We start from the raw sequence: 71,254 nt of genomic DNA on the forward strand, positions 1-71,254 counted from the left end.
TCCCATCTGAAGGAGCATCGGAAGAGAAAGAGGACATTGGTAGCCTGTGCTGTTGCTGTAGAAGCATCAGCCCCACAAGCACAGAGAACTATCTCCTCAGTTATCAGAGAAGAGTTTACTGCTGGGAGGCACGACAGCAATTCTTAATCAAAGTGTAAAACAATCCAGGGCTCGGTGAACGACCAGAATAAACAGCATGAATAAGTCAGAGCTATTACCAGCAAGTCAACAGGCAACAGGCCCCAATCTCTCAGTTTAATAACTGCACTGCAGCAGTTTCTACTTCTGGGTTCTTATCGAGGTATGTTTTGACCTTGGGTTATCCACCACCTACAGCTGGGGTCTCCAGTCCCGGTCCTGGGGGGCCGCTGTCCCTCCTGGTTTTTGTTCCAACTGTACCCTAAATTACTTAATTGGACTGATTCAGTGCTTATTAGAAGCTTAATTGGTCCAATTAATTAATTTACTGTACAGATAGAACAAAAACCGATGGACAGTGGCCCTCCACGACCAGGGTTGGAGATCCCTGACCTACGTGATTATCCATCTACAGACGTGCTCAAATTTGTTGGTACCCTTACAGATCATTGAAATAATGCTTCATTCCTCCTCAAAAGTGATGAAATTAAAAGCTATTTTATCATGTATACTTGCATGCCTTTGGTATGTCATAGAATAGAGCAAAGAAGCTGTGAAAAGAGATGAATTATTGCTATTCTACAAATATATTCTAAAATGGCCTGGACACATTTGTTGGTACCCCTTAGAAAAGATAATACATAATTGGATTATAGAGATATTTCAAACTAATTAGTTTCTTTAATTAGTAGCACACATGTCTCCAATCTTGTAATCAGTCATTCAGCCTATTTAAATGGAGAAAAGTAGTCATTGTGCTGTTTGGTATCATTGTGTGCACCACACTGAACATGGACCAGAGAAAGCAAAGGAGAGAGTTGTCTGAGGAGATCAGAAAGAAAATAATAGACAAGCATGGTAAAGGTAAAGGCTACAAGACCATCTCCAAGCAGCTTGATGTTCCTGTGACAACAGTTGCAAATATTATTAAGAATTTAAAGGTCCATGGAACTGTAGCCAACCTCCCTGGGCGAGGCCGCAAGAGGAAAATCGACCCCAGATTGAACAGAAGGATAGTGCGAATGGTAGAAAAAGAACCAAGGATAACTGCCAAAGAGATACAAGCTGAACTCCAAGGTGAAGGTACGTCAGTTTCTGATCGCACTATCCGTCGCTTTTTGAGCGAAAGTGGGCTCCATGGAAGAAGACCCAGGAGGACTCTACTTTTGACAGAAAAACATAAAAAAGCCAGACTGGAATTTTGCTAAAATTGACAAGCCAAAATCCTTCTGGGAGAATGTCCTTTGGACAGATGAGTCAAAACTGGAACTTTTTGGCAAGTCACATCAGCTCTATGTTCACAGACGAAAAAATGAAGCTTTCAAAGAAAAGAACACCATACCTACAGTGAAACATGGAGGAGGCTCGGTTATGTTTTGGGGCTGCTTTGCTGCGCCTGGCACAGGGTGCCTTGAATCTGTGCAGGGCACAATGAAATCTCAAGACTATCAAGGCATTCTGGAGCGAAACGTACTGCCCAGTGTCAGAAAGCTCTGTCTCAGTCGCAGGTCATGGGTCCTCCAACAGGATAATGACCCAAAACACACAGCTAAAAGCACCCAAGAATGGATAAGAACAAAACATTGGACTATTCTGAAGTGGCCTTCTATGAGTCCTGATCTGAATCCTATCGAACATCTATGGAAAGAGCTGAAACTTGCAGTCTGGAGAAGGCACCCATCAAACCTGAGACAGCTGGAGCAGTTTGCTCAGGGAGAGTGGGCCAAACTACCTGTTAACAGGTGCAGAAGTCTCATTGAGAGCTACAGAAAACGTTTGATTGCAGGTTGTGCAACAAAATATTAGGTTAGCGGTCCCATCATTTTTGTCCATGCCATTTTCATTTGTTTTCTTATTTACAATATTATGTTGAATAAAAAATCAAAAGCAAAGTCTGATTTCTATTAAATATGGAATAAACAATGGTGGATGCCAATTACTTTTGTCAGTTTCAAGTTATTTCAGAGAAAATTGTGGATTCTTCGTTTTTTGTGGAGGGGTACCAACAAATTTGAGCACGTCTGTATCTATCTATCTATCTATCTATCTACCTAGGTAGGTAGATGTGTGTGAATATGGGATTGAATCTGGGTCCTGCCTGTGCTTCATACCCACGGAACACTAAAACCTGAATAGAAGCAAGGAAGAAATCTGTAGGATTCCATACAGAACTAGAACTCTGCATAAAATAATATGTTATGCTGGACCTCTAAATACAAAATAACAAATATACCAGTACAGCCAGTTCCACTGCTGAATTATTTCTCACCAAGGTGAGTATCGGGGACATTGAAACCCAGTCAGCATGGACAATGAGGAAATGATTGTTTTGATACAGGCTGCACCTGCATTTTAACAATAGAGAATTCAAACTCTACACTAACACACGCTGACATGTTAAAGGAGCAGGTTTTCAACACTGCTGCTCTTGCTGTATCTGCAGAGCTCTCTTTGGGAGTGTGAAGTGCTGGCTGTCACTCAGATATGTACCCGCTCTGATCCTGGTCAGCTCTCTCTAAGCTGTATCATTAAGGATTACCCAGCTGCAGCTGCAGCATTCGCTACACTTGTGTGCCATGCAGAAGCAGTAGAGGACCGTTTTTTAATGTGCATTTCCTTGTCTTTGAAACCTACTTTAAATCTTCATTCCACTCTTTACAATGCTATGAAGTGATTATACAGTTTGAAGTTTAACTTCAAGGTTGAGGCAGGGTCTACATGGTTCAGTTCTCAGCAGGGTCTACATGGTTCAGTTCTTAGCAGGGGTTCAGTTCTCAGCAGGGTCTACACTGTTCAGTTCTCAGCAGGGGTTCAGTTCTCAGCAGGGTCTGCATGTTTCAGTTCTCAGCAGGGTCTGCATGGTTCAGTTCTCAGCAGGGTCTACATGGTTCAGGTCTCAGCAGGGTCTACATGGTTCAGTTCTCAGCAGGGTCTACATGGTTCAGTTCTCAGCAGGGTCTACATAGTTCAGTTCTCAGCAGGGTCTGCATGGTTCAGGTCTCAGCAGGGTCTGCATGGTTCAGGTCTCAGCAGGGTCTACATGGTTCAGTTCTCAGCAGGGGTTCAGTTCTCATCAGGGTCTACACGGTTCAGTTCTAAGCAGGGTCTGCATGGTTCAGGTCTCAGCAGGGTCTACATGGTTCAGTTCTCAGCAGGGTCTACATGGTTCAGTTCTCAGCAGGGTCTACATGGTTCAGTTCTCAGCAGGGTCTACACGGTTCAGTTCTCAGCAGGGGTTCAGTTCTCAGCAGGGTCTACATGGTTCAGGTCTCAGCAGGGTCTACATGGTTCAGGTCTCAGCAGGGTCTACATGGTTCAGGTCTCGGCAGGGTCTACATGGTTCAGGTCTCAGCAGGGTCTACATGGTTCAGGTCTTAGCAGGGTCTGCATGGTTCAGTTCTCAGCAGGGTCTGCATGGTTCAGTTCTCAGCAGGGTCTGCATGGTTCAGTTCTCAGCAGGGTGTGCATAGTTCAGGTCTCAGCAGGGTCTACATGGTTCAGTTCTCAGCAGGGTCTACACGGTTCAGTTCTCAGTAGGGTCTGCATGGTTCATTTCTCAGCAGGGGTTCAGTTCACAGCAGGGTCTGCATGGTTCAGGTCTCAGCAGTGTCTGCATGTTTCAGTTCTCAGCGGGGTCTACATGGTTCAGTTCTCAGCAGGGTCTGCATGGTTCAGTCCTCAGCAGGGGTTAAGTTCTCAGCAGGGTGTGCATGGTTCAGTTCTCAGTAGGGTCTGCATGGTTCATTTCTCAGCAGGGGTTCAGTTCTCAGCAGGGTCTGCATGGTTCAGGTCTCAGCAGGGTCTACATGGTTCAGTTCTCAGCAGGGTCAGCATGGTTCAGTTCTCAGCAGGGTCTGTATGGTTCAGTTCTCAGCACGGTCTGCATGGTTCAGTTCTCAGCAGGGTCTGCATGGTTCAGTTCTCAGCAGGGGTTCAGTTCTCAGCAGGGTCTGCATGGTTCAGGTCTCAGCAGGGTCTACACCAGTGGTGCACAACTCGGGCCTGGAGAGCCGGTGTCACTGCAGGTTTTTATTCCAACTGCATCCTAAAGTACTTTATTGGACCTTATTAGACGCTTAATTGGTCCAATTAACCAATTTAGGGTATGGTTAGCTGTTCTACAGTGCCTGTCTAAGGTATGAGTAATTTGGCAGAATGATAGTTCAAACTCTTGCAAATTATTTTAATCATTCAAGTCTATCGGACTGCAATACATTTGCCTGAACACTTATGCTTTATGATTCAATAAGAGCGACAAAATACAAACTACAAAAACAAATATGATATTGTATATACAAACTCAACATGTACAAAATCTACTAAATAAAGAAAATAATCACAAAATCAAATTTCTGAGTACTGCACTTTTGCAGGTAATAAGCAGGCTATTGTAAAGAATCGGTTATCAACTACAAGCAGGTGATCCCCTGGACTTCAAAGGCAAAGTGGCGTATGGACTTCATTGTCGCTGACGAAGGGTTAATACTATTAAATGTTCCAAAAAAAAAAAACAGTCCATTTGAAGTTATTATTTAAATGACTAGAAAAAAAGAATGTCTGACTATGTGTTTTTAGCTCTGCATAAATGAGTCTGAAAGAGTATAAAACAAGACTAAACTTAACAAGCACACCTACCATTGTTCAACAATACTATCTGTTGTATTTTGGTTTGCGTGCGTCTGAAATGCAAATAGCTACCGGTTTTAAGCGCATCAACATTTTGTTGTACTGGCGTCTAAAAGAGAATCCCGCGTTATGAATGGGACCCGAGATGTTTATCTGAACAGTGAAGGAACTATCCAAACACACCTTCAGGCAGCATATGTACGTGTGCCCACTGCTTCTATTTATTATGATTAATTATTGTTTTGTTTTCTATCGACTTTATCTAAGGTTTGAAGATCTCCTCACTGGATAAGCAAGGTGAGGTTATCAGTACTCATCGAAACTAAAATATCTGCAAGGCATGACAGGGTTCAAACCGTTGATGAGATGAACAAAGTGAGTCCATTTAAACTATAGGTGTCGACGGGCTGTGTCTGTGGCCACCTCACATCAAGACGTTATGAAAGGAATGGTAATGTAAAAGAAAAGCAATTCAAAACATACTGTAATATAACAATGATAAAACAGTAGTCCAGAATAATGAGATTGGTGTAGAAACGTGTGCTATGCAAGAGATGGCCATGCTAACGCTTTCTTTGAAAGAAAAACAGAAAACAAGCTGTATTTATGAATTTATATGACACATTACATTTAGACTTAACTTTTGAGTTAAGTCTAAATGTAGAATTAGAATTAAGTCTAAACAGAATTAGAGGATGTTATCATAACACTATAGTTAAAGAAAAACTTAAAATAACAGGTAGAGGCCAGTTAAAAAAATGCTCCAAAAAATTACAAAGTAGCCTGTCTTCAGATGAGGACAGTGGCACTGAATGGGTTACGTTGTCAAGATGGTGTATTTAAAAAAAAAAATTATTTAGCGTTTGATTTAAGAACACGTTTGAAAAGTGTTCCTGTGTGCTGAATTCCTTCCATGCTAGTCCTCTTCATCAGCTGGTTTCTGGTAATGATCTGGAATGGATTTATTTGATGTTTTGACCACTTCTGGTCAATGTCTTCTGTTGTGTTTGTGTAATATGCAACACGGGGCATTATTGAAGCTAACCTTTTTTTGTGTCTCTTCTGGGTGCTGTCAGATTTTGGGTTTGTTAATGAAAGTGACACATGCACATTGCAGAAGTGTTGTAACTGGTTAACACTTAACAAGTGTCATTTGCTGAGTGCCATATAAATCAAAGTTTAATTGACAACTAGTGCATTGCAAATCCACTCTAACCCTGTGACAGCAGCCTGCTTAGTATGTACAGTAACTGCTGTACAAACACAAGGCTTTGCCAGTTTTGTAATATCAGTGAAACACAACACAAACAGATCAGGTTGATTAACAGTGACGGTTATAAATAAGTCGGTAAGCACCACCTGTACACATTAAGTCAGGTGCTGCACTGAGGTTTTCCTTGTATCATTGTTTCCATGGCTTTTTCTTTTTTCCTTTCTGAGGTACTTGTGCTAGGATTCATGCAACCACACCCGGATTCTGTTTCCATTGCCAATGTACACTGCATTGGCTCAACGTCACCTGACTGCTGTGTGGGGGCTATTGAACCTGCCCACCTGTCAACAGGTGAGCCCTGCTTAACATTCCATCACAGTTCAAAAGGACACTTGCAAAATTACAGGATTTAGAACTGGCTGCTTTGTGTAAACACAAGAGAAGCGGTCCAGAAGACTTAACAAAAAATCTAAAATAAAATTTTAAAAAAACTGTCAGCTATTAGATGCAAACAGGTTTGTTGTTTGTTGTTTGCACAGGATTCTAAATGCAGCACACACAAACTGGAATAAAAATGTTCCAGTACAACAGAGCCCCAAGAGAACACTCTCTGTGGAATCTGCTGCACAGCTCCAATTCTGTGGGTTGTTCTGCATCAGCCTCTATTTCTGTTTCTGCTTACACCACTCTTTTACCAGGTTCCCAAACTATTTCATCGACTGATTGAAAAGCAGTTTCAAATTGTATTTTTTGCTCTTCTGCAATTGTGACTATTGACTATAGTAAATGTAAATTCTGTATACAAAATGAGTGGGAGCAGAGATTACAGCTGCCGCATCTTGTCTCAGTGACCCGAGTGAAGCCAAGTATATGCCATTAACTAGATTACTGGTCTTCAAACCGGTTTTCAATCCGAGGTAACCTGCCTGAGACCTCTTCACCAGATACTCACCAGTAATACCCAGGAGAACAATTGAAAAATAAACACGTATTTAGAAGGAAGTACTTTCCACCACAATTCAAAACCTAGAATGCATTAAAAACATAAGAATAAGTAACAATCAGCATTACAATGCACATTCCACACCTTCGTTGGCATCCAATCATTGTTATGGACTATGGAACGGTCTGGCTTTGCTGCCAAACGCAGCATGCTCTTCGGTGATCTTGGTATGGAATGTACCTCTCTGTGGTATTGGTACTGAAACCCCTTCACACGGGTACAGAACCTGTCCAGACATTGATCCACTCACCCCTGGCTGATTGTGGCTGTCTGTTCTGTATCTAGTTTCAGTTTGTACAGACCATTTAATGTGGAATGTGGAATTCTTGACCTGCCAGTGCAAATCCAAAATCTGAATGTGTCTCCATTGGTCAAGCACTAATAAATGCGACTACTACTACTACTACTGCTATTACTGCTACTACTACTACTATTAAGAAGAAGAACTATGAATGTTTGTGTCACAGCTTTATTATGTGTCCTTGGTGAGTTTTCATGATTCACCATGGCTTTACACTACATTTTGCATAAGACATTAAAAATGGTTTAAGTCTATTAAAACATATGTAATATCTTATTCATTGCATGTTAACTGATCATGTTTGTATTAATGCTGGATGCATAGCGTTCTCATTGTATTTATATATTCACTTATACAAGCAGCTGGGTGTGTTCCTGCATTCCTGACACTCAAAGCACAGGTGCAAGTGTCCTCTTCTGCAGCCAGTCCACGCTCTATTAACGCAGTTCAGTCTGATTACCTGAACAGGGTTTGGATGAGGTTCTGTGCCGTCTGTTGTAATGTGTTAAATCTCCAGCAGGTGGTGCTGTGATAGCCTTAATAAAAGCTCCAATAACACCATGACAAGTACAGTACAATGAACCAGCACATTTACCTTTGTTCTACACTGAAATAGCCTGAATTACACCAGACAAGTGTTCTGTAGTTTTACTTTGAGGATCCCTACAACCAAACAGCTCTGCAACGAATCCCACTTTGTGTTCCATTTCAATAAGTGATAAACCTTTATTTTATCAATTAGTACCCTGTACCGGTAGATGCTGAGCTAGAGCTGCTGCAAATAGCAGCCATGGTTGGCACTGTACGTCAGTCATACTCCTTGTGAAACACCCCTGGATGCACCTAAATCAAAAGGCATTGCTTTAAAACAAAAAGGGAAAGTGCCCATTCCTCCTAAAGTCATACTAATTTCTAGTCATATTTTAAATAAAAAAAGAATATATTGCAGATTCGCCTTACAAAGGCTGTTCCGGTCTACCTGCTAAAGAACACAGCTGCCTCTTTGATTGGATGAAGCAGACAGGGGAGCAGTGGTGAGTATGTCTGTGAACTGGGGCCCCATGTTGCTGGAGGTCTAGTTTAGGTCTCACGTGAGTCCAGCTGATTTCAGTGCCGTAGTCTTGGTTGTGGAGAGGTGGCTGTGAGGCTCCACAGCTCAGGCAATGCACCACTTTCTCATTGTCCCGGTAGGTCACACAAACCCTGCAGGACATGCAAGGAGAGGCTCCTCTTCTGGATTTCGTGCTGGAGCTCTGTGAAGGCTTCGATGCGACGCTCGGCCTCGTTTTCTTGCCTCCCTCCTGTCTCGCTAGACGCCAATCCACGCTGATGTCCGAATGGGAGGAGGAACTGTCTATCAAGTGGACCCCTGCAGCCAAGGTCCTCAAGAATTTGGACTGGGGGCTCTTGGGTTTCTTCCCCTTCCACTTGATGAAAGCTGTTTGTTTGAGCTGCAGGAGCTCCGTGCAGGGTGAGCCAGCAGGTTTGTAATTGATGACGATGATCTTGGGGTCACCTGTGTTTTGGCAGAGAACCCCGAGTCTGAACTCCAGCATGCTGATGCTCTTTTCATTCACGTAATCTGGACTCAGGAAGACCATCAGTCTGCGGCTACACTGAATGAAACACAACACTGCCTCTGCCGCATCTAAAGAGACAAGCAGACGAGAAAGCATTCAGAGTTCCCTGCTTTCTCATTTGGGTCTCTCTTGGAAGTGATAATAAATAAATAAACGAATCTGTCTGGAAGAAGCACACATGGTTCTACACAAGCAATGCATATTGGGATGAGAATGGAGAACATGAGCATGTGTGGGTTCTAAAGATCAAGGCTAGGGTTAGGGGAGACTGGTAAAACTCTCATTTTGTGTGCAGAATATCCCTGGTTGGTTTTATCCATTCGTAGCACACAGAATGTAATGCCTCTGTGAGAAAGTGTAGTACACACTATATGGAAACCTGATACACTAACTATGAATTGAAACGGTTCTCTTTAACATTCTGTAGGTAAAGTCCCTACTGACCTCGTAGTAAATGGAAATGGATCAAAATAATAATAACACAAAAACAGAGAAAGAAAACAAGAAAAAAACAGGTTAAAATTTTAACAATTCTTTATTCTCCCATAAAATTGTAAAATGAAAAATAAGATACAAAATATGTAAAAAAAAAAAAAAAAAACACACAACAAAAAAACCAAACATATGTAACCAATATGCAAGTATATTCACATGCATTAAAACATAAATGTATATATGCAAGTATATTCACATGCATTAAAATATAAATGTATATATGCAAGTATATTCACATTCATTAAAATATAAATGTATATATGCAAGTATATTCACATGCATTAAAATATAAATGTATATATGCAAGTATATTCACATGCATTAAAATATAAATGTATATATGCAAGTATATTCACATGCATTAAAATATAAATGTATATTTTACCTAACAGATATAAAATACAACTAGACGAAAATGAAAGTGACACTTAAAAGAAATGCTGCTCTTAACAGCAGCCCTTCATAAGAAAAACGAGTTTCCATGACAATGTGTTGGTAGCTCTTCAGTGTTGTGGTCTACAGCGCCCTCCTAAGGCGCATGGTGGTAGCCACAGAGCAGCGCTACCCATCACTCTGTGCCTCCATCTGCTAAGATTTCTAGCTCTGCAGTGGGTGGACTTAGCATAAGAGAAACACTTTCCACACTGCAGTCTTTAAAACCCATTGCTAACAACAACAAAAAAAATCCCCAGTGTTTTACATGTGCCCTTCAGGGTAGAAGGCAGAACCTTTACCGAGGGGTAGTTTCTGGGGTGAGCTTTCTCTTCACCGGGAGCGCTACACAGAGCTGCTTCCAGAACCTGCAGTGGAGGTCATTGGACTTCTCCCCCTTCCATTTAAGAACTGTCAGCGCTGCCCGGGCGTGCTTCAGCTCCTTTAGCTGTCCGGCAGCTTTCAATGGTTTGAACTGAACCAGTATGACCCGCACGCTGCCAGACTGGGCCATGTTATTAACCCCAGCCTTGAGCTCCAGCAAAGTCTGGCTTCCCTTGAGGAGGTAATTGGGGCTCAGGACAACAATGAGACGCCTGCTTCTCCGGATGAAGCCCAGAGTCTCGTCTGTGATGGCTGAGGAACAAGGCATTGAAAAGTTAGGTTTTGTTTCATGCTTTCAGCCACAGGAACTGCTGCAAGGAAGGGAGGATCCTGCTCTCAAACTGTAGTTTTGTGTGTCAGAATATCGGAGCGTGAGCATGTTTTTGAAATTGCTGTTTAAGTGTTTTTTTTTGTGATAGTCTTTGTTTTCCCTGTTGCTTGCCTTCCAGTAACTAAGGAATACAGCTGGAGGGTTATCAATACTGTACTGAAAGCGTGTGTGACATTAAATGAAATCTCTGAATGAAACATTCCAACACTGCATCATTTCATAACTCAAAATATATTACTGTATCAAAAAAATAAAAGACGCTAATAATCATCACTATGAAGGGGAATGTTTATGTGAGTGGCTGGCTGCGGAGCTGCTGTGTACTTACTGCCCCCAGGTAGACTGTCCCTGTCAAAGATGCACACTTTGTAGCCAAACTCGTTTTCCAGAACGGAGCGCAGCGTGAGCAGAACAAACTCCTCCTCTTCTGCGTGCCGTGCGTAAGAAATGTAGATATCATACTCCTTTCCATCTGCCAATGAGAATTAAGACAGCTGAGAAACACAGGCGCGTTATACACCTGGGGCCAAGGCACCTTTCCAGAGAAGAATACAGCAATTACAGCAGATGGTTTCGTGAATACCACACCCCAGGCTCTAATCACATATATACATATATATGCAGTGATTATTAAGGAACAGCAGAGGGCAACACACTCTTATTACACAGAGTTAACTGGCACCACAGTTCAACCCTACCTGTGACACTTTCATCTGTGCCGAAGTGAGCCCGGTACAGCAGAACCAGCTCCAGCCAGTACACATAACAGACGATGAAGAGCGAGATCATGAGTAACAGGGTGACCCCCAGACCACAGGCCAGTTCTACTATGGGTGCGGGAGCTGCAATGCAGGACAGAGATACTGCATTAGAAAGTACCAACATACTGACCAGCGCAGTCAATACAGAGATCTTAAACTGCATCAATTCTAATGAGGTGTAGTATTCAATCAACATGCTGGGATGAACACACACTCCTCAGCTGATGTGCACAACACAAAAGGATATTGCTTTGCAATGCAATTACTCAGGAACCTCAGCCAATTGAACACAAACATCAAAACGGAATACAAAGCCACTGCAAGTGCACTTGGGTCTAAATAAAACAATCTGGGTTGGAAGCATTAGGTTGAATAGGGTTAAAGTATTAATATACTGTGCTGCTTATTAAGGCACATTTTAATAGCATCTTATAATTATTATTTTTTTAAAGAAGCCCGTAAATATTTATTTTTTAAACCAACTTGCAGCTACAGAAACAAAGCTATTACAAAGTGTCACAATCCTAATTGTGCATGTTTGGAAATCCTGGCTCAAACCCTGGGGTTCAGTCAGCTCATGTGCACCCCTTACTTGTCAATCTCAAACTGGCCTGTCTGCTCACTTCTCCGAGGACGTTTCGTGCGAAGCAGGTGTAGTTCCGCTTCACATCCTGCAAGCTGAACTCCTTAATTTGCAGAGTCTTTGTTATGATCTTATCCTCCAGTTCTTTACACTCAACACTGGAACAAAATTCAAGACAGGATTTGAAAGGTAATCACTCCTAGCCATGGCTTCCAATCTACAGCAAAGATGATCCTGGTCACAAACCCAGCCAGGAAATAATGCATAGCAAGCCGGTCCCTGGCCACAAAACATTCAAAGCAGAGCAATGAAACTGCAAGTACATGCTGAGTCATTGTAGGTCTGATTGCAATCTGTAGTAATTAACCGTGCACCAGTTACAGGTTTGTAAAATTATCATCTCATCATCCAAAGCGTAGCACACCCTAGCAGAATTCTAGAGTTTAACAGGATCTTCATTTTTGAGATTTATGTTAATAAGTGTAGAGCGTCTTTTAAGCTCAGAGAACACAAAGCCACATTTTCAGGAACCGTGGCTTGAAATCTGGTTCCAGAAGACAGGGAAACCTAGTCAAACCCCATCTCCCCTGGTGTGCCGTGCAGTGCAGTGGCCTGAAACCACGTCCCCTGAAACCACGTTCCAAGCTGCAAAGTGGCTTTGTGTCCCCCTCAGTTTAACTGATGTTATTTTGCACAATCCGAGCTCAGCGGGGGTTTGTATGTACTGCTCTCTTGTGCACTAGCAGACTCTTCACCTTCTATGTATGACTTGTATAATGCACATCGTAATCTAAAGGCATGCACAGACCTGGTGTAGATCTCAACCCTCGGATCTGTGAAGGTTTCCTCTCTCTTCCCGTCGATGGTCCACCACACCTCAGTCTCGGAGTTCATCACAAATGTAAAGAACACCTGGCAGGACAACTTGGTCAGGGCACCTGGGATTGAACAGATCATCAAACCAACAAGGTATTACTGGCAGAAAATGGGGCGACACACAGCCTCTCCACTACTCCTTTAACCAAATCTAATTGCTAAGGTGGTCACTCCTTATTAACATCTACTGAACTGCAAGTTACTGGTTGTCACAGGATGTTATTTGCTGATTAGAGTACATGGCTGATAGGATATTTCTATGAAGGGAGAAAGGGTTGTGAACTGGCTTTGAGCTCCATCACTCATAGTTATGCAAATGAAAGGACCACTCTGTAGTAAAAACCTGACCCTCTGTGTCATTTAAGGCCAAACACATGACAAACTTTCAAGGTTAAAGAGAATAATAAATAGTAGATTTTTCTTATATATTTTTTTTTACCCAGTGTCACAATAATTTCGCTTTGGTTGTTAGGATTGTGGATGACAGGTTTCTTTTGCATACTAGGTGGGCCTAGAAAAAAAAAAAAAAGGAAATCAATCTGTCAACTTATACAATCAATCAAACAAACGTAAAGTCCGGATTTTGTCCAAAAAACATTTATCGCTCTGCCTAATTAAAATTCTTTGGAGGTTGAAAACAATAAATGAACCATCATTGTGTTTCTCCATGCTTGTTAAGACGTAACAGTAAAGTTTCATGAATACATTATTCTAATATAGAAAAAAAAAAACTTGAGGGATATTAGATTTTAACTGTAAGTGACTACAACACTAAAAAGGTAACATTATTCAATTTCACGCAAGCATCATAAACACGTGATGTCTCACCTACGACCTTGACGAATACAGTCCTTGTTAGGGTGGAAGTGGTTCCATTTACAGTGTAGTTCACAATGCAGGTGTAGTTCCCAGCATAGTTTTGTCTCATTATGTTAAAATATATTTTGTTGTACTTGACTTGCTTCTCACTGTAGGACTCCACTGGTGTACAGTTCTACAGGATCAAAAAAAATGCAGGTGGTCAAAAATGGACCAGTTACCAGTTTAATAATGTTTAGCTTATCATTCTAGGTGCGGCTCCACACCTCCCCATCACCTATTGTACTATACAAAGACACCTGCAATCAGTCTGACTGCACCTAGCTTTAATGTCAGTCCTGAACAAGGGTGGAAGTTTAAACGTAGTACTGGGATGAACAACAGTGAAAGTTCAACCATGCTGAGACGGTATAACGAAATGTATAAGCTGATTCCCCTTATAATAATAGGTAATCTTGCACAGCAGTTTTGCTTTTCCCATGGTTATACTATGCATTTGCCCTGGTTTGCCATGTTTATTAATATGCTTTACCGTACCCCTCTGGACACTACCATGCTTGTGCTGTGCTTGATTACACTATGCTATGCTGGGAGTGGCGTTGACCTCCTGTGTGATAAGGTCCTTACTTTGTACCAGCTGATTGGAGGCTTTTCTTGTGCCGGGTAATACCCTTCAATATCGGGACAGGACAGCTCGCCATCCCCCTCCAGGGGGATCATTATGCGGTCAGGCTGGACGTGTGAGCTGACACAGGAGCCAGGATCCTTCTGAAGGACGATCAGCGGAACAGCGATCTTGTAGTAGTGAGTGTTGTTTCTGAAAGGCAAGAGTGTGACAAAACGTATTAATATTACAACGCTAGTAAGAAACTCAAGACATGGGTAGAAACCTTCTCAAAGATCCAGAGCTGTTTATTTCTCGTTGTGAAACATGAATAAAGAACGAAAGGTACCACTGTGTACTTACATAGCAGTTACTGAATAAATACATACTTACACATAATTACAATGTTATTATTCATTGTAACAATGTACTTTAATGTGCATTTTCTTTGCATGCTATAACCCTAACCCTATCCCTATCTCTAAACCTAACTGTTTTCTGATACAATTGTGTACTTACATATAGCATGGAAAAAAGATTTACACATTAAGTACATTGTAACTATATATAATAACATTGTAAGTATTTATAAGTAACACATGTATTTACTATGTAACTGCTATGTAAATACACAGTAATTAGAGACACGATGTTTAGTGAATGAACTCACCTCAGCATGCAGATATAGGCTCCGGTGTCGTTTACGGAAGTGGGACGGAACCACAGTATGTCCATTTCTTTGCTGATCCAGTGGTCTTTGAGGAGGAAGTTGATGGGCTCTTCCAGGTCCTGGTTCTGCCTGGTCCAATACCAGGCCAGAGTGAGTCCTGCCTCCTGGGCGGTGCTGTAATTATACTTCGTGATGTTGGAGAACAGCGGACAGCTCAGCCTCACGGTCTCCCCCACGTACACCTGCATGGTCCTATTTGTGTCCCAGTCATAACAGCTGTCTGAGACAGAGGAAGGATGCACTCCTGTAACACTGACTGCGACCAAGATCACATACTTTGGAATTGTTTTACTTTTCTGTGCTTTTATTTTGTATTACTGTTGTTTTGTATTACTGTTGTTTTGTATTACTGTTGTCCTGTTTGAATGACTGTGACAGAGACAGAAACATTCTTGGTGAAAGGGTTAGGTGGAAGTCAGCCATCTAGAAAGAGGGAGCAGCTGCGATACATTAAGTCATCGCCCCAGAGGGAAAGTGATGTGGCAACTGCGGATTGGAGGAGAAACGGCTGCACTCGCTAACCAAGGGGGCGTGACTGACGGTACAAATAGGGGACGTGGCTAGGTGATCCTTTCCTTTGTTTATGGTTAAGAGAAATGCTGAAGGACTAGTTTAAAATAACTGTGAGTGTTTTGTGGTTTGTATCATCTAATTGTACTGCTTGTTATTTATTAGACGGCTAACACAATCCGGAGCTGTCACTACAGGCCAGCACAACACTTCACCACTGTGCACGAGTAAATTGTATTTCACCACGAGCACTACAGCACGTGTGTGTCTTTGTGTGTGTTCTACTGTGTTTATTCATTTCAAACTGTGTATTATTATTTCAGGACTGCAACACGTTGTTTATTGAACTGTGCAATACACATCGTTGTGTACTGCCAGCCCTCCATGTCTTTACTGTTGTCATGAGACTTTGGATTATGAATAAACCACCTTTTCACCAATACTTTGTTGTTTGTCATTGTCTTGAGCACTGCATAACCTCTACACCTGTGCACTGCAAACCACGTTGCCACAATGACTTATTGATTCTTACTGATTTTATAATGTTGTTATTTCTTTCCGTTTTCTCTTGCCAGGACCCCCTTCACAGTGAGATGTCTGTCTCAAGGGTTCTGTCCTGGTTAAATAAATTAATATATTTGAAATGCATTTGAATTCAAATAATGAATTACTTTGTTGTGCTAACCAAGGTTTTACTCAATTCTCTTAACAACACAAGTCAAATGATCTCTGTTGAAGATCTTTTGTTTATTGCATGTGTTTGCAGATATTTCAAAGACAACGCTGAGTGATGACAGCTGCTGCTGCTGCTTACTCCTGGTGCCCAATCACTTTGTGTGCTGTTGTTCAAACTCACTCCAATGGCCTCTATGTAATCAGACCATGTGACCCCACACAAGGATACCAGGATGTAGCAATTGATCTACTTTTGAATGAACTGAAGAACCAAAATTAATTTTAAAGCTTTGGTTGAAACTATTTTAATATGCTGCGTGTCAGTACTGTTATTAATTTTAATTAATTATTAATTTCTTATCCAAGCTGACTTACAATTGTTACACGATATCACATTATTTTGTACATACATTTATACAGTTGTGTTTTTACTGGAGCAATCTAGGTAAAGTACCTTGCTCACATACTGTACAGTGTTTTCTATGTACAGTCATACACTCGAGAAGCAATCTGAAGTGGCTGTGCAGGAATGGGGCTGCTTAAACCCTTGTCGAGGAGCTGGGTTCCTACACTTACCCAAGTGGCTCTGATTATTCATCTGCCGTGGCCGATGGTGTCTGGCTAAGCTGCTTTGTGTCAGATCCCCAATGCCATGATTTATGAATCGCCTGCAGCTCATTTAACTGCTAACAGACAAGGCAAATTGTTCCAGCAGTCATTGCTAATTACCACAAGACTCCGAAGTGGTTTGCAAACAAATCTATAACCTCGGAATGGATAAGAGGGACACTGACAGGGATTTGCACTGCATTCAGAAGTGGCTTGATGCACATATGGATTGTGATGGATGAATTCCATTCTGCACACATTCCCTTGAGAACAGGGTGGCTTTGTAACCATTTAAATATCAATATTGCAGCGAAAGCATTTACTTTCTCCTTGGCTCATGCGCAGTCTGCAGTGGGTTATAAGTGCAGTGGGTTATAACGTTTATTATTTTCTCAATGTTTAATTTCTTCCCTGCTTGATATCCCATTGTGTGTGTTCTCATTCTCCATTGTTGTTTAAGCTCAGATGTCTATTTATTCACCAGACTATGCAACATGGGTGTTGCTTCTGAAAAGGGAGTGTGCAACTGTAAGTTGCTCCTTTTAATTGTTAGTTAGGGAATGGAAAGTCTGTACACAGCAGCACATAAGTAGACCCAATGGTTTATAAAGAATGTGTTTTTGCTGTGATAGTTGGTAAGCAACAATGTTGAACGATGCAGAACAAACATACAGTAATAGGAGATTAAAAGTTAATGAAATGAAATATTATTATAATCTCCTTAGGGGCCTGTTAGATTGCTACTTCACCACCTGTACGATCACATGTATAATCTACACATGTTCCAGTAAGTGCAGGAAAAGCCAGGGCACAGTGGTTACATTAACAACTGCAGTAAAACTAATGTCCTGACCATGGGACCAATCCAATTCACTTTACTGCTTGACAGAAATCTTAGCTGAGCTTCATTAACAGACAGTTCAGAAGTGGAGTGTTATTAGCGGCTCAATGAACACAGCGGATCACTCACTGCACAGTTATTCAAGTACAAAGACAAGATCGGCATTTACTGTTGATTCACATACTCAAGAACTGACAAGCCCATATGCTCCCCACCGTTCCTTTTTGTCATTTAAAACAACAGTGATAAGATACGTTACCTGACCCAATTTACTATGAGTTTAATAAGACACATGTGAGCTTGTTACCTATACACACTGTGACTAATCAAGCTCTTAGTGAAATCTGGAATGAGTGAAACTGCTATGCAATAAGGGTCTTATATCCTTAGCTATATGCGCATATCTATAGGGAAGCTGCTATTCCACAGAACAGCATGTAATTGCATTTCTGGGCTGGTCTGTTTTGTAGGGATTGTAAGTTCTAGTAAATTAGCCTTGCTGTTTCAAGCTACACGTGTGTGTGCAGCTGTGCACAATATCATTCCAAATGAATGCCGACTGCAGCTGTCCGTTTCTCAAAGTCATGAAACTTCAAAGATACAAACAGTCCTTTGTGTCTTATCCTAAAATAGAAGAATATATTTGAAGGTATTTGAATTCCTGATTTACCATATTTAAAAGGTTCTACAATTCGGGTAATTTCTAGATGTACTGTAAATATACACCATCCTGACAATATACTATTTGTGATCTGTTCTGAACAGTAGACACATTTTACACAGACCTAATTGCTCAACCACAAAGCTGGGATCAATGCAAACCAAAGAAATACAAATACAAAGTAAAGTTCCATTTGGCTCTGCAGATAGGTATAGTGATGTGGAAACCATGAGCAGCTCCTGTAGGCTGTACCCTGCTAGACTCATGTACTGTATAGTAGCTCAATGTAGCAGAGACAATGACCCATCTGGTCTAGCTGTATTCAGTAGCATTAATCTCACAGAAACATTTAAGATCTCTCCTCTCTTCAGCAATTCTTATTTGTGCCAATTCCAAAACATGACAAGCTTGTACCCAGCTAATTAAATTACACTTGACAGCTTTTTAAAGAGCCTCCCAACGTTCAATGTTCAACCCATCACGACACTCACTGACCTGCGGAGCGGGGTGCAGTCAGCCCCGCAGCGAGACTGGAACTCCCTGTAGAGGCTCCAGCACACAGCACACACAGCACCAGAACTGAAGACACCCTGTGGAGATAAAGGGGGAGCATATTAGCCATGCTCGCAAACTTTATGGGTAAAATGTAAGCATTCAGCCCAATGCAGAGATACCATTCCCAATGTAAAGGGCTGGGTGATGCTGGGTATTGATACAGCACCTCACCATACAGAACATGCAAAATATATATATATATATATATATATATATATATATATATATATATATATATATATATATATATATATATATATATATATATATATTTGCATGAAATTATAAATTTTGTAAAAGATAAATGCCTTAGATCCACTAGGATACTGGAAAAGAAGAAGAGGAAGTAGAGGAAGATGAAGAGGAAGAAGAAGAAAGAAAGAAAGAACGAAAGAACAAAAGAAAGAAAGAAAGAAAGAAAGAAAGAAAGAAAGAAAGTTTTTAGGACACTATGGGGTCTGTTTAATTCATCTTTTCAGGGGGTTTTCAATAGGAATACATACTCCCTAAAGTTGAATGTGTTGTAATGGAGAGAAATACTGAAACACACTGACTTGCACTGTGACAGGTGCTAGCTATCATAATATATTTATTTATTAATGATTTCACTGCTGGCTGTATTCAGCTCAGTCATTGGAATGGGTTAGATTAGGTGGCTGACTAGACAGTGACAAATGTATGAAGCAGGTCACTGATAAAAAACAACCTCCCATGAAATTAACAGCAACAGCTTTGCTGCTGGCCAGTTTTTTGTTTTTTTTAAACAGCATCACTTATGAATTATATCATGTAATAAGAATAATAATAAAAATGAATGCAGTATTACAGATGGTTTCCCTTACAAAAAGAATTCACAAGCACAAAAGGGTTAAGAGATGAAGCTGTCTATCATTGCCTAAATATATGAATAATAATGAAGAAAGAAAGAAAGAAAGAAAGAAAGAAAGAAAGAAAGAAAGAAAGAAAGAAAGAAAGAAAGAAAGAAAGAATTATTATATTTCCCATTATGAAATGACTTACATTTGCAATGCAGGATACAGAATGGCACTCCTCTTGTTCTGTGATAATAAATTTAAATAAGAATGTGGTCTGTTCAGATGGCAGGCAGCGCTGTGAAGCAAACAAAAACAAGAGGTGTCTGGTAAACTATGAGGAGCACACATGCCAGGAACGGGTGAATCAGAGGGCTGGAGCAGAAGCAGTTTTAAATCACACCAGCTCATTCCCTCTGTGCAGGGCAAAACACCACCATGTGATACGCTTCATCCAATCAAACGAGCTTAATCCATTCCTACACACTCAGGCAGATAGTTCAGAGCCGACACTGACAGAGACATTAAACTGAGCCCTGAGTTGCAAGTCTGTATGAGCAGTAACTGTTATTAGCAACGTATTGGGACCATTCTGCTTATTGCCCAGTTTAAGAAACTGCTTTGCAAAGGGAGTCTAACATTAAATAATATATATATATATATATATATATATATATATATATATATATATATATATATATATATATATATATACATACATATATACACACACACACACAGCACTTCAAATAAGAGGTACTCAGTTTCTCAAGAGTGAAAGGACAACCCCTTTATTGGAGGGTCTGTTGACACCTTCTTTTTAATTTGTTTTGATGCCTGAAATACATCTCTAGAATGTAGTCCTAAAATGAGCAGTTATGAAAGAGACACATTGTTATAGCAAATGTGTATGTTCATTTTAAACAATGTACCTGGAAACACTGCCAGAGCCCTACAATGTCTTCATGCTTGTAATAAACCAAACAGTAACAGATCACATGAAAGTAATACACTACTTACATAGCTATGTGTTTCATTCAAAGCAGCACATACGATATCTACACAGCGAATTGGGGTGCGCAGCAGGTATGCTAGATGGAGTCATTTCATTTGCTGTAACCCCTTTAAGATACTTTGCCGAAAAACAAAATTAACCAAGGCTTGCAACAGTAAAAATTAACCAAGGCTTGCAGCAGTAATCTGTGGGCATCTGTGTCCAAAACATAGTCTGCACAATTTGGAGACAAATGAGATGCCACTGGGTGATTTCCAAGGTCCCGCGCCAGCACAGCAAACAGCGGGTTATTCAAACCGTATGTTCAAGCACATTATTACTAAAAGAGGCGTGCAAACTGGTTTTACGAGTTATACCGGTTGTGTTAGGATAGTACACACAGGTTGTGAATGTGCAATGCTTGGAAATCCTTTGGGTGGAGTTGATGTGCGTGTCTTAGCGAATTCGCCCTGTTCTGATCACGTGGATACAGATGTTGAATAAAGTTATACATAGTAAGCAATGATGGCTTACTAATATCTACACTGTGCGTGGGTCTGAACGGCCAAAGAAGCAATAGGCTTTAAATATTTCGCACTAGTCTTTTTGGAAAACTGAAAAACAAACATTGTATCTACATATATTGGACAAAGCCTAAGTATATGCAGGACAGATACAAGGGTTGTATCTGTTATACAGCGGATAAATTAGAGAAACGGAGTGTATTTCTGTTACTCGTAGGGTCAATTGTATCGAGTTTCAGAAAAATATAAAATAGTCGCAGTTTCAACTTACCTTTCTTGTGCGCGATTTGACTTGTATAAAGAAAGAACAACATTAGCGGTCCATTTGTTCATTTGATCACTCGTTTTATCACCAAACTCCTCAGTCATGCGATTCAAGTCATTATTTTATTACTATAACATCTCAAAAAGCTCTGCAAATGTCTGTGATATTCTGTGAGCGCTGGATGCAGAAACAGCTATCTTGTTTGTGTTCTCGCTGTGGTGTAGGGGATATGTAAAGTGTTCAGATCCACCCCCCTCCCCCTGGGCACCTGTGGGCTTGCCTGTAAGCTGCCCGAGAGCTGCGTTGTCCTTCGACTCTGTAGCTCTTGGGTGGCTGCATGGTGAGTCCGCAGTGTGAAAAAAAGTGGTCGGCTGACGGCACACTCTTCGGAGGACAGCGTGCAGAGGTGGTGGGTGAGCTGAGCCTAAAAATAATTGGCCATTCCAAATTGGGGAGAAAATAATAAAAAATAATTGGCAACTACTAAATTTATAAAAAAATAAAATATCTTTTCTGATTCACCCCCAGCTTGACTGGCTTTTCTTTGTTTCCTTGTTTCATTCCTAATAAAAGCCTTGTAACCTGTTGTAAAGCAGTTAGGCACATGTTTTGGCGCCCGATTACCCTCCTCTGTGTAACCCGGATTGTGAAGGGTATACTGTACAGTAAAATCTCCTTTTTCAAACACAAAAATCCAGCTGGCTGTGCTTCTCTCGCTTTCTGGGTTTGTTCTGCCAGACATGTATTATGTTGCGTGTATAAATACTGGTTTACTAAATAGTTTTTTTTATTATTTTTTATTCTGCTTCATATGGAATATTCCTGAAAAATATTGTTACGAAAATAGAGAACATTTCTGGAATTGATAGCAGTACAATGCTGCACTTATCATGTTTCATTCAATCTACTAGGATTACAGAAGGAACTGCTTGGAAATAAAAAGGTGAACACGCATAACAAGTCCACAACGTATCAAACACAGAGGAACACATTGAAATTACAGTAAAAAGTCGCTCTCTGAACTTTTATCTGACACAATACTGTAATGTTTATCTGAATATTAATAATTATTGCAGTAATGTATTGATTTTCACGACCTATTTTATCAATATTGTATACCTTGTTAGATTGTCATACGCATCATACACATGGGAGGAGTCATACGCAAAAAACACTCATCATCATCATATAATAAACATATCCTCCCCAACTCAACACGACACGACCATCATGACAGTAAAAATAGACATAATGAAGCGTTCTTACCTTTGTATAAGTTAGTGATGTGTCAGGTCATGCAGGCCAAGGTGCGCCACCAAACACAAAGGCACATTCACTAAGCTTTTTGCAAAGTGTTTCCCGGTTCGTTTCTTAACAAAACACTTAACAAACTGGTGCACCTGTGTGACAGCATAGCTCCATTTTCATCTCAATAAAATCACACATACACAAGCACACACACACACAGGTGTGTTTTGCACAGACACTGGTTTAACACTACCTGCACTCTCACTTTACAACATGTATATGTCTCACTGCAGGCTAGAAGGGACGCTGCACATTTGCCTCGTATGCCCTCTAGTCCCGCGGGCGGAACACGGAACTGCACGTAAATATTATATTTCATAACTCATTTTTAATATTATTACAAAAGCAAAAGAGAAAAAAAACCTGACTTGATATCAAAATCGTTGTTTACCTACCGTCAAACAGCGAAGGAATTTTTCGAATCTGTCATTTCACGGCTGAGATATCCCATTCACAATGTGTCTAGTATTTGCATTCAAAACAAAAGCAATCGACTAGCTTGCGTTTTGCTGCTCTGGTCTTACAACCTTGATGACGATAAAGTCTCCCTGATCACGTTGTAGGGGAGGTCACAAGCTTTCCATTCATGCCTTTACTTTGTTTGTAACCCAATCCATCACAGAGTAATCGATGTGCAAACAAACACGCCCACCTCTTGAATGAGATAAGGGGGGGGAGAAAAAGCCTTTCAAAGGCAAATGCACGTGGCAATGGATAGCATGTGAGGTGCCAGAAGATAACATCCCTTTTAGAACTTAGTATATCAATTGACATAAAGATTTACACAATGTTTATTTTTGGAGAGGTTTGGGGACCCTTGGGCTTAGCTTTGTAAAAACTCCTGTAGAATTTGATCCCTTTGTTCAAATTTTTGCCCAGTATATTAGACATGTTGGTGAAGCACTGGACAAAAATCTGGCTCTTTTCATATGCTACAAGTTGAAAAAATGACTATAGAACATAAAAAAATGAAAAGCGTTTGTTGTTTTTTTATGTATTTTTTCTGGATATCTCCTTCCAGTGTGGTACTGAGTAAGACTTTTATCACACCTGAGGTTTTAGTCTTGATGCCCAAGGGGTTACCTTGAATTCAAGCCCTGAACCATGCCTGTGCTGTCTATACTTTTGAAGATATTGTGATTTATTTAAGGGCACAGCCCCCCAGGCGGAAATTGTCTGTGAGGGGCTGGGGTTTTGACAGGTTAAATGCACAGGAATCTAATCAGATGTTTTCTATCTATATATCCTGCAGTATTGAGATGGAATTGGGTAGCTGGACGAGGTTCAGAAGCACTGATTCATTCAAACCTGATTGAGTTTGGCAAGTAAACTCTGAACGTTTGTTTTCGGATTAGAAAACGATCAATTGCAAACAGGTTGATTCCTTGCGCATGTAAACGCAGTATTGGTTTCCAGTGGATTCCAGGAGTGTGTCGTTGAGCTGGTTCCCAGTCCTGAGCTCTGACCACTCTACCCTCTCCCCTCAGGTACAGTGCCCAGTGCTGATAGGTCGGCCGGAATATCTCAATCAGGTCCCCAGCCTGGGGGTTCCCAGGGTACTCCGCAGTGAAGGTATCATTGCCTTTCTCAACTGAAATCTGGTTTGTATAATGTGTGTATGTAGCGGCATGTGACGGTGTCTGCACAATAGAAGGCTAATTAGAACAAAAAACAGGAGTGCTTTCTTAATCGTAACCTAAGCAGCTTACAGAACAAATCATTGCACAGCAAAAGAGCAGCAGCCTGGGTGGACAGCTCCCTGGGACTTGCAACCAGTAGACACTCGTTTAAGAGCTGGAGCCCCGGCACATACAACGACTGCAGATCCATTGGGCAAAAGAAACATCGGTCTTTCCACGAAAACACCAGCCTGCTGCTTCAGTCTCTTTCCTTTTTAATGTAAGCACAAAATAAAAGTGAAAAGTGGACCAAGAACCAGACGATAGCACTTCGCACATGCGGAAACTGACAGAATTTCTCTGGAGCGGTGTATGGGGACGATATCAGACGAGGGGACTCCGGACAGATTGTACAGCAAAGAGACAAGGGCTTTATTTATGGTCACCGAGCTGTCAACTGGCCTACTAGTCTATACACCATAGAAATATGCAAAACCAAATACTTTTAGAATTCAGATGCAGGCAAACAGAAAGATGAACGGTATTTAACATATGCAGACCACACACTATACCATATATGATCACAATAATAATTAAAATTTTTTTTAAAAAAGCTCATAGTAATAGTACTGCAATACTGTTTAAAATGGGAAAAAAAAGTAAAATAAAAAATAAACCAACAAACACGAATTCATTACACACTGTTTTACGATTACTTTATCGTTAATATTAAACACCACAATCTACCCTCTCAACAATAACGATTCCTGTGTGAAGCGCATTGAAAATGATTTAATAAGAACGGTATTATGTATTTACTGAAACACAATCAGAATGCTTTTGCATTTTATATTTTTTGTTTGTTTGTTTTAGTAGAAAAGAGAGCCTGTCTGTTTCAGTCTAGTCTCGCACCAACGAGTTTAGTTTCGGCACTACACATTTTGGGGCAAATCTTCCCAAACTAAAGAGCAAAGGCGGCTTCATTTTTAAACTACACCCGGAAGCAGAAGCTAGGCCGACCGGGCAGAGTTGAGAGGTCAGTGGTTTCCCACGTTGGTAATCGGCGGGGAGGGAATGGCGATTAATGAAATCTGTTGTATAGATCTTGCAGGATTGATATACCATTTGTATTGACGACGAGCAGAACTGGGATACAGACAAACTAAGGTACACGCACCAGGACCTGTGTTTATTGTTTTGCTCTTGTCGAACCCAGCGACAAAGGCAGAAAGCGTACGGTACCTTTGATCGTGAAAGGAAGCTGGCACTGTGTTGTTCAACTACAGCAGTGGAAGTAACAGTTTAATAACTGCAGTTTCCACTTCTCCCGAACAAAGTGATTATTCTAGCATTTATTATTTAATTTATTTATGACAAGCTATATGTGGTCTTTTGACAATTAGTTTTAAAGTAACCCAATTTTTTTAGTTTTTTAATACAGTAACCCTAAACTACATTGATAAAATGTTTATTTTTTCTTTTAACACAAAACACCTATATAGAATTGGCTATAAGCATAATTCTAAACGTTATTGTTTTTCCATATATATATATATATATATATATATATATATATATATATATATATATATATATATATGTTTTATATTTTATTTTTTAAACATGTTTTTTTCTGCTTACGGAACCAAATTCTGGAAGCAACACATGACTTACAGAACAAGTAAAAGTAAGTGGATAATATTATGATTGAAACTGTGTAACCAGGTCCTTCTCTCCACAGACTGAGCGGACATGGCGGGAATCCTGTTTGAGGATATCTTCGACGTGAAGGACATCGACCCAGATGGGATGAAGTTTGAGAGAGGTAAGAGTCCAGGCTGTTTGACAGAGGTAAGGGTCCAGGCTGTTTGAGAGAGGTAAGAGTCCAGGCTGTTTGAGAGAGGTAAGGGTCCAGGCTGTTTGAGAGAGGTAAGAGTCCAGGCTGTTTGAGAGAGGTAAGAGTCCAGGCTGTTTGAGAGAGGTAAGGGTCCAGGCTGTTTGAGAGAGGTAAGGGTCCAGGCTGTTTGAGAGAGGTAAGAGTCCAGGCTGTTTGAGAGAGGTAAGAGTCCAGGCTGTTTGAGAGAGGTAAGGGTCCAGGCTGTTTGAGAGAGGTAAGGGTCCAGGCTGTTTGACAGAGGTAAGGGTCCAGGCTGTTTGACAGAGGTAAGGGTCCAGGCTGTTTGACAGAGGTAAGGGTCCAGGCTGTTTGACAGAGGTAAGGGTCCAGGCTGTTTGACAGAGGTAAGGGTCCAGGCTGTTTGACAGAGGTAAGGGTCCAGGCTGTTTGACAGAGGTAAGGGTCCAGGCTGTTTGACAGAGGTAAGGGTCCAGGCTGTTTGACAGAGGTAAGGGTCCAGGCTGTTTGACAGAGGTAAGGGTCCAGGCTGTTTGACAGAGGTAAGGGTCCAGGCTGTTTGACAGAGGTAAGGGTCCAGGCTGTTTGACAGAGGTAAGGGTCCAGGCTGTTTGACAGAGGTAAGGGTCCAGGCTGTTTGACAGAGGTAAGGGTCCAGGCTGTTTGACAGAGGTAAGGGTCCAGGCTGTTTGACAGAGGTAAGGGTCCAGGCTGTTTGACAGAGGTAAGGGTCCAGGCTGTTTGAGAGAGGTAAGGGTCCAGGCTGTTTGAGAGAGGTAAGGGTCCAGGCTGTTTGAGAGAGGTAAGGGTCCAGGCTGTTTGAGAGAGGTAAGGGTCCAGGCTGTTTGAGAGAGGTAAGGGTCCAGGCTGTTTGAGAGAGGTAAGGGTCCAGGCTGTTTGAGAGAGGTAAGGGTCCAGGCTGTTTGAGAGAGGTAAGGGTCCAGGCTGTTTGAGAGAGGTAAGGGTCCAGGCTGTTTGAGAGAGGTAAGGGTTGAGGCTGTTTCCGCTGTACTGAGCGCTGAGCCTCTTTCCCTCAGTGTTGATAAGCAGCTGAATCTGCTTCTCTGTTTCTCAGTTTCGCGGCTGCACTGTGAAAGCGAATCCTTCAAGATGGACCTGATCCTCGACATCAACATCCAGATCTACCCCGTCGACTTGGGTAAGAGACAGGCACTGTGACCCAAAGACATTTACCTGTTAACCCTAACCCTGCCCCGTCGACTTGGGTAAGAGACAAGAGGCACTGTGACCCAAAGACATTTACCTGTTAACCCTAACCCTGCCCCGTCGATTTGGGTAAGAGACGGAGGCAGTGTGACCCAAAGACATTTACCTGTTAACCCTAATGCTAACCCTCCCCCGTCGACTTGGGTAAGAGACAAGAGGCACTGTGACCCAAAGACATTTACCTGTTAACCCTAACCCTGCCCCGTCGACTTGGGTAAGAGATGGAGGCACTGTGACCCAAAGACATTTACCTGTTAACCCTAACCCTGCCCCGTCGATTTGGGTAAGAGACGGAGGCACTGTGACCCAAAGATATTTACCTGTTAACTCTAACCCTAACCCTGCCCCATCGACTTGGGTTGAAATCTGGCTCCCGGAGGTGAGGTACTGTTGTACATTATAGGAAACAGCTGGTCAGTAGTGTGACATAAACTTCAGCAATATTTTTAAAAAACACAATAATGAAGATAATATAAAAAAAAGTACTTTAATGCAATGGCTTTTACTGGACAAGAATTCTGTTAACACTGCGTCTGTCTCTCAGGTGACAAGTTCCGCCTGGTGATTGCTAGTACCCTTTACGAGGACGGCACCCCTGATGATGGGGAATACAACCCCACTGATGACAGGCCCTCAAGGTACCGCATGAAACGAGCTTGGGGACTGGGAGGCAGTGGGAATCCTGCTCTGTGCAATAAAACCATTTCAGCATTTTAATATCGAAAGCAGGTTTGGACTTGTATGATCAGCAATGCACGCTCAGAATAAAACAGTGTTTTGTGGGGATCTGTGTAAATCGTTAATGCTGGACAGTTGTATAACTTTTAATTGGATCTCGAGCGCACTAATCCCGGAGCGTTGTGTTCCGCGTGCAGGGCGGACCAGTTTGACTACGTGATGTATGGGAAGGTGTATAAGATCGAAGGGGACGAGACCTCGACAGAAGCTGCAACACGCCTGTGAGTATCGGCCCCTCTCTCTGCTGAAAGACAGACACAAAGAATAAAGCGAATGGATCGGCAGGACAGTGAAATCATTCATTTCAAATATAAACTGCAAATAGACGCATGGCCTTATACATTGGTTTCACCTGCCTCTGAGTCTAGCGCCTTCCAAAACTGACATGCATCTATGAAAAAGTTCAGATACAAGACATGGGGGTGAAGATCTCTGTATTGCTATACTATACACCGGCATCTTACATTGTGATAGCAGCATTGATAAGGACCATGTCTCGTGTATTAGCACACTCCAGTTACAGAAGCGATTGCATCTGTTTGCATGGTCATACATTAACTCTTTGCCAGAAGACATTAGCTTATAAGAGACTGCCCGCAGTGGCTTTCCTGTATTACCTGGGAGTGACAAAAATAGCAATGTCTATCTAACAAACACACATTTACACACGCATGGATACACATGCTGGCTCTCCTCCTAATAACCTGAGTGTGTTTCTCTCCTCACAGCTCTGCCTATATATCCTATGGGGGTCTCCTGATGCGACTGCAGGGCGATGCCAACAACCTGCACGGGTTCGAGGTGGACTCCCGAGTCTACCTGCTCATGAAGAAACTGGCCTTCTAGAGACCGGAATTCCCCGCGCGGCCCTGGGTTCAATGAGAGACACAGACTCTCTCTCTCACACACACACACACACAATATCTTCGCATGGGGGTGAAGAGAGTGTCTGGCCCGGACCTTTCTTCACACAAGACCTCCTGGAAATGAAACAGAACGGTCTAATAGAGGGACAAAGTGAAACTGGAGACTGCTTCCAGGTGAAGCTTTCCCAACAGCTGCCTGTACTCCCTCTGCTCCACTCTGCCCTGCCCTGATGTTTCTAGGTTATATGCTGTCATCGAGGTGTAAATAAAAAGTCAACATTTTTAAGTATTTCATCCTGGTTGAGTGTTTTGTTTTTAATAACAAACATGTCTACTGCTGCTATATGAGGTACCCTGGTACTAGAATCTAGTGCCACAGCGCCAAATTTGCACCACTGACACACACACACACACACTACCAACTGCAGCACAGATATACACACAATACCAACTGCAGCACAGACACACACACACAATACCAACTGCAGCACAGACACACAATACCAACTGCAGCACAGATGCAACACACAGACATGCACACAATACCAGCTAACACAGACACTGAAATGCAGGTGTAGACCAGCGTGTAGTTGTTACCAAAAAATAAAGGAAGGAATCAGCTGGCTTTCAACTCAGTCCTCCAAGGAGAACAGCACAACATGCCAGGGAATATTTTGGGTTTGATTATTTTAATCAGTTCCTGTTTTGCAGTACGCAACACAGGGTTGATGTTATTAATGAACATCAGTTACAACGGTGTCCACAAGAGGGAGACAGAGCGGTGATTGTTAAAATCAATCACAATATTCTGAATAAACCTTCAGAAACGCACCAGAACGCGAGCAACCCCAAGTTAATACAGACACATGTCTAGTTGACATCTTACAGGATCAGATAGTCATCATAAGGTTTGATTCTTGACAGTTCTTGAAGGGGGTTCACAGATTCTGACACTAAGTACAAGAGAGCAGGGTTCAGTTGCAATCCGGTCTAACCAGTACTTCTGTGTCTCCACTTATCTTTAATTAAGAGAACATGCACAGACACAAAACACAGTAAAGTGCAAGATAGCCCTGTGAAGGGGGGTTAGAATGTAATGCGTCAAGAGTGCCTGTTAATGCAAGTCAGGAGAATACAATACAATTCTGGATATCGCAAAGCCTTTGAACTGGGGGAAGGAATTTGAAGATTTACAAAATGTTGTTTCCCATCTTGAACAAAGATCCAGAGGCTCTGTATAAAGCTAATCTTATATTCTAGTAGAGCTGTAGTGATGATAGACCCTAATGTGTATTACATGTGAAAGTCCTAACTTGGTACAGGTACAGTATGACATACCTTGTAAAGAACTAGACGTGCTCGTGTCAGTTTATTGCAAACAGCCCTGAGAAATGCTTTGCAGAATCAATACCCTCGCCATAAAAATGCAAAGTATTATCTCTAGTGCAAAGTTTACAATTTTCTTTGTTAAAAAGTATTGCAGAACATAAAGTTACAAACAAAGTGTGCATGTAGAAGCTGTCAAGTCAAAGTACTGAATGATTCATGTAAAGTGGTGTGACATGCATGCTTTATACTTCAATTAAGTGTGTCTCATGCATAATTATAAGAAGTGCAGGGCAGCTTAAATGAAGCAAATTACATCAAGAACAATACTCCCTTGTCATTTGTATTACACACACAGAATAAGCCTGAGCCATATATATATATTATATATATACTGTTTTTTTTTTTTCTTTTTCTAATGGTTATTGTAACCTTCCCCGCAACTGAGTGAATCTCTGGGTGCACGTCTTGAAATCAAAAACTCGAAGCTGTAACTTTGAACTCTGGGTTATACTCGTTGATGAGCTGCGATCCAAACGTACATTTGCAGCCAGCCTAGCCTGGTAAGCACTGGAGAAACTGGAGCCAGTAACGCTGCAGACGACAGGCACTGAATTATGAATCAGAGTGAGTCAAGAGTCTGGTTGCTGCTGCGTGATGTGTGTCATGACTTAGTGTAATCCAAACGCCACTTTTTTCTTTTTTTTTCTTTCATTTAATAAATATATTTTCTAAATATCTTGAGGTCCAAAACGACATGGTATTAAGACAAATGCAAATAGAGTTTATGCTGTCTTGTGATGCACCTCGTGTGATGGGCTGAGCTAATCTGACAACGTTGCTATGACAACCCTTCCCACCGGAAGAGGGGAAGGACAGTCTACAGCGCAGAAGTAAATCTGGATGTTCACTGCGCTGTCATTACCGTTTTCTGAACGGTGGATTTAAAACAACAGCCATCTACTACAAAAGCGACACATTGGCATTATTTAAAAGTGACAGGCGATCGAGACAGAAAATAACGAGTGAATTACCTGATCGCTTTCAATGATATCAACAATGTACTTCCAAAGATTCATTGTTAAAGCAATAACGTGTTTTTTGACATTGGTGGCAATTTTAATTATTTAAACTATCGCTACTTGAGAACGACCCTAGCAGATACAACCGTTCGTTTTAATGAAATAAATACATTTAAATATGGAATACCAACGAAAGAAGAGGTTCACCAATTTCACAATCGGACTAATATTCCTTTTCAGTGGCATTGAATACGGTAAGGATTTTTGTCGTATTTACAGGAAAGTTACATGAATTGAGCAATATGATTCAAGCATTCAGAATCCTAAAAGGTATTGACAATGTCGACCCAGGGGACTTTTTCGACCTGAAAAAAGAAACAACGACCAGGGGTCACAAATGGAGATTAGGTAACGGAGCATTCAGAACAGAAAATAGGAGGCACTTTTTTTACACAGAGAATTGTGAGGGTCTGGAACCAACTCCCCAGTAATGTTGTTGAAGCTGACACCCTGGGATCCTTCAAGAAGCTGCTTGATGAGATTCTGGGATCAATAAGCTACTAACAACCAAACCAAACGAGCAAGATGGGCTGAATGGGGCCTCCTCTCGTTTGTACATTTTCTTATATTCTTTACACAGCTCTTGCAAATAAGCAGGGTGCGACTTGTCAAATTTCGAGTTACTGTGGTTTCAACATTTTTTGTATTATTGTTCTCATTAACTAAAAGGCAATAACATGGATGTTTATTATAATCAACCATTTTATTTTTCCTAAAGCACTCAGACCTTGATAACTTACTCCTGTAGGAGCATTTCTACATACAAAACAATTGAGCATGCAACGAACATATTGTAAAACTGCACAGCATTACTGTATGACAGTTCAACCCGCTCTGTGATCTTCATGTAACGGTGTGTTACATAGATTTCTGTACCCCACGTATCCCCGCATGATTCCATACCTGTGCAGATGCAGTTCTTCAAAGCTGATATTCCTGTGCCCGAGTCCCGCTGTGTTCTCAAGCACTGCCACTGAGTTCTGCTGCAGTTTGCAACAAATATTGAAAACAAGACCAAACTAATTCTGTAGCAAAATAAAACAGCACATTTAAGACCACTGATTTACTACAGTACGCTCAGCCTCCTGCGTTGCTCAATACACGAAACCCTTGATTAAAAGTATATTAAAACTGTATTTTTCTTTTAAAACATATTTTGTAAATACTGTTCAGAAAGATCAAGCGTTCAGGTGTAGCGATCTTGATCTACGCAGGCGTCAAATCTAAGGGGATACAGAATTCTGCGTAACACCGTTACCAAACCACCGCTGCTAAATTTAGCCAATCCCAACAGGAACAACGGGTAGCTGTTCTGAGCTGGCTTCTGTTCCTTTGACTTTGAGAACACTGTGGAAGGCTTGTGCATTAATTGTTGATACACAGTATGTGTTCAAAAGGCTTTATATTACCGTAAGCAAGAGGGGCTCGTCTCTGTAACTCGCCTTGCATAAACGCGTCTGCTAAATAAATAAATAACAACAGTGCAGCTGTTTAGTTTCGCCATGCTTACAGTCGCGTTTCCCCCTCATTCACACTTTCTGTACCCCCTGCATAAAGGGCAACCCCAATCAATATAGGGGAACCCTAACTGTCCAAATGCAAACGCGCGGTAATTCAAACCTGTGATTTAAAGTATGTAATTAATAAATGTATGACGTATAGGTTTTAAAGTCATTTCTGTGGTAAGTTTAGATACAGGCAGCTACATGCAATGACAGGCCAGCCTGCAAATGATTAACAACAAGCGTTTCATAGACAGTGCAGTTTACTGCATGTGAATCCAGTCCCTTTCTGCACACTCATGGTACACTCGGCACTCTCCAGCTCGTTACACCCTGAACTGTCACTGAACTCTGAACCCTCAGAGTTGAATTTACCCTCCCACATGAAAATAAGATATGTCTGCTATACAATGCGTTATTTACCTATACCTGTATCAACAGGGGTGGAAATAACTCTTCTGTTGCATAGCATTTTCAGCCATTCCAGGTTTTACTAGGAGCTTGATTTGCTCCAGTGTATATGTAACAGGCTCAGGTGTGTCTCATTAAACACATAGCAAAACCAGGAATGGATCAAACTGCTATGCAATGGGAGTCTTTTTTCAATGTCTCTTGTGGGATTCAATAGAGTTCTAGAGTTAAGACTGTTATCCGTCTAGAACAGTCCGATATGCATGATATAGAGGCTGTCTGCAATGTTATTGTGATGATGAAGCGATGATTAACGACTGCTCTCTCTCTCTCAGCGGTGATCTTGCCCACCATCTGGAAGTACCTGCAGACCCTCCATGCAGAGCCCTATTTCCTGGGGCTGGGTCTCTCTGCGTTCTCTCTGACGGGTCTGCTGGCCGGGCCTCTATTCGGACACTGGTCAGACCGGACTCGCAGGACCAAGGCCATCATTCTTTTTGCTAACCTCTTCGAGATCGTAGGTGAGCGTCGGCCAGCCTTCCTTTACTGAGTTTATTAAAGGGGTTGACTGGAATAGTCTACTGCGTCTGGTGAGGAAATACATTAGAACAGGGAAAAAACCCTGCTATTAGAGCATTCAAAACTGTGTTAGTTTCGCTGGTCCGCAGCTTGAACAGCCTGTTCTAATACGGGGCATGGAAAAGTATGGCCTGATAAAAGCCAAATGACGTGCAGTGAGAAGCACTCAAACACTTTTGAAATACTGTGACATATAGCACCTCTTCTACCGAATTTAGTAAAAAGTCTGTCTCAACATTTTGAATAAGTTATTTGTATTCTGTGCAGTGAACAGCACCCCTTACTAAATTCCATTAACCCTCTCCAGTGGTCTGTCTGTTGCAGGTAACTTCATGTACTTCATGGGGGTCTCCAAGTGGCTGCTGCTGTCCAGCCGGCTGGTGGCAGGTAAGGGGTTGTTCTGCGGATATTTGAATGCACTAAGCTGTACAGGTAGAATTCCATTCTCCTTTTCCTCTGTCTCGTGCAGGTATTGGCACAGGGGCTGGTGCCTCGATCTTCGGCTATCTGACCCGCGCCACGGCGCCCGAGGGCCGCGCCACCGTCTTCGCTGCAGTCATGGCCTGCAGGCAGGCGGGGCTGCTGATTGGTCAGTCTGTGTACACTTTTATTACCTTATTTTTACCTGATTGGCCATCATGCACGTGCACTAATCCCTTATAAAAGTTTACCATAGTAAAAGCATAGCAAAGTGTAATAAAGCGTAGTGAAAGTATAGTACAGCATAGGCAAGCATTGTAAATTACAGCGAGGTATGGTAAAGCATATTAAAAAACATGGCAAACCAGGGTAAACTAGGGTCAATGCATAGTGTAAACATGGAAAAAGAATGGGACAACTGCAAAAACAGCATGCAAAAATAAAGTGGTGAACTTTTATAAGGGAGTGGCATGGTAAATTTGTGGAATAGTATCAGACTTTTCTAACATATGTCTGTCTGTCTCCCGCAGGTCCAGCATTTAATCTCTTCTTGCGACTGTGTGACTTCAAACTGGGCCCGTTTGTAGTGAATAAATACACCTCCCCTGGGGTAAGAGCTGTTTGTCTGTTCATAGCGGTTTCTTCCTCGGCTACTGTAGCATTCAGTTTGTGGTAAGAGCACTTTGTACAATCGTGTTTGGTGTGTGTGTGTGTGTTTTAGCAGGTGAATGTATACAGAACTACAGTGCAATCCATAACAAGTGCTGTTTTGTAAGCTGTTCGTTCTCCCTGTCTTTGTGCCGGCAGCTCTTCATGTGCTTCTTATGGATGCTACTGCAGCTTGTGGTCCTCTTCATGTACTGGGACCTCCCGCCACGGGGGGCACTGCAGCGGGAGGAGCAGGAGATAAAGCAGGAGGAAGAGGAGGAAGGGAAGGACGAGGAGGAGAAGCCGCTAGTAGCCCAGGACATCCAGGAGTCCTACGGCAGCATCCAAACTGCCGACATCCTGGAGCTCCCTCAGCACAGCCCGAGCCTGCCCAACGGGAACCTCGACCAGCCCTCTCCCTCACGCAGCACAAGCCCTTTCCACAGCTTCAGCGCAAGCAGAGGTGGGCCTGGCTCTCTGTCTGTCTGTTTCTGTGTGCGCCTGCCACTCCCGGTGCCTCCTGTGTGAAGGTGTGTTGTAGTCCTCCCTCCTGTAGGTGACGCTGTGCTCCCTGTGTTTCAGAGTATCTGCGGGAGGAGGTGGTGGTTCTGTTGTCTGCCCAGTTCATCACCCTGTTCAACCAGACCGCCCTGGAGGTGAGAGCACTCCCTGTGCTGCATTGTCATGTACTATCCAAGAATTCAGGAGTTTGCATGCATTACCCACGCGGGATTCTGTATTATAACGTATGTTATAGACCTAGTGTTGGGTCCAGTTATCTGTATTGAAAGATTCTGGAAAGAAGAGGAACTATCTGGTATTATCTGGCCACATTGTAATGTAGTCTTCAGCATTGTGGTGCAGCAGAGGCCAGGACAGTGCAGCCAGTTCGTAAATTGAGCTGCGCATCGATCCCGCCCCTCCTGCCTGTCTTGTTGTAGTTGCCTGATTGGCTGCCTTTGTGTCTGTATTCCTCACAGACGATGGTGACACCGCTCACTCAGAAGTACTTTAACTTCGGGGAGCTGGAGAACAGCGCCATGTACTGCCTGTGTGGCATCGAGGTGATCGCCGGCTTCTTCTTCGTGCGCTGGCTCAGCTGCCGCTACGCTGACCGGGTCATCCTGGCTGTGGGGCTGGTCATCTGCAACGTCTCCTGTGTCTGGTTCCTCATCTTCCTGTGCAAGCCCCGAGGTAACCACACTCCACAGCTCCATTAGGGGAACCCCAGTATATAGAGCTTTTACTCCTGCTATCCTGACTGAAAAGACTGACCAAGGGGCAGCGTGGTCATGCAAGGAGCGCTGTGCTTTTAGATTTGAGCTTGTGCAAATAACACAGTGAACCCTCTGCACAGTTATCTGGGGTACAATAAATATGTAACAGGTTCTGTATAAATACCATGCTCGACACGTATCTCGATTTGGAGTTTGAGCCAGCCTTGTCTAAACGCTGGTCCCCTAATGTGCTGCTCTGTGTGCCTCTCCCAGGCAGTGGGGCCTGGCTGCTGGCCCAGTTTGTTATCGGGGTGTTCCTGCAGGTTCTGGGGCTCCCCTTCGTGGCGGTCGCGCAGATCTCCCTCTTCTCCAAGGTGACGGCTGAGAAGACGCAGGGTGAGTCACTGTGTTAGTGATCCAGAGATGTAAAATCCACTTATCAAGCCACTCTACTTCGAATTTTATCACTTGGTAGTCTAGCACGCAAAGGACAACACTTACAGCAAAATATGATGTACTGGAATCTACTGTTGTGATCGGCGTCATGATTTATAATGTAGATAACATGTGGTCACACACAGACACAAACCTAAATCGTACTACACCACAGAGCCACACATACAGTATATGAATACCACTCAGCACTCATAGCTCTCTCCTCCCTCTGCCACACACTCTCCCAAGTTACACTGCCTTCTCTCTAACTGTCCTGTTCTCTCTCCCCAGGTTTCAGCCAAGGTCTGCGGCGCTCTGTTGGGGGTCTGGCCACCATCCTGGGCCCCCTGTGGGCAGGTGGGCTGATTAGGAACCTGTATGTCATGCTGGGGGTGATGATGGGGCTGCTGACTCTACTCACTGTGAGTATCTGTACTGGAGATACTGTACTGCGTGTGTGTGGGCAAGCTTATAGTGCTCACAGGGCGCTCAGAGTACATGTTTTTAAAAACATTGTGTGTCTGTGTATCCGGATTGTTGATGCTGCGTTGTGTTGCTCAGGTGATGATGGGCGTGTCCTACAAGCACCTGGTGGAGCCTCGTACCAAGACCAACCACACTGACACCCAGGAGGACTGTGGCTAGTGCCCGTGGAAACCTGGCAGAGAGGCTGAAGGTAGGCTAACACATCAGAACGGTATGTGACTTTCATTGCAGTCTAGCCTATTAACCCAATAAAGTTTCAGAGAAATACTTATTGAAATACGTTTCTTGTTTTTTTGTTTTTTATTATTATTTGTTTATTTAGCAGACGCCTTTATCCAAGGCGACTTACAGAGACTAGGGTGTGTGAATTATGCATCAGCTGCAGAGTCACTTACAATTACATCTCACCTGAAAGACGGAGCACAAGGAGGTTAAGTGACTTGCTCAGGGTCACACAATGAGCCAGTGGCTGAAGTGGGATTTGAACCGGGGACCTCCTGGTTACAAGTCCTTATCTTTAACCACTGGACTACACAGCCACCTATAGAAGTGACCCCATTTTCTATGGGTAATTACTTCTTAAAGCAAGCAGTACCTGTGCATATATATATATATATATATATATATATATATATATATATATATATATATATATATATATATATATATATATATATATATAATGCATTCCTCATTAGCAGTTCCGAGTGTGGAGCGAGATTGACTGTCTCTGTGTCTCTGTCCAGGTCTCTGTTCTCTGTGAATGTGAACCTTCCTCCCCTGACTGACCGGCTGAGAGGCTGCACTACACACCACTCACGCTGGGCTGACATTCACTGAGGCAAGGCCAGGCTGGACATGAGCTGGACACTTCTTCCAGTGCCCTAGGCAGGGCTGTGATGCCATTATAAACAAGAGATGATCTCCCTACACACACACACACACCTCCCAATACCGTAGTGCATCTGTAGAGACAGCCTCTGAAACAGTCACTAATCCCTTCCATTTCCTGATCCTCAGACCATCCTGAACTCTAACCACTGAAATGTGATGAAATGTACAAAAATGCCTATACACAAAAACTCCAGAAGAATGTGCCAGAGACCTTAGGAATTTTGTTGTGGAAGACAGCAAAGGAAAGAAGGTATAACTTAAGAGTGGAAGTACTGTTGAGTTACTATACATATTTTGACACACACAAAAAAAACCCCAAAAAAGTAACCGAAAACACTAAATTTCATACAGTATATCAAAAACGAAAGCCCTGAAAAAAAACGATTTACATAAAACTCAAAAATAGCTAAAAATAAACACTGAAAAATATATAGTTATATAGTAGGGTTTGTGATACTATACACTTCCCTGTAAGTAGTGCACTATGTCATTAACATGCACACAGTTATTTGCAGACAGTGCAGGAATCCCATTGCACACGGATGGGGTTTCCTTGCTGTTGTGGCTTGGGCCTGGATCGACAGCAATATCTAAATGCTTGGAGGCATCAAGGATTAAAGCACTGCAGATGCAGTTGTCTTTTTTAATGCAGCTTTTTCTTTTTCATTCATATCATTTAATAAGCTATGATCAGATGGGTCAGCAGTGTCTCCTCCCTCACTACAAGAATAGCACCATTGAAACTCTCACAAGCCTCTCACTCATTCCCCTGATTGAGCAAAGCAGATGAGCGCCAGGCGGGTAGAGTCATGACCATTGCTAAGATTCCATTGGGAACTCACTGGCTACAGCAAATGGGAACAGAAGCATCATTGTGTAAAAACAAGTAATCTGATTTGAATTGAAAATGTTTACCCGACAGAAGTACAGTGTTGCGTACTGAAAGCATTTCACAAAGGCAGTGAACAGTGCCTGTTCTTACGAGTAGCAGAGTGGCTGTTATCCTCTCCCGTTCCCCCTGTCCTTTAGTTCACCACTGGTGTCCAAATGGTGTAACTGCTGTGTTTGAATTTGAACTTTCACTGATTAAATCTGTTGATGCTGTAGAAGATCATTATTTTTAGATTTTTTTTTTTCTTCCAAAACCTGAAGTGAATGTACTTTATACTCTACAGGTCAAGAGCAACTGTGCAATAAAACGAATAAAGCAATGCAACGGACAGTCGTGTGTTCCTTTTGTAATTATCCAGCAAAAAAAAAAAAAAGGGGTGCTAGTAGGAGCTCTTAAGGAAGTCTTTTTCTATCAGCATTTGCTTTGAAAGAAATCGCACAGTGTGCAAACGGCCCTCAGTTTCAAAACCAGTAAAACACTTGGAATACTTGTATGTTTAAGGGACCCTACAGCACATGCAGCTCAGTTTAATGAGGACCTGTTTAGTATTCATGTTAGATACAAAGCTGCTTCCTTTGCTCTGGTGTGAGAGCAGGTTAGTGATCTGGTTCACTTGGTGCACCCCCTTACTGAATCTGACTGATACACTAGCACCACCTACTGGAGAGAAACAATAAGTCCCTAAAAATGTGTCCGTTTTAAATATTTTACGTTTACTAAACGTCACACCAAAATGAGTACAGACATAGCTTTTAGTTTTGAGAAAATTATATAAAAAAAAAAAAAATCTTATTGCAGCACAGGTAAACATGGAACAAAAGTGTTGAGCATTTAACAGAAAAGAAATGGAAATCAGCCCTGTATTTCCTGTGATCGCCTCATGGTGGCACTGCTTCCTCGCAGATCACAGTGAGGTAGCTCCCTGCAATTCACTCAGTAACCTTACATAAAATACAGTAACATATCTGTGTATATCAGCATCATAACATCTTCCATCAAAAAGTAATACACATAACAGCCCTCAAAGCTGTCCTAATCATGAATGGTGCAGTGCTGATGTAATAGGAGGGGAACTGGAGTCATTACCCTCTACTTACTCTCTCAGTCTCTCACTTCCTGCTTTTATTCCATTTGATAAATCTGTAATTTAATGCCATTTTATTTTATATTCTGGAACTTAGTTAACTGTCATGAGAGAAAAATGATATCGCCCTTGGCCTTTTGTGAAATACACATATGTGCCAAAAAACCTTTGAAGAGCACTGCTCTAGACAGATTGGCTACTTTATCCCAGCACTGACCTCAGCAGACTGGAATTTCTAAGGTCTGGTTACTGGATTAATTGGATTCATTTCACAATCTGAAGAAAGAACATTAATGTAACTGTACCAAAGCGCATGCCAACCCAGCCACACTGGGACCTTTCTCTCTCTTTCTCGGCGCATGCTATGCCAGCCACACTGGGACCTCTCTCTCTCTCTCAGCACATGCCACCCCAGCCACACTGGGACCTCTCTCTCTCTCTCTCTCTCGGCACATGCCATCCCAGCCACACTGGGACCTCTCTCTCTCTCGGCGCATGCCACCCCAGCCACACTGGGACCTCTCTCTCTCTCTCTCGGCACATGCCATCCCAGCCACACTGGGACCTCTCTCTCTCTCTTTCAGCTGCATGCGGACACAGCTCAGCGCGTTCAACAGTGATGCTTACCCCCTCCTGACCACCGTGCAGTTACAAGCCATTCCACACATTCATGTACTGCTGTATCAGTAGAGGTACACAGTGTGGAATATACAACAGAACACTGTGCAGGCAATGAGTATGCATCAGAATGTACAGGTATTAGTACGCATCAGAATGTACAGGTGCCAGCTCAGGGTCAACGAGTCTCCTAGTTCTGATCGTTATTATTACAGTGAGGAGAATGCTATAGAAGTGAGTTATCAAACCTGAAATAATGTGCACGTTGTTATCCTAGCAATCCAAAGCAGGGCAGAGGGTTAAGGAGATTTTTTTTTTAAAGCTCAAGAAGTAGCATGTGCACAAGCTGAGTGACACCTGCAGAAATGAAGACAAACAGCATGTGCTGTGAGTGTGAGAGCAGCGTCCACAATGAGAAATTGAGTTTAGCACATTGCAGAAGTATATGTGGGCTGAAGTGACTGATTAGTAGCTAACAGCGAGGGGCCACTGCAGGCTGGAGACAAGAAAACCTATCATCTGAACACAGGCAGACACACTGAGTGACTGCTGCTGGCTTATATTTCATTGCAGCTTGTCAATACTACTTCTACCACTTTTACTATGACTAACCGTGTTACAAGAAAGAATACAGTGAGGCTGTGTGATACAACGTAACAGATGATTCAAATAAGGCTTGAAACTCCAGGAACTCTTTACAGAAGTGAATTACAGTATGTTTGATAACAGTTTACTTTTATGTAAATTAAATGCCCTAAATATTAAATACGGTTTTAGATGTTGTTTTTCTGTGTGCTTGTGCAGAAAAAGCACACAGAAAAGGAAACGCAATTGCAACCTTTGTCCAACAGGTGTTGCTGTGTGGCAAGGTTAAATCCCATAAGAATTAAAGGATGAGATTAAATAACAAAGAGGAGGTGTCTGTTTGGGGTTCTTCGGTTATGTTGTTGGCGTGTTCACGTGATGGCGCTGCCCTGCCGTTGAACCGTGAGTGAGCGAGCGCGCGCGCGGAGCGGGGCGGGGGGTGTCTGGGGAGCTGCCAGCCCCAGGGTGGCCTCCTTGTGACCTCAGAGAGAGAGCAGCGGGGTGAAAAGTTTAGGGAGCTGTTTGCTGTAAACATACAGAATCCTGCTGCATCGGGGCGACTTGACCTGTCAGCAGAATTACAATTAAAAACAAGAACTGTGGCAAGACGAACATGCGGCTCTTTTTAATACGCAAAATCAAAATTTTCTTTTAGTTTTATCAAAACCTCATACAAAGTTTTTGCAATATGCAATCCTTTTGAAAGCCCAGGTGTAATATTTTGTATTACTGGGGGTTTGAAAGAGGACAAAGCACTGTACTGTGTGTACATGCTGTGTGTCAAAAAAGATTCAGGTTAAAGCATGGGTAAAGAACAATACCAGAGGGCAGGGCAGCATGGGACCATCATGATAAAGCATAGAGTAGCCAGGTCATCAACAAAGCTGGGTAACCCATTCTATACCCTCACCACTCTCTGTGTGAAGTGTCTCCTTCCTTCTGTCCTGAGTCTATCTCTGGTCCTGGTTTCTGGTCTCACCAGTGCTTTACACAACCTCATAACTATCTTTGATTTTAATAAAGGTTATCATTACTGTTAAATAAATAAATAAATAATAATAATAAAAAAACTGGTATGTGTGCCCTCTCATTAAACCAAGACTGCAGTAACAATACTTGAGCAACAGGTGGCACTGTGTGACCAGTAAAATCCCAAACGGATTAAGTCTCAGCGGGGATGACAGTAGAGAGGCAGATCCTTCTTGTTCAGCCCTCCCTCTTGTTGATGTCGTGATCATGTGGTTGAGGAGGGCGGGTGTATTGGCGGTGCCCTGCCGCTGAACCGTGAGCGAGCAAGGGGGCTGGAGAAATGCCAGACGGCGGGTGGTTCGGGGAGAAGCTGCACTCGATGGGTAGGGGGGGGGGGGTCCTGGTGGCCTCAAAAACAAGAGATGAGGTCAAAAGTTTAGGGACATGTTTGCTGTAAATGTTTATTTGTACAGTATCTCCTTGGCTCATGAACATGAGGAATAAGCAGCTCTTTCAGATGCACATTCACATTCTCTACCACAGACTGATGATTGATTGAACCGTATTGATCGTGTTTAAATGACAAGTAGAAGAAGAAGGGACGCCCGTTGGTGAAGCAAAGCTCCTACAGTGAACCGTTCCTACAATAAAGTGCATTTGTGGTTTGTTTTGTAATGATCAAAAGCATGATATATAAACAAATAGGGGGGCTTGATATCTGCCTGCATGTAAATATCAGTAGGAATCTAACAGAAAACCATGTACGAGTGAATACCGAATTAAACCGGCAATGTACCCCTGAAGTTGGTATTCCTGGGTTAAAAGGGCAGTGCAGTTCTCTCCTTGTTCGGCCCGGGAGCGAGCACTCTCCAGTCAGTGGCAGATTATTTCCCCATCTGTGTCAGCAGCATTAAGGCTCGCTAAGCTGATCCTCGCAATGCCCCACTGAACACTGTGCTTGTTAACCCCGATTAACTTGATGTGGGATTAGGACAAAAACGGTGTGAAAATCAAACGTGTGGCATGACCTAGTGGCCTGCTGTTGAACTGTGAGTGCGCAGAGGGGCCTCAGGCGGGGTGAAGGGAGGTGGGGGAGAGGGGGGGGGGCTCTCCACAGACAGGGCTGAGTAAAAGGGAGGGGGGCTCTCCACAGCCAGGGCTGAGTAAAGGGGAGGGGGGCTCTCCTCTCTACAGACAGGGCTGAGTAAAGGGGAGGGGGGCTCTCCTCTCTACAGACAGGGCTGTTTGCGGCCCCCTCCTCCCTGCATCACTCTCCCACCATGCAGAGTGACAGAGAGAGAGCGAGAATGAGAGACAGCGTGATGAGGGTCAAAAGTTTAGAAACCTTTTTTCTGCACTTTTTTTCCACTCTCTTGTGCAATCATAAAGCAGGTTTTAAGCTTTTTAAAAAAGGCTTTTGGAATTATAACAGGAAATCTTGTTCAATTCTGCACTGCTGCTATCCTTGTGCTTTTGCATCCCACCTGATACAGAGAGAGGTGCGCTAGCTTTACTGTGCACTGGAACAGAGCTCACAGCACACACTGGGATCAACCACATGAAGCATTTACAACTCACAGAAAACTTCAATAAATAACGAGGAGCACAGAAACAACTTCACAGCACCTTTAATTCATGAAGTGCTCTTTTTAACATAATAACACTGATCAGCATTGCAAAGCACTCTGGAATAGACTTTCACCTGAACCATTATTAACCTTCTCTACTGAAAAAGGCAAGTTTGTAAAGAGGAATAAAACATTTCTAACTGTATAAAACTTGCAGGTAACAGCTTGCTTGCAGGAAGGAGCAGTTACTGTTCTGAATAATTTCCTGCTAGTTTTATGCAGGTAAAATGATTTTATTCCACTCCGAGAACTTCTTTTCAAAATATTACATAGACATGTACGTGCTGTATGAAACTGGTGTTAAACAACTTCTAAAAAGTCTTAAAGCATTTTACCATTTGTGGTAATGTAAAGCTGTGGAAGCAGGGAGCCACTGTGGCCTGGAACGTTGCTTGAGGAGATGAGGTTTCAGGCCTCTGCAGGCACACCAGGGGAGACGTGGGGTTTGATACAGCTGTGAGACAGACAGACACACAAGGACAGAGAAGGACAGACAGTGGACTGTAAGCAGTTTGTTGGGGTCAGTGCTGAAGGCAGTAGCGGTTTGTGATTTGATCCAGGATTGCTGTGTTGTTAAATCGTTCATTAAATCCAATTACCAGAAAATGAAATAATAATCCCAGTCCTGGTGAGATTGCTGAGCCTTAAATAGAGCCTCCCCCAGTTGAACTTTTGAACCTCACTGGCATCATCTCTGCACTGCCAGGGTAACTTGGGTTATATCTGATACAAACTAGATGAATAAGCACTTCCATACCCACGCACCATCACACACTCACACAGTGAATCACAAACTAGACGAATATAGCACTATCTTGAGTGTTCTTGATATCTGTTCAATACATCTCAGTTAACAAATCATCTTTTTCATGATACGATTTAGCTTACTGAAAAAAGACCCAATAAAATATGTCAGTAAATGTTACAAAACCTGTATTATAAAATGCGTGCACTTATTTTCTAGCAGGATTGAGGCATTTTGTTTGGTAACACTTATATATATGTTAGTACACAAGTGTAACAGAAAAGGGTTAGGGTTATATCATGCAAAACGATTTACACATTAAGTACATTGAAACTATGCAAAATAACACTAATTACGTAAAAAAAAAAAAAGTACACGTGCATTTACTAAGTAACTACAATACAAAATACACACCAATTAAAGATACTCAATGCAAACCTTTGTAGTTTATTTCAAGTATAAAATAGAACTGGTGGGGGGATGATCTGAAAAAATATAGAAAGTATCTATCTATCTATCTATCTATCTAATCTAGGGGCAGGTTCCTTCAGTTCAGTCCTATTACAGACATGATAAATGATTTATTGGGTCAATTTAATATTTAAAGGCATTGATGGAGGAATATATATATAAGAAATGCAAATGTCACATACTGCTATGTGCTTGTTTGTCTGAGGCATTCCTGCTTTTGCATTGCAGTACAGTATTTCATGCACTGATTATTTTCCAGAGCATCTAATTTAAATATTGAATTTGAATTCCCAATTTCAGTGAAGATTGGAGCGATGATGCGTGACGAAGCAAGTGTGCCCCTAAGCAATCCTTGTCCGCTCCGCTCCACTCCGACCCTGCACACAGTCTCCACAGCCTGTAACACAGATAAACAAATACAAACAAACATGCCCATCTCATCTAGCGAGCTTGCTTCACAACTCCACCCAGCTGACAGACTGCTTTGCTTAGACTTTAATGCACCGCTCACCCAAACAGAAACCCAGGGACTGGACAGGTCTGAATTGCTCAGGGTCCTGACTGGGCATGGTCGGGAAGTTCTCTGTCCCCCCCATCCATCCCAAACTCTGTCCAATTTCGACTCCTGGCTGTCCAGGGAGATTAGTGTCTCTCTTTTATTGCATTGTGCCTCTGGTGTGGAAAAGATACAACACTCAGAAGCAGAGACATCCCCTTTTGACCCATCTTCTTTCTTTAAAGGAGGAAAAACAGCTGCTTTGCAAGCGATTTTCAATGTGAAAAAAAACAACAGCACATCTGTGCTGATGAAATAACAAGCACAGAACCAGTGCCCTAATTTTACCATCTGTGGCCCTCGACCACAAGAGACAGGCAACTCTTGAGATCTAGAATGAGTGCTCTGTCTGCTACAGGGGCGAAAGTGTGCGCTGAGAATTCAGGAGAACAAGTGTTCCCAGTTTATCCATTAACAGATATGAATGCACAATATGTGAATGTGTTAAGAAGCTGAAAACCTTTTAGGAAAGGGTCTTAAAAAACACAAGAACAGTGCTGGCTTTTAGGACCGCACTATAAAGGGAATAAATAGATGCTATAAACAGGAGACACAGCAGTGGGTGAGGATGAGGTCGAATGGACCCAGTCCCCACAAGCCTGTCTGTGTGTGAGATAGGAGGCATGCTCCCTACAAGCCTGTGTGTGTGTGCGAGAGAGGAGGCATGCTCTCTACAAGCCTGTGTGTGTGTGTGTGTGTGAGAGAGAGAGGAGGCATGCTCTCTACAAGCCTGTGTGTGTGTGTGTGTGTGTGAGAGAGAGAGGAGGCATGCTCTCTACAAGCCTGTGTGTGTGTGTGTGTGTGTGTGTGAGAGAGGGGGCATGCTCTCTACAAGCCTGTGTGTGTGTGTGTGAGAGAGGAGGCATGCTCTCTACAAGCCATGCTACACACTTCCAAACGATGCACACAACTTTCCACTAGAGAAGGACATTAGTAATCCAAGCGAGGCAGTGTTAGGAAAGGTTCCTATAGGTTTGCTATTGAAAACATTCTTTGTCTATGAATAGAATGCTGATAGCAGGTTAAAGCCTGTTTTTTTAACTGTTAAAACAGTTTGCTGTTTCTGAGAAGTCCTACTTTCTACAGCACACGGGTTTGCTGGTTCAATGAGCAGTCCTGCACTTTCTGTCTCTACTGCACATCTCCAGCAGAGGGCAGTCTTGCATTTCAGATCTGTCACAGGCTCAGGCGTTTGAAGCAAGCTGCTAAAAAAGGTTACAATAGTGAATGAGTGTGAGTGAGTGAGAGATGACCCCCCAGTGAACTTGAGCGCTGGCTCTCTCCCACAGAACTGTGCTGGGTGCTTAAAAGCTGTTTCACAGGCTGAACCTGCTAATTGAAAAATAAATGAAAGAACAGCATTGGTGCAGGGAGAGAGGCGCCTGTGCCAGCAGGGCTTTTAAAAACAGTTTTCATATGAGATGCCGCTTCTCCACTCTGTCCAACACCAGCAGGAATTTATTAAACTCACATGTGGAAGGCTTTTTTTTTTCCTTAAATGTGGTCTTTATAAAAGCCCAGAACATTTTTTTTTTTTTAACAGTGTTTACACTCAGCGGTCAAAATGGCTCTCAAAATAATTCAGAGGCCAGTTTCTTTTCATTCCTCCCATAGCTGGTAAGATATATGTCACTGTTCATACTGGTCATCATTTCTGACCTACTGTAAAACTGGATTGGTGGGCATACATGTTAGAATAGAGATTTACTTTTTACCTAAACCTCAACTGATTGCTGGTGTGGGCCACTCCAGTTTTCTGTGTTCTTTTGATAAATATATTTGCATTAATAATGAAAATGTATTAGTAATATAGGAGGCCCAGCAATCTGTTTTCAATGCAGAAGGACTTCGGGGTGGGGTGTTGCGTTCGTTGGTTTCTTTACCCGCCTCAGACCACCTTGCGTACTAAATATCTTGGTGTGCCCAAGTAGATAATCGCCACCTCTTTAAATACATGCACAACAATTCCCCAATCCCGCGATCACACATCCAACCCGGCTGCCTGGAGAGGTGTGGAGCCCGGAGGAGAGTTTACTGTAGTCACAACGAGCAGAGGCACAGACACATCCAACCCGGCTGCCTGGAGAGGTGTGGAGCCCGGAGGAGAGTTTACTGCAGTCACAATGAGCAGAGGCACAGACACATCCAGCCCGCCTGCCTGGAGAGGTGTGGAGCCCGGAGGAGAGTTTACTGCAGTCACTATGAGCAGAGGCACAGACAGATCCAGCCTGGCTGCCTGGAGAGGTGTAGAGCCCGGAGGAGAGTTTACTGCAGTCACAACGAGCAGAAGCACAGACACTTTCTTTGACCATCACAACTTCTTGCTCTTCAGTTATCTCTGTCAGGGTACCCTCTGAAAGTCTGCCGTCACAATTTCCTTTCTGATAGTTGATGGAAAAGATCTTAGTTAAGTAGAAGTTCCTGAATAAGTTTGGAAAAGGATTTCGTGTACATTTACTTAACCTGCCCAATGCAAAGTCTGGGCAACAGAGAATACCCATTTTTTCTTTTACTTTGGAAAAAGGACATTTTTATTTTTATTTTTAAGTAGCAGGTCTAGTTTAACAATTAATGCCATGTGGACATTGAAATTAAACATATTTTAATAATGAATCAGCAAGTACATTTACTGGAAATCAAACTCTGGAAAAGTGGCTTGGTTGGGGAATACGTATGGTTTAACAATGGTCTGGATTAGGGAGACATTTTAAATGAATCCAACGTACACAACAACACATGCCCTGTTGAGATTTATTGCTTCAGTGAAGTCTGGTGGAAACTCCAGCCTCGAGGTGCTAATTCTGCAAGCAGGTGTCTGGGAGCAGGGCTGGTCTGTGTGGGATTGGGTTGGGGTATCAGCTGTGTGGGCCGACACTGTCTTTAGACTGAGCGGCGCCTCTGGGCTCACCGTGATCTCACACTGAGGCTTCCCGACCAGTGAGCCACCTCAGGCTAAGAGCAGCAATCCTCCGCTATGCTCCAGCCAAGCACAACATGAGCACAAATATTATCCCTGTTCCCGGCACATCTAATCACATTAAAAATCATTCGCCTGTAGTCTTGACTGCAGAAAGGAGATTTGATTCTGATCTGGTTTGCGTTACAAGTGCCTTGTGGGAAGACACTGGATTTATTCATGTATACAATTTATCAATCGTAATCTTATGAGGGTGGTTTATTTTTTTGTTGTAAACTACAGTGCTTTTTTGCACTGAAAACAGAACTTGCAAGCTTTTCTAGATGAAGTTCACTGTCCCAGTATTTGCAGAAAACTGACCAAGTGAGCTGTCACCCGTCAATCTCACGGAATGAGAACTGTTTGAGAGGACAAAGGAAACGACTCATGCGTCCGCAGTTTAAATCTACTGAACCTGAACTGCAGCATCCTATCAGAATGACATCTCCCCCGGGGAGGCCTGTGGTATCTGCTGGTACCCACAAGGCGCCTCAGAGACAAGAGCAGCGCCTGTGAGTCTCCGAGGAAATCTGCATGATTGAGGAGGAACAAGGGCTCAGTGTGGCAGTCCGGGTGGATCCCTGCGCAGTGCAGAGCGGCAGAGTCCTCCTCCCCGACCGACCGCTGGCTTGCGTAAAGTAAGGATAGTTTTCCCCTAGTAATCGCTAAACTCCCAGGTATTTACAAGGCTTCCGTCTGCACTGCAGCGTAACTACCTTGGATCCTGGCTCTGAAGCTAAGCAAGGTTTCAGGGTCTGCACTGTGTACAAAGTGGTATAGGTATGGGAATTCCTGACTGAACAGAAGTGGTCACACACAGACTGGCCCTCTCCATTACTGGTCAGTGATGGTCACACACACACAGACTGGCCCTCTCCCTCTTCTGGTCAGTGATGGTCACACACAGACTGGCCCTCTCCACTACTGGTCAGTGATGGTCACACACACACAGACTGGCCCTCTCCCTCTACTGGTCAGTGATGGTCACACACACACAGCCTGGCCCGCTCCCTCTACTGGTCAGTGAGGGACACACACATACAGACTGGTCGTCTCCCCTTCCTTGTTTCCCACAGTTACGTGGGGACAAGCCCTCTTTTAAAAGCCAGTATAAATGTGTGTCCCACTGTCTTCCCTTGCCAGGGGTATCCTAAGCTCCCTGGATAAAGTTACTCAATGTGTGAACAAGCTGCTGGCAAACCGTGAACAGAGACTGTTTTACCAAATTCCACCCTTCATCCCCAATAAAACGGCGCTGTGTGCTTTTTGATATGGATTCGGGGTGACTTTCCTGCATTCTCAGGTTTCGAGGAAATGTCTCGCTGATTAATACCCTGCAAGATTACACAGGTTTAGATGGATATCTGTCTAATCTCAGGGCGTGCAGTTCAAGTGTCGCAGGCAGCGGTAACACATGGCCGCGCTCCGCTCTCACAGAGGCAGCTTTGTGTCAGGTCTCTCCTGGGGCTGAGGCCTGAGACTCGTAGTTCAAGCTTGAGATGACCTTAGAGAAACTCGACTAGCTCAACACTACCCCTCGAAAATAACGAATGTGGTTACAGACAGCACCGCTTGTGCTGAATATACTACACACTGTGTCAGCCTGCATTACACTCCTTACATTCAGTGTTCAAGTAGCGCAGTACTGCCTGGGCTAGCTGTTTCCTTTCTGAACTGTTTTGGGGATCAATTCATAAAAATAAAAAAAGGAACCAACGTGATGACACTCAGCATACAATGGAATTGAAGAATAGGAAAAGTTCCAAGTGCTCAGGGCAGGTAGATGTACTGCAAACCCCTCCTTATAAATCATTAAATACATACATTTAACACATATGCATTCTTTAAATAGAAAAAACATATATTATAGAGGGCTGTCTTACTCAATGCCACTATGCAGCCCCCTCTCCAGCTCAGTGCATCCCTGCTCTGCTCCTCTTGAACACAGCCCATACTGGGCACGCCTAACAGGACGTGCTTCCCGTGGCGCTGCAGGACCCAGCTGTCAGTGACCTCACTCCCTCGCGGCTCAGCATGGACGGGATCAGGTTTTCGGGGGATTTTCGACTGCACGCAGAAGAAGGCAGGCAGGCTGGCAGGCAGGCAGTCCCTCTCCGCTCCCAGCCCTGCGCTAAATCCGAGCGGAGACTGCCCATTCCCTGTGGAACTCAAGCCCAACACATGTCCGGGCTGCCAGCCAGCGACAGCACTGTGAGGGGCTTTAATGTGGAGACACTGGGGGAGAAGCCGAAGCAGACTCACACTGCAAACCCACTGTCCATCACGCTAGTGAGTCAAAATGCACTGCAGTGCCAGGGAAAACACAGATCAAAGAGGCGTAATTAATATCAACTTGAGAATAAAAAGTGCCTTACAACTGTGCTCCTCATTGTCTCAGCTCTGACACACATGCAGGTCCCCACACGATTCCAGAAGCACTCCGTCTCAGACACTCTGCTGGTTTCCACTGCACTGTCTCCCAGGTCCTCGCAGACAGGAAGTGATTTGGGTTCCATTCTCTGTAATGAGGTTCAGGGAGGCAGTGCTGACCTCTGACCCTGGCCTGCCCGCTGACTGATTAGTCTGGAAGCCCTCCCGAATCGGGGTCAAAACCAAAGGGCAGAGCTCTGGGCCGGTGTTTACAGTATCAATTAGAGACACAGGTTGGATTACAGGATAGGGTGAGAAGGGTCAGCATGCACCTGAAGTTCCTGTCTCAACTTTTCTGAAGAACTATTCGTAGGTTGCAGCACAACCAGCAATGCCGAATCAATGCGCAATGAACAATTATGAATCAGTTGTGCTCTTCAATTAATGTCATTACACTTTTGCATTGCCGATGCTACTACTGAGAGCATAGCATTGTCCAGTGGTGAAACCATGCATTAATGTGCTTCTGTGGAGCCAAGCTATGTCCACTGTGTATGTGTGCATGTATGTGTGTATTATGTATGCATGTACAGTATGATAATTTAATGGAACACCAAGTTACCCAGTCCCCTGTAGCACAGGTGCGCTGAGGGGATCACATTCAGCTGCTCACGGCAGGCTGTATTTGTATCATGTCACCATACTGCTGGTTCAACCAATAAAATATTCAGAGAGGCCAGAGTGCAACACTTTCACCTTCCATAATTCCAGTTCCGCACTGACAACACCCGGCAAACAGGAATCCAGGGAGAGAGAGCAGGCAGGGGAGAAACACACAAAACCCTATGGTGGCAGTAGGATTCAATCCTTTTTCTGTCCTGGTGTAGACACACTATCTCTGTGCACAGACCTGCAGAGAGGCAGACAGAGGGCTTTAGTCTCCAATGCTGCCCGGTCCTTATTTTACACATGAAAAGTGTGTGTCAGGCTTACATTGTGTGCGTGCGTTTGGTAGGGAGGGGTGGAAGGGGATGTGGTGTCGGGGTCGGCCAGGTACTTTAGGTTAAAGAGGCCTATAATCCTGTTAACGAGGTGAGCACAGATTACGCCAGTTCTGCTGATTAAAATAAGCAGGCGCTGACCCGGTGACCTAAGTGGGGGTCCTGATTGGACCCAGATGCTGAGAGACAAGACTCCAGTAGCGGCTGCCTGTTCCCCTGCCTGCAGGACCCTGCAATCCCTGGCTCTAATTGGCTAATTGGCTCTGTGGTCATGGTCACAATCTGGGGATCAAATAGGCACCATTAGAAGAACAAAAGACACAGTATCAAGCACAGTTCAGGACTGCAAAATCCAGCTCTGCAAGTTTACATTCCTGGAAATATGTCCTACAGAGAAACACACTTATTATTTTAGTGCTTGTAGACAAATCACTGACCTGATTACACCCATACAACTCAGTTTCGTTAGACAAGCAAGCAATACAGCTCTCTTGTATATCTGGTGTCTGGTTGTTTGGTTAAATGTGTGTAATCGGTGGTGAGAGCTGCTGCTTTCTGTCCACAACACCCATGGATATAAGATAAGCACTCTCAGCGGATATTTAAAGAAATGTTTTCATGCCTGGTCAAAGTGAATCGAACTGAATGAAATGTTTGAAGGCACTGCAGACTTAAAAATACATTAGCTTTGAAAGCTAACCTACCATTAGTTAAATAAAATATCCTGGTATGCTGGTCACAAGTTTAATAAATGTACAAACACTAGGCTCACAATATAGGTAGTATGTCGCAAAACCGTGCCTTTCTTTTGGTATGGGATTTAAAAACATGTTGAAGCTTCCTGACTTGATATGTGATAGTACTGGACTGGTACCTGTTCATAACTGACAACAACGGGCTTTGCACATACTGTACACCTTCTACTTTCTGAAGTGTAACGAGGTGAGATATCCCTTCAATAGTGCATTCCCAGGCTCTTGTCTGCTTGACTATTCCTCACACACTGCACTGCAGAGCCCTCTTCGCCATAGTTTCCACCGAACAGGAGGGTGACCTGGCTGAACGTGGCTAAGACCATTCCCTGTAGCTCCATGAACTACCATGTTCATAAACAACTCAAATCTATATCTCTAACTAAACTGCAATTGCGTGTGTGGTTACATAGTAATTACACAACCACTTGTGAAAATACAGCAACTGGCATTATTCATGTTGTAAATAAAACAGTTTTATACCTAAAGCATTACCAATAAAAACAAAAAAAAAAAACAAAAGGGGATTCCAGCTGTAATATTTTAGAATTGTTTTAAAATATTTAGCTGGCTAAAAAATCTCCATGCAAAACAGCAGACAAATATCTCTGGTAAATTGATCAAATCTCTTTGAAGCCACTTTTCTGACAGCTGCCATCTTCCTCTGCGAACTGAATCCTTCAAATAGACACCGTGTGGAAGTGGCTGTCAGAGCGCTGCTCAGACGGGCCTGGCTCCTAATGCGCAGAGACGTTTTCTTAAACACCTCTGTTTGTGCAGGGATGGCACAGAGTCAGCAGGAGGATTGGAAACAGCGGCTTGGGATTCCAGCCCGTTTAATTCACAGAGAGGTCAGAGCCATGCCAGCTCTGCTGCAGCAAAGCAGGAACACTCATCCCTTAGACAGCACCCTCGTGGATAAAAATATTTTTAAAAAATGCAATACATTTTTACCCTTGAAGTTTAAAGACTGGCATGCTTGTAAAACTCTAAATCTGGTTTAGCACAATTGCACCATGAGCTAGCATTGTAGTACAGTGCTATGTCACATGTTTGTCTACTCACTGCACTGCGCTTTGTCATCGACTGTTGACTATGGTTGACATTTTGTATCCCTTTAGTTGACTAGTCATTTTAAGGAGGCCTGACTACTTTTTTTTCTTTTTTCAGTAACACTTTCCATTAAAAGCCTCGAATTACTGTGTATTTACATAGTAGTTACTTAGTAAATACATAATTACAATGTTATTGTGCATTTCTTTTCATTCTTAGCATGCTGACAACTTTTTACACTTATAACTTTAAACTCTGTTTCAAAGCTCTTTTCAAAATGTCCGCTTTAGTGCACTGGGGTTTGAGATCTGTCCTCTAAATCACTGCAGGAAAAGAGAAAAAAAAACCTTAACAAGTGGTCTAGCGTTTCTGTTCTGTACCACATCCTGGATCGTTATTGCTGTGTTACCTGTTTGACAATGTGGGCAATAATTCTGACACTATCAGTGCACTAGAGCAGACATTTTGAAAAGAGCTTTGAAACAGACTTTAAAGTTATAAGGTGTAAAAAGTTGTCAGGATGTTAACAATGAAAAGAAAAATGACATGTACGTTATTTAAACAGTTATAGCAACACGTGGGGATGTATAACGCTATATCTACTCTATGTAACCCTAACCCTTTTCTGATTCTATTGTGTACTTACATATATCTTGCAAAAAAGATTTACACATGAAGTACATTGTAACTATGCATAATAACATTGCACTTATGTGTAAGTACACATGTATTTACTAAGTAACTACTATGTAAATACACAGTAATTAGAGACACAATGTAAAGTGCTACCTTTTTATGATGATAAAAGGACATGTTTAAAGCTATTTTGAAAAGAATAACAAACTGTTACTGTGTGATAATACTACTACAGCTATTTTAAAAAAAGAACATACTGTATGCAAGGTTTATTGGCAGTGTTGTAACTCAAAAGTGTTTTTCTTCCCCTTTTCCATCGTCAGTCGTCAAACCCTTCCCTGTGTGCTGTACCTGCCCAGTCTCTAGACTGACAGACAGAAGGCTTCAGTCTCCAATCCTTCGCTTTGCCTCCCCGGCATTGCACTAAAGATCCAAAGAAAGAAAAGCATTGGAAGTATTCGAGAGTCTGTCCTCCGAGAGAGCGATCCATCTGAGGAATGACACAGCTCAGCTTCTCCATTTCCATGGCAGTCACGAAGCTGAGCTGAGTCAGGTAACATGTTTGCTTTACCATTTATTTGTGACATACGTTTTAATACAAATAAAGGTAAATCAGTCCTAGGAAAAAAAACAAAAAAAAACCCATAAAAAAACACCCGAGTGATTCTGCGGAAGTTTAGATCATTAAATCAAGACTTTCCATTCTGTACGTCTCTCTCTGTGCTCCTCGACCTCTCCACCACTCTCGAGTCACTAATTCACAGACAGACACTCTTCTCTGTGTCCTGCTCTGTTTGTCTGGTAAACTTGCTCGGTTTTTCATGGGCAGCTTCTCTGTTAAAGCTGACTTCGTTAATTCATTGTTTTTACAGGGCTCTTTATCAGCTGAGAGAGGAGCGTGGCTTGTGCGTGGAACACAAGCGTGCTGTCTGCAGTGCTGGAGATACAGCGGGTTCAAGGTTATTTCAGAACTGCTTTGCAAATGTGTGTGCTGTGTTGTAACATCACCTCTATATCAGTAACAGGATGCCCAGTTTGGGTTTGTAATAAAGTATTACAAGTTACAAGTTAACATGTTTAGCTTTCTTGAAAAACAAATTTAAAAAAAAGGTGTCCTGTATCTGCTGGATGAAAAGCTGAGTAAATCTCACATGTTTGACACTGTCACTGCTGACATGAAGGTGCAGTGAGCTGCCTCACCTCACCCACAGCTGAGACGAGCAGTGCTGTGTGATGCTGTTCCGTTATGGAGTCTGACTCCTGTCAGTAAGGGTGCAGGCTCTATAAGCACTCCTGCAGACGAGCCTGGCTCTTTTGCATGTTGGTTGAGACGCTCGTGTGCAGTGTGCGAGAGTGCCGGTTCACGCCCAGCCTGCCTCTGCCCTGTTACACGTATGAGAAGTTATTTGTGAGAAATGCAGACTACGGGGGCTTGGCGTTAGCGCGTGGCAGCCCTAAACGCTGCTTAAGTGCAGAAGCATTTGCCCCGTGGATCACCGCGAAGCAAAGTCTTGAATTGTTAAACTGCACATCAATACAAGGTCCTCAGAAACATAGCTTTTCACAGCTGTGTGTGTGAGTGTGATTGTGAGTGGGGCCGGGAGGGTTAGGGTTGCAGGTTCAAACCACGGCTGGAGCTAATTACGAATCGGGGTGTAGACACTTAATCAACTGCAGGTGATTCCCGTCTGCACTTTTAAGAGCTGTTTTATTAAAAAAAGAGATCTCCTTTCAACGGTAAAACCAACAGTTTACTTTAGCAGCAGCCCCCTTCACACAGGGGAGGGGGGACTTCACAGGTAGGCAGCAAAATAAGACAGGAGTATCTAACTCTAATTACCAGTAAAACAAACAAGTTAACCAGGGGCTGAAAGACACTCTGTCAAATGAAGTTTCTTTTGTTTGCGGGGCTCTGAATTGGGGCTGTGTCGCGCTGATCTGATTTCCCTAGAGAGCAGACGCACTGATTGAGTTTTGAATTGCAAGGTTATTGTTCACAGCTTCAGAGGGTAATCGATTCCAGAGGGTTTTTTTTTTTTTTTTTTAGTCAAGGAATTTCTTTAGTGAACTTTAACCCTGATATGGTAAAACACTTGTATGCTGTAGTACTGCCATACATCCTATAATACCCCTGCATGTTTGAGGAGTTTATTTTTTTTTTAAAATTCTGGTATTATGTTGAAGCCTTAATCTGAAAGCAGTATTGCAAGTGAAGTGCTGTCGCTGCAAAAAGGTAAAGATTTGGCTAGCTGAGTCAAAGCAGGGAAGCCGCCTTGGGTAATTATGGATTTTTACTGGTGCCAAAGACTATAAGGAGCTTGATATAGATTGCACCATCGTGGAGCCCTTGTACTACATCATGCATTAGAAATCAACCATGCACAGTTATGGATTTCTCACGTGTGCAAGTACAGTATATCTGCACTAGAATCTGACACTTACACATGCTTTTCCAATACTATGCTCTGCCCTGGTTCCCATTGACGTACCATCCAAGTACAGCCCAGCAGTAATGCAGTCAGGGAGGGGTGCAGACTGAGCCGAGGGAGATAGGCTCTTATATTCACAATGAGACACAAACCTTACAGAACACATCCAAAAAAACAAGCTTCACAATCATCAGGGAGTTGCAATGAAGGAAATGGTATTTGAGTTACTTGCTAGGACAGCAGTATGTTCTTTTTATTTTTATTCTGCTATCATTTTGCCAGTCCTTTGAAAAACAAACTTTTCTTATTGCTTCATCGCTCTCCCTGAGCTAATCCCGATAAAGATCCTGATCCTGAAAAACAAACACAGGCTTGCTTTCCAAATCACCTCTTTCCCCGTCCCCAGAATGTCCCATAGACAGTTAGCTCAAAGCTGGTTGTATAAATAAAGGAGCATATGTTTACTGGCCATTTATAGAAACCAGACCCTCTCTATAAATCTTGACTGAAGGGTCTGTACCGCAGTCACAGTTTTGGACACATCAAAAGCAGCGGGTTTGCTTCGAGCCATTTGGCAATGTCCCTGGTTTCATTTGTTCTGGATTCTCCCAGAGCGCCTAACAGCATTCCTTGAGCATCTGCTCATTGTTCATTTTCTGGAGAGAGTTCAGTTATTCTTAATGAATTGACTAGCCTGTCACGCCAGCAGGAGGCAGTGTAACTCTGCTAGCTGGTACAAGACCAGTCCTGCACCTCACAAACTGAATTACCATAGCAACGTGCCAGCCCTAGTGTTATAAACAACTTCAAATACTGACAGTAACAACAGGTTTTACAACAGTAATAATAGGCTATATAAACAGTGTTGAGTAACTGTGGCATTTATATGAAATCATATTGCTTTATAACGTGACATGTCATATTGGGTTGTTAAAATGTTATAAACAATAATAAACTGTTATTCCTTTTTAGTAATGGTCTCTGCTGTTTGTGCCGACTACCTGCCCCATCTTAATGCTCTTCAATCCACCTGCAGCTGCTTTCCATCGGCCGATTGTTCTCCTCTGCTGTACACCAGCACTGACTTCTGTATCAGCGCAGTGATCTGATCTACTTAAACAACAGAGCCGTCAAGAAGGGACATCACATCTCTCTCCCTCCCTCACTCCCTACACCTCTGCCTCCCTGTCTCTCTGCTCGGCCCCTTCACAGGCTGACTTGATGTAAAGATTCTGCCGAGCTCTTCCTCTGAACCCGACACTGTATTAAAAATGTTGGAAATCATTACTTCCATTAAAAACAGTCTGGCTCTCCCGTCTGGAGTGCGGAGTTCAGGGAGTGTGGGAAAATAACGGCTGTGCAGCTTCCCTAAATAATGACCTGCTTTTCTGAGAAAAGAAAAAGAAAAAAAAAAGTTACATATGCAGGACCGTGTATATGGATACTCACGAAGCAGAGTAATCCATTTCTCTTCCCGAGAAATGTAGATTATTCTGAAAGAAGACATTCTTTAAATAACTTCCTTTACGAAAGCTTTTTTGTTTTTTGTTTTTTTTTTTGACAAAAATGCATATTGCATCTTTTGAACCTGCTCTCAATACCAAGGTGTGTAGATAAAATACCAATGTTTCTGTGACGTGATGGAAGTGGAATCCCCATCACACATGTGGACATCTGACCACAGCAGAAGCCTACTTAATATGGATGCTGGTGAATACGAAAGCTTTTTAATTGCAACAGCTTTGAATGGCACAACTAATCCTACTTTTGTATGAACCCAAGAAAAGGAATGCCATTGCTTATATAAGAGAGGGATGTCTGGCTGTCTCTTTGTGCAGAACGCTAAGCATAAAGACAGTGTGCCAATGTTACTGTTGAGAGGGGAAGTGATCTCTCCGGCTCGAAAAGATGTTTATCCTTCTCTCGCGCGCTTGACTTCCCCTGAAAAAGATGAATGGGGGAAAAATACTGCTTTCCTGTCTGTGTCTGTCAACTGGGGAGAAGGAACAGCAGACTAGAGCTAAAGAGTCAAATACGGCCAAAAACACTGACTAATAATCACTCATCCAAACCAAACGCGAAGGATGGAACAACCCATCCTGCTTTTACTGGTCTTACAGCTGTCCTACTGGGCAAGGTTGGGGTTTTTCCCAGACCCTGGTTGTGATTTAACACAGTGTATTAATAAGCATGATAAGCAGCATTGATTAGACAATGTTGCCTCATCCGTGTTTAGCTATGATGTGTTATAAGACTGCTTTTACATTTACTATCATACGATTCATGTATAAAAACACTGTTAACTGGTCCATAAACTGAAGTATTAACGTATGTATTTTTTAAGCACTTTATAGATGCTCAATAGATGTACATGGATTAGTACAGCAATTCAAAATTACACTGCTGGAACATTTATAACTGCTTTGAAATGCTTAAAAAGGCAACCATGGTAATTTGTGTGATGTAAACCTTTTATAGTAAGGTCCTCTCCATCTAGACTTACATGTTATGTACTAGTACCTGTTGCCAGCAATCTCTCCATACCCGAGTCACATCCAGTACAATGTCCCCCCTCCTCCCCTCAGTCTCTCTCACACACACACTGTTTTATTAATCAAACCCCTCACATACAGTTAGTTACCTGTGTACAGTAGTCTCCCGCCTCTCTCCCTGTCTCTCTCTCACACTCGCTCTGTCTGCACAGAGACAATGCGTCTCCTCAGTCCTGGGAGACACTTTGAAGTCTGGGATGAAAAGCCCTTCATTCCTCCATCCCTCGATTCTTTATTTCTTCATTCCATTCTCAACGAGTTCACTCATCGCTCATTCTTTAACCCTCCTGTCCCTCTGGCCCTGCCCTCGGCACGGCCACTCTGTCCGTCAACACCTTTCACTAAAACCTTTAGTTTTTATTCCATCATCTCTTGCGCCCCCCCCCCCCCCAAATTAAAAATGTAAGTAATAATGCTTGAATGCCCTACCGGCTGCGTTACGACCCCGTCGATGTCACTCTCAGCCGAGGACGGCGTTATTAAAATCTGTTTGGAAAGAGACGCCTCGCTGACAGAACGGCTGGGGATGCCTCCATTATCACACTTCACTGATTCAACAAAACAGCCCTTAAGAGATGGGCTTTCACTGGCTGTTGGCCAGTTACTACTCTCCTGTCAATGTGGAGTTTGAGCTGTCATTGTCTACATGTTTGAAGCTGTCACCAAAGTCTCATACGTGTAACGGGGCAGAGGCAAGCTGGGCGTGAACCGGCACCTTCGCACACCACACACGAGCGTCTCAACCAACATGCAAAAGAGCCAGGCTCGTCTGCAGGAATGCCCATAGAGCTTGCACCCTTACTGACAGGAGCCAGACTCTGTAACGGCACAGCATCACACAGTACTGCATACTGCAAACGGGTCATGCTTACCTACATGGCTCAACGTAGCGACTCTGCATCACCTCCTCGAGGCAGACTGATACAATCCTCAAGCTTTATCATTATCATCCAGGAGCTCAAACAGGTTTCACCAACGGAGCAACACATGAAAAGACTCCGCTTTGATTCTGTAACTTTACACACCCGATCACAAGCGTCTTAATAACATGAAAGGGATTGACAATGTCTCCTCTATGAAACTGTTAATAACTAAGTTGCTTTATTAGTAGTACACAGCACTCCGATTTGCACATGATGATCATTCGTGAGAAATGCAGACTAATATGGTGGTATCCCACTATGCAGCAGGCATCTATCCCTTTAGGATTCTGGGAACATAAGCGCACGCAGGGTCAGATAAACTTTGTGATCCCTGTGTACAGACTAACCTGACACACAGAGACAAAGTCTTCCTGTAGCCCTCCCAGTCATCAAACACACTGGGATTCCTCGCAGGTCAGTGCTGGTGCGGATGTTTCCATGTCTGGGATTAGACTCCAGTACAGAGGGAGGCACAGCAGAACAGGCTGTGTATCGGAAGTCCAGATTCAGCAAGGTTTTCCTCAAGTCCAAAGTTTCCACTGTTTTCTTAAAGCAAACTGTTTGCGTTCTAACACCAGATCTTATTTCATGAGGCATTATTTTCAAAAAGGTGCAAAAGTGAAGGTACAGTTTCTGAGAGACTTTTTAACATTATCAAAAAAGCAAGCTTAGCTGCTGGAAGTTTATTTTATTGTTCTGAATAGCTTTATATTGCTAAAATAATGATATTCCTCTGCAAAACTGCCTTTGCATTTGCACTTATTTCAAAACAGGTGCAAGGACTTCACCATTAACGCTCCATTCTCAGCTCTCCAGCTCTGTCTCTCTGCATCTTAATAAGTTTTGCTATTCCTTAGAGTAAGCCAGTTAAATACATTAATATCAGGACTTGTCAAACTGGGGGTTGGGAGCCCCAGTCACTGTGTGCATAATTGTACCATTTTAAGTTTCCTATCTATGTATCTATTTTATAATGCATAGTTTTTTTTCAAAGTTTTGGCAGGGTAACTTTTCAAACTCCATAGAGTTCACACAAACTGTTTTAAAATTTCTAAAAATGAAATTATTTGGAAAGCTTCCTTATTTCTTATTAACAGTCCTGAATGTTTAGTCAAGTGCTGGCCTGATCGAACCTGTTGCCAAGAACAATTCAAATGAAAGTCTCTGACATTGACGAGAAGGGAAGCCATCAGCACACTCTATGATGTGCCAGTTAGCTTCTCTTCCTCTTCCTGACACTCTTGTGACAGCTTGCTTGTTGACAGAAGTAACATGAGATTGAGAAACAGGAGCCCTCAGCACATGTCCTGTTGTCTGTGTGTCTCTCTATACAGGTCTGTCTGCTTATATGTGTGTGTGTGTGTGATTGCACTGGTGTGTGTGTGATTGCACTGGCGTGTGTGTGATTGCACTGGTGTGTGTGTGATAGCACTGGTGTGTGTGTGATTGCGCTGGTGTGTGTGTGATTGCACTGGCATGTGTGTGATTGCACTGGCGTGTGTGTGATTGCACTGGTGTGTGTGTGATAGCACTGGTGTGTGTGTGATTGCGCTGGTGTGTGTGATGGTGTGTTAATTCCAGGGATTAACTCCATGCATCGTTTATTATTTTAGACAAGCAACCCTAAGCACTGCGGGCTTTCTCTCTCCAACACCCAGACACCAGAAGATACCAAGGAATTTTAAGCATGCATGCCTGACATTACTAAAGAGAAATGCAATTAAAGGAGTAAATGTTTGCCTAAACTACATTTGATTTTGGTATTGCTGCACATCTTATGATTGGGCTCCGGATGAATCTGTGTGCTTGTTTCCCTGTGAAAAACAAAAGTCACAAGAGAGGCATTTCAAAGAAGAATATTGCCTTGGTATAGATATATACATTTTATATAATTTTTATGGAATTTTTATATGAAGACCGCGGTACGCCATGAAAGTATCACAGAACAGTGCGGTAAAGCATTATAAAAAGCATGGTTGCTCAAGGCAAAGCACAGTAAATTCACAGTATGCGAATGGGAACTGCAACACGACTATGCAAATTCAATAGGGTAAACTTTTAGAAGGGATGTGCTGTACTTCTTTGATATTCTTTGTATGATAGGCTGTGTGTCTATGAGTATTCCTAACTATTTACATTTGGGTCTCCTTGTAAATGAGATGTTGCTCCTCAATGGTGATAACGTAAATACATACAACCTTGAACCCAGAGTCCTTTCTGCTTAATGCCTGCATCAGCTTCTCACTTGAAGTGTCACTCCATTCTACCTCCAGCAGATGGTGTTCCTGCATTGTATAAGTTTCTCAAACAAGATCTCTTTCATGCATCCAAAAAACAGTGAAAGCATGGCAGAGCAGACAAACCCTGCACAGTGGTATTGTAAAAACCACAGCGATAAGCATAGAAACTGCAAAATGACTGTGCAGATTTACCATGGTCAGCTTTTAGAAGTGTCAGCTGAGATGAGTGTAACCAGTGGATTGAAGCCGGACTCGAGGAGATGATCAGTGTTCTAGTGCAAGAACAGTCCACTGCACCGCTCCTCCCCACCACGTCCACTGCAGTGCCCATGTGGAGGGAAGCTGCTATTACACCAGATTTCAAAACAGGCTTTTCACTTTTCATTTCAATGTCTTCATTCTTTTTTGTTGAGGGTTTCTTGCCAAACACACACACACATAGACATGCACAGCCTGGCACAGCAGAGCTGCAGGATTCACATTTGCACTTTCCATACCCTGATGCGCGCCAGGGAGCTGGCGAGATGTATTGTAGTTCTCCAGGCAGTCCATTATATTGTATTTGAATTTTGTCGAAAGGCTTTAAATCAGTGATGTGTTGCTGCACAGCTCGAATAAAACTGGTGCACGAATGTAAATCACGCTCCATCACACCTACAAGGGAGCCTGCTGGTTCAGTTCATCGGAGACGCGATCAGAAGAACAGATTTATTCTATACTTTTATCCATACCAGCAAACCCCAGACCGCCTCTCGCCATGCGTGATTTATACTTTAACACTTTATAAATGCTTAATAGATTGTAAAATGTTTTATAAATAAATAGTTTCAAATGTATTGCTGTCGGGTTACATTTGAACAAAGTTACCTGGTTAAGTGGTGCAAACGGCCGGTGGTGTAAACAAACTGGACTACTTACTTGGTCTGTTTCTGATAAAATAATGCATTCAGAAGCCTAAACAAAGGAAGCGCACACTGTCGTAAAACCAGACTACAAGGAGTTCTGTTTTATTGACTGGTGGACAGTCCCTTATTGAACAAACATATTTTTTATATATGGTAGAAAGTATGATCCTTATACTTTTCATATTATTATTATTTATTTCTTAGCAGACGCCCTTATCCAGGGCGACTTACAATTGTTACAAGATATCACATTATGCATTATTTCACATTATACAGATATCACATTATTTTTTACATAAAATTACCCATTTGGGTTTTTACTGGAGCAATCTTGCCTTTCCACCGAGGTGACGTGTCCCTTGTGCATTTGTCCAGAGGAATTACAGTTAACTGGTTAGGATGGCACACCTACCTGCCAGACCAGTCTACAGGCTCTCCCTTTCAAACCACTAGGTCACTGTCTCTCCATCCCTTACATCCAACCACTGAGCCTCACTGCCCCACTCCCAGTCTAAGCACTGTGCCACACTGCCTCAGAGTCCCTCACTCTAAGCACTTGGCCACACTGCCTCCCACGCAGGCCTCCGGAGGAGGGTGAATCTGTCCTGTAGATAAGGATCTCCTATCCTGAGTCTAATCTTGAGTTTGAATCGCGATTCGAGTGAAATTTGAAAAAAAAAAAGAAAAAAGTAAACATTTTACTAAGAGGTCATTTTAAACAATTGTTTTAATAGAGATCTCCTTGAAGGAAAGCCTGTAATAGCAGAAGAGCCCGTCAGAACTTTCTATTGTTGTATTATTGTTTCCAATGTGCTTAAATAAAAATAAAAAAACTTTCAAAATGTACTCTTAGATTACAGTGCTATGCAATGACACTGTAATGACTGTGTATCCACCAGTGATCCAACATGATAACTATCGCTGGAATACGTGTATGATTACATGGAAATGAACTGTGCAGCCGCGATATTACCAAGTAACAACATCAAGGGACAAAAAAATGAAAAGAAGGGTAGCAGTCAACACCAATATTCTCTTTGAGTGCCGGCTTTGAACTCACCCCCAACGTTTCTTTCCCCGAAAGCTCCTCCCGACCCTCCCTCTTTGAGACATTCTCTTACCTCCTAGAGAATCTGCTCACTGCACAGGGCTCCCCCTCCGAGCTGCTCCGCTGACCTCCTGCAAAGCGGGCAACCACCTGCCTGCTGGAGTCCACTGCTTCTCTGTGACATCAAAATAAAATAAATACAACAAAATCCTTTACTGTTAGGACTAATACCGCAGACCGCAGGAAATCTTGCACCTTCATCATTTTAATTGAAATTGCTTCTGCATCCCAGTTGATGACATCCCCTTGCATAGAGCGCTGTGCATCAGTGCAGAGACTTTTCTTTTCAGTCCAGACATCACATCTCATGCTTGGTTTAGTGAGAAAGGTTTTAACGGTTTTATCTTTGACACTTTTGCCCGACTCACTATTGACTCCATAAGTGAAAAACTACTTTCATGAAGTAAATGCATTACAACCAGCACTCTGCTATAAGTTAAAATGCATAGTGCATCTCTAAAACACTGCCTTCATGTGAGGACTGCAAAGCTTTAGCTGAAATGCTGATGAGAATGCATTCTTGTACTGTAAGAGACAGGGTCAAGTGTACATACTAATGTATCATTTAAAAGAAGAGGCAAACCTATCTAATTGTTTAACAATTCTCAGTTTTAAATTAAACAAACAGTACAGTGCAGTAGATGCTTGTCAGCTTGAAACAACATCAGATATGTACACTGGAATTGGGCATTTTCGAAGGGGGGCCATGAATTTTAATATACAAGCCCACATCAAGACCTCCACCAGGGAAGTGTTAGAAAGACTCAGTCATGTCTGTGCTGAGCCCCGGATAGAGAACTCATTGTCAGACTGATCCTCAAACCTGTCCTGGACTGTGTGACTCAGTAGATGTGTCAGCACACAGCACAGTTACTGAAGGTTCCCCGGCTGTAGGCTGACCAGCTGCATTCTGTGCTGGGTCTACAACATGCCTCATCGCACTGTCTATCCAGCAATGAACTGTAATGTCCTAAGGGCTGAGTAAGTGACAGACAGTGGGTTATATGCCCGAAGCCACAGACTGTGAGTGGTTTCATTCTAGTGTATTAACAGTCAATGCTTGGCACTCCTTAGCTAGACTATAGCAAAGTTTGTGTTATATCTAAAATGAATTTGTGGTACCTGGTATATGCACATGGTACATGCGCTTGTTTTATATTTTCTATTGCACTTTGTGTATTATAATTTGATTTTGATGTTACAAAATGCTTTAAAGAGTAAACAACGCTAAACAAAATACATTATTCCCAGTCCTTCGGCTAACAGCAAGTGAAAAATAAACCAGCAGCAACAGAAGAGAGGGAGAGTGGGATACGATGGGAGACAGAAGGATGACATGGGAAAGAGACAGAAACAGAGTGAGAGGGAGGGGGTGGTGGAGCAAAGAGGGACTCAAAAAGAGATCATTTTTTTAAACTGAGCCACAAAGGCATTACAAATCTCAGTAGACAGTTTAATGCAAAGTGTGAATCATTTATAGGTGAATTTCACACCACATTAGTGAGCAGCTCATGTTTGTACAAAAAAAAGGGCTCTAATTAAAGGGAAAAACAGCAGCTGACTGCTTTCACATTGGACAGGACCCAACACCCAGCCCCAGAGACAGCACTTCAAATGGAAACTAGCACACTCTTCTCACTGGTGTGCCGGCAGTCAGGCAAGCTGGGAGCCTGTGTTTAAAAAGACAGTGATTTATAACAGTTAGTTTGTTTAAAAGGCTGGAGAATTTTGATTGAAACAGTCTGAACGAGCTGAGAAGCACACATGTCGCTGTAGCCATGCTGGTGTCCAGACCCCGCTTGCCTGAGCGTTTGAGGCAGAGGTGTGAGGGAATCTCATGCTCTGAGCTCATTAGCATCAGTTTCCAGAGCTGCGAAACCAGGCTGCGTGTGCCGGCAGGGACGGCAAGACATTTTACAATCCGGGCTCGTTGGTAATTGAGTTGAGGAGCGGACATGGATTCTGGGTGTTTTTACAAGCCACTCCGACTCCCTGTGCTTGTACTCATTCATTTTTAATACCCGCCTGCCTGAAATATTAATATTAAGAGAGGGGAGGCTTACCTCTCTCTCTGTCTCTCCAAATTGATTTAGACAAAGGACACAATAATAGAAATAATAAAACTGTCCAGAGAGGTTTAGTGGTCTCTGAGGGAACAATGACAGCGCGGAACGAAGGGCTGGCTTTTGTAGTTTTACCAGAGGCTGATATACAGCACACTGTACTGAGCCTTTCATCTTTATGAACAATTCCAGCCTTTACACTCAGAGAACAATAAATAGCGCGTGGAGTAGTTTACTGGAAACGCTTTTAGAAATGTCCAGACCTCGCTTGAAAATCTTGCTGATAAACATCCTGGTGTAAGCTGTACACACATAAACCCATTAATCATGGGTGCAAGATGGCAGACACTACGTTCGGAAGATTCTGAGAAAGTCACAATGTCATGGCTTACGTACCCATCCCGACGGTGCCCGTCCCATCTGCTCCTGCCCAGCTGGTTGCCACAGGGATGCCAGCCGTGGGCACAGCTGAGTGATTATTTACTAAATGAAGACAGCAACAGACCTCTATGGAGCATGGGGGCCATATGGTTACAAGAGGCTACCCTCTTGTCATCAAAGTGATTAACTTTCTCAGTAAGAATCAAAAGTCAGCTTGAATCTCTTGCTTTCTCACCAATCTATGGGGCCTGGGAAACAATGCAGCCTAGTGGCTAGACTACAGATTGCATGGCAATGTGTAACTACATAACTGGGAAGCAGTGTTTGTGTAGTGGTTAGAGCTGAGGGACTGAGAGGGAGGCAGTGTGGCGTAGTGGTTAGAGCTGAGGGACTGAGAGGGAGGCAGTGTGGTCTAGTGGTTAGAGCTGAGGGACTGGGAGGGAGACTGTCTAGTGGTTAGAGCTCAGGTACTGGGAGGGAGGCAGCAGTGTGTCTTGTTAGTTCGAGCTGACAGACTGGGAGGCAGTGTTTTTATAGGGCAGATTCGGAGGTTGTGTTCAGTTGATAATTCTCGCACGCACAGCTGTAAATGGGTGTGAAGTGTGAACTCCACAAACTCCTGCGATGATTTATGGTCTGGAATTACAGTTAGGACGGCCAGCCCTTTTTCGCTCTGGCACTATCTACCGCGCTGGGCTGCGGTCATTATCAAGGAGCTGGGGGGGGGGGGGCGGGCACTCACTTTCCTGTGTATCCCAGCCCTGCAGGCTGACCTGCGACCCCGGACAATTGAAATAAGCAACTCCAGCAGCAGTGTGAGGCTTCTGCACAAGGAGTGTGTGAAAGAGAATTTCCCATGTTACTGGTGGCCAGGTCTACACTTACATTAAGATAAGAAATATAAACGACTCCAGGCTTGCTTTGTCTCTTCATTTGCACATTTTATAAATCTACCGTGTAGCCAGAACAGAGTGTGGCACAATTACAATTCTACATTTACCACAACAGAGCAAATGGAAATAAAACAGAAATAACTACATATGTTTAATTTAAACCGAGCACAATCCACTATGCACACTCAGCGTTCTTATGCTGCTTAGTAAAACTAAACTCGAGCAAGCATGTTTATATAGTTGCACAATAAAGCACATATCAGTTAAATACCATTCAGTACTTTTGGAAATGATTTAGTATTTTCTTTCTTTCTCATTTAACTCGCTTGAAAGAGGTCTTGCGTTTATCTCGATGCAACTCTTAAGCAATGCAAAGATTAAAGTTTTTTGTTTTGTTTTGTAGAACAGTAAAATATAACGGTTCAGTTTTTCAAAATATAAAACTACCAAACAGTTCACAATAGCATGCATTTCAGTTTTATCTAACAGTTTGAATTAAAAAAAATAGTCATCAATGCTTTTTCAGTTTGCAAAATAACTACCATATCTTAATTAGTGCTGTCACTTTATTTAACAAAACATTTAAACTATCACATTTTAAACCATCGTTTCAATATAAAAACATCTCAAAAACACTAATAATAACTACAGTGCATTCTTATGCAACAATTTACTGTTTTATGATATTTTAATAATTAGAAAACAGTTTTATAAAATGATTTTAAGGAAGACATACCTTACACATTGTCCGCACATTGCACTGCAGCCTGATCAGTGTGTCACAAAAAGACCCCAACAGGATTAAAAATCAAAAGGGAGCAGAGACCCCCAATTTGCCTGCAATAATCTGTACCACAAATAAAATAACTGCAGCATTAAACTCAATTTCCAATAAAGAAAAATAAAGGCTTTGCACTTGACTCCTACAAGAACGATTTCCATTAGCATCTAACTGCTGCCTTGGACCACATTGTGAGTTCCAATAAATAAAGTCAACTTTCATTTTAGTTCAGCTATATCTATCTATCTATCTATCTATCTATCTATCTATCTATCTATCTATCTATATAGCTGGCATCATTTTCAATATTTTTTCATTATTCCATAGCCACCTGACCGGTTGATTGGTCAGCTATCAGCCAATTTGCTCCCCCTTTTCTTCTGATTGATGAAGGGCCTTGCGGATTTGAAAGGTTTAATTATTTGACAAAGTATATTTCTGATACCGAACCCTGGGAATTGCTCATCTATAAGGCTGTGAGTGTGGGGTGGGAGGTAGATGCTTTGAAGATCAATAACATATTATGATTACATGGTCAGACTTCTAGATTAAACAACCATTTCAAAAAGGAAAGTCTTGCAAGGGGGGCTCTTCTCTCGTCCCGTAGCTGTCTTCGTACTTTCCAAACAAAGGGAGGTCTTGTGTTTTTCAGAGTGAGGGCTTGCCAAAATAGACTCACAGGCACACACCCAACTGCTGTGAGGTTAGCCAAGTGAAAGTGACTCAGAAGAAGAAAACAACATTGTAACATTCTTAAGCATCTTTGGCTACAGAGGTGCCTTTTCTCAGAAGCCAGCTGCGAACTCTCGACAAAAATGAATCCATCGTGGGAGATTAGAGGGGAGTGAGCCCTTTGGAGACACTGCTCCCTTCAGCAGGAGGCTGAGAAAACATTTCTACAAGCGCAGGAGAAGGACTAAACACAGAGGTAAGAAGAGGAGAATGCGCCTCCCCACATAGCTCCTCTTCATGTGGACACGGGTGACAGAGCATCCACAGAAATCTAACAGGTTCTGAGTGACAGAGCATCCACAGAAACCTAACGGGTTCAGAGTGACAGAGCATCCACAGAAATCTAACAGATTCAGAGTGTGATCACGGGTGACAGAGCATCCACAGAAATCTAACAGGTTCAGAGTGACAGAGCATCCACAGAAATCTAACGGGTTCAGAGTGTGATCACAGGTGACAAAGCATCCACAGAAATCTAACAGGTTCAGAGTGACAGAGCATCCACAGAAATCTAACGGGTTCTGAGTGTGATCACGGGTGACAGCGCATCCACAGAAATCTAACAGGTTCAGAGTGACAGAGCATCCACAGAAATCTAACGGGTTCAGAGTGTGATCACGGGTGACAGCGCATCCACAGAAATCTAACAGGTTCAGAGTGACAGAGCATCCACAGAAATCTAACGGGTTCAGAGTGTGATCACAGGTGACAGCGCATCCACAGAAATCTAACAGGTTCTGAGTTGGAAGGTATAGATTTAAACTGTAGAGGTCACTTTACACACTGACCTCTAGAGTTAACCCCCAAACTGGTCTGTAATCTGGTTTTGAACTGGAGCCCCGGGACCACGCCTCTCGCCGGGAGCACTCCTCTCTCCAGCTCTGTCTCCAGTCAGGGTTAAAGGCCACTCGTTAGGGACAATCTTCAGCTTTTCTTCATTTGTACTGCACACAATTTCCTAGCTTTTAATCTTATAAAGGAGTGACATTATTATTTTTAGAATGCTCAGCATATGCCAGCATCTTGCTCTGTGAAGTACGGTAACATCGCTTTGAGATGCCTTTGTGAAAGATGATCTTTAATTCCAGTTTTGTGTGTTGGTTCTTGTGTATATCATTTCACCTCCTGTAGTGAAGAGTTACCCTGCTGGCACTTTGATTATCTCACTCGCAGTCTGCCTCTGGAGCAAGATAGTAATCATAATAAGAGTTTTAATAACATAATTATTCAATCTTACATCCAATAACAATCTCTCTGAATACGTGGACCTTTTCTTGTACATGAAAAGAAATGTAAAAAAGATTTGTGGGTCTCTCTCACTAGCTGTTGGAGGATGGAGTGAGACCGTTTGGTTTCAGAGATCACTCTGTTAAAGGCGTGCAGGCAGTGCAAAGATAGTTCAGTCTGGCCCTCAATTGAGGGGATGATGCAATGAGCAGCAGGATTGCGCTTTCCTTACTGGTTTTAATGAAGCTGTCAGTGGAAGGAAAGCACAGGGAGAGATGCTTTATCTCAGCATTTCCAATTACTTCTGTACTGAAGAGAGTGCTTCTGTGAAGTCCAACCTATTGTGAGCCCTGTGTGTTCATTGCAGAGGGAGTGGAGAGGGCTCAGGGGACTAACTGAGTCAATGGCTTTGTATGAATTCTCTTCAACAATAGAAAAACCGGTAAGCAAGTAAATGAGGTCTAGAGCAATGAGGACGCTGCTTGTAAAATGGGTAGCAGCACAGATTCAGAAATTGAATGGCTTTAATCAACACACTCAATAACACTGATTGCAGGTAAGGATCCAGCTCCACCAGAACACACATGGATTTTCACCAAGTCCCCAGGTGAGTCCGTCTCCCCTTACCAGTATACAGTACTGTACCGGTAAGCTCAGTTATTACATGGGATTCATCGATTTGACACACTGATGCGCATTTGAAAGATAAACATACATTAGATTAGTGGTAGTCCGAGATAATAGGGACCCTTTCTTTTGTGTGTGTGGG

General features: G+C 42.8%; 4 protein-coding genes across 9 annotated transcripts; 2 read left to right on the forward strand and 2 right to left on the reverse strand.

Moving 5' to 3' along the window:
- Positions 1-7,569: 7,569 nt before the first annotated feature.
- Positions 7,570-9,147, reverse strand: LOC131697991 (uncharacterized). The gene has a single exon (XM_058990435.1). It carries the CDS (start codon positions 8,955-8,957, stop codon positions 8,238-8,240), a length of 720 nt encoding a protein of 239 aa, XP_058846418.1. The 5' UTR covers positions 8,958-9,147; the 3' UTR covers positions 7,570-8,237.
- A 279-nt stretch (positions 9,148-9,426) lies between these two features.
- On the reverse strand, positions 9,427-23,119 carry LOC117423775 (interleukin-1 receptor accessory protein-like). 4 transcript variants are annotated; one of them, XM_058990432.1, is made up of 12 exons: positions 21,329-21,527; positions 19,748-19,837; positions 18,668-18,762; positions 14,817-15,096; positions 14,170-14,359; positions 13,552-13,717; positions 13,163-13,234; positions 12,656-12,785; positions 11,857-12,005; positions 11,202-11,345; positions 10,832-10,975; positions 9,427-10,424 (listed from the first exon to the last, which is right to left on the reverse strand). In XM_058990432.1, exons 1-12 carry the CDS (start codon positions 21,424-21,426, stop codon positions 10,087-10,089), a joined length of 1,896 nt encoding a protein of 631 aa, XP_058846415.1. In that variant the 5' UTR covers positions 21,427-21,527; the 3' UTR covers positions 9,427-10,086. The 4 variants fall into 4 exon arrangements, with proteins under 4 accessions (XP_058846415.1, XP_058846417.1, XP_058846416.1 ...); XM_058990433.1 differs by lacking the exon at positions 21,329-21,527 and adding an exon at positions 23,026-23,119 and having other exon boundaries at positions 9,631-10,424; XM_034039967.3 differs by lacking the exon at positions 21,329-21,527 and adding an exon at positions 22,589-22,894 and having other exon boundaries at positions 9,631-10,424.
- Positions 23,120-25,256: 2,137 nt separating this feature from the next.
- On the forward strand, positions 25,257-29,224 carry LOC117423174 (DNA-directed RNA polymerases I, II, and III subunit RPABC3-like). 2 transcript variants are annotated; one of them, XM_034038661.2, is made up of 6 exons: positions 25,257-25,416; positions 25,991-26,074; positions 27,180-27,263; positions 27,876-27,969; positions 28,207-28,290; positions 28,798-29,224. In XM_034038661.2, the coding sequence occupies exons 2-6, from the start codon at positions 26,002-26,004 to the stop codon at positions 28,913-28,915; spliced, it is 453 nt and encodes a 150-aa protein (XP_033894552.1). In that variant the 5' UTR covers positions 25,257-25,416; positions 25,991-26,001; the 3' UTR covers positions 28,916-29,224. The 2 variants fall into 2 exon arrangements, with proteins under 2 accessions (XP_033894552.1, XP_058846420.1); XM_058990437.1 differs by lacking the exon at positions 25,257-25,416 and adding an exon at positions 25,439-25,585.
- Positions 29,225-31,141: 1,917 nt separating this feature from the next.
- On the forward strand, positions 31,142-39,149 carry mfsd8l1 (major facilitator superfamily domain containing 8-like 1). 2 transcript variants are annotated; one of them, XR_009307599.1, is made up of 12 exons: positions 31,142-31,537; positions 33,592-33,777; positions 34,160-34,222; positions 34,305-34,424; positions 34,786-34,865; positions 35,063-35,366; positions 35,486-35,559; positions 35,884-36,097; positions 36,394-36,516; positions 36,847-36,977; positions 37,117-37,609; positions 37,788-39,149. XR_009307599.1 is itself a non-coding variant. In XM_034038774.3 (12 exons), the coding sequence occupies exons 1-11, from the start codon at positions 31,462-31,464 to the stop codon at positions 37,198-37,200; spliced, it is 1,455 nt and encodes a 484-aa protein (XP_033894665.3). In that variant the 5' UTR covers positions 31,142-31,461; the 3' UTR covers positions 37,201-37,231; positions 37,788-39,149. The 2 variants fall into 2 exon arrangements, 1 of the variants encoding a protein (XP_033894665.3); XM_034038774.3 differs by having other exon boundaries at positions 37,117-37,231.
- Positions 39,150-71,254: the final 32,105 nt, after the last annotated feature.

Source organism: Acipenser ruthenus, chromosome 17 (assembly GCF_902713425.1).
Source record: "Acipenser ruthenus chromosome 17, fAciRut3.2 maternal haplotype, whole genome shotgun sequence".
Lineage (NCBI taxonomy): Eukaryota > Metazoa > Chordata > Actinopteri > Acipenseriformes > Acipenseridae > Acipenser > Acipenser ruthenus.

Coding starts and splice junctions, on each gene's coding strand:
- LOC117423775 (XM_058990432.1), bottom strand. CDS start 21,426: ATGACTGAGGAGTTTGGTGATAAAACGAGTGATCAAATGAACAAATGG. Junction 18,763..19,747: donor CTGTATCCTGCATTGCAAAT/GTAAGTCATTTC, acceptor TTATCTCCACAG/GGTGTCTTCAGTTCTGGTGC. Junction 13,718..14,169: donor CTCCAATCAGCTGGTACAAA/GTAAGGACCTTA, acceptor TTGATCCTGTAG/AACTGTACACCAGTGGAGTC.
- LOC131697991 (XM_058990435.1), bottom strand. CDS start 8,957: ATGCTTTCTCGTCTGCTTGTCTCTTTAGATGCGGCAGAGGCAGTGTTG.
- LOC117423174 (XM_034038661.2), top strand. CDS start 26,002: ATGGCGGGAATCCTGTTTGAGGATATCTTCGACGTGAAGGACATCGAC. Junction 27,970..28,206: donor ACTGATGACAGGCCCTCAAG/GTACCGCATGAA, acceptor TTCCGCGTGCAG/GGCGGACCAGTTTGACTACG. Junction 28,291..28,797: donor ACAGAAGCTGCAACACGCCT/GTGAGTATCGGC, acceptor CTCTCCTCACAG/CTCTGCCTATATATCCTATG.
- mfsd8l1 (XM_034038774.3), top strand. CDS start 31,462: ATGGAATACCAACGAAAGAAGAGGTTCACCAATTTCACAATCGGACTA. Junction 34,425..34,785: donor GCAGGCGGGGCTGCTGATTG/GTCAGTCTGTGT, acceptor TGTCTCCCGCAG/GTCCAGCATTTAATCTCTTC. Junction 34,866..35,062: donor ATAAATACACCTCCCCTGGG/GTAAGAGCTGTT, acceptor TTGTGCCGGCAG/CTCTTCATGTGCTTCTTATG.